A 70,689-nucleotide genomic window follows, 5' to 3' on the forward strand; every position below is an offset into this window, starting at 1 on the left:
AGGCCCAGGTGCGGGAGTACAGCCGCACAGGGAGCAGCATATGCACATCTCTTCCTGGGGCTACGGTGACTCTTCTGCCCTCCATCACAACACATTATGAAAATATCTGGGCCACCAGGACGCCTCACAGAGTATCATATTGATCCACGAAATGGGTAATGTGTTCATCGGTCAGCTGAGCAAGAGGTGGCAGCCCGGTGGAGGTGGCAGCCCGGTAGAGGCGCCCTGGTGGGGAGACACCCCGGCAAAGATTCAGGGACCTGCCACTTCTGTGATATTCTAGGAGCCCAGTGGTCAGCAGCGTGCTGGAGCATCCCTCCACAGTAACAGATCAGTCGTTGACCCTTGCACCTCCTGCCTGGTGGGCGCCTTCAGGTTCCAGAAGCAGCAGATTCCACCCGTCAGAACAGTGCGCCATGGATGGGGTGATGCAAACTGCTGTCAGCTTCTCATGGTTCCTGGAGCAGGAAACGGCTCCCTCCGGGGTGCAGGATCTGGCTGACACTCAGGTACTGGTGGCTCGGTGGTAGGAAAGATGCGGTACGGAGTGTACGGCAAGTCCCAGTGGAGGATCAGGATGAGCACTCCTGGAGCAACAGAGAATCACATGCTTCGTGGAAACGACTCCCGTCGTGAGCTGGGCCCTCGGCGAGACAGAAGGCCTGACTCTGGGAGATCGCGTGACCGTGTGGCCAGAACATCCCGTCGTGAGCTGGGTTGCCTCAGATCCACACAGTCGTAGGTCAGATGTGCCAAGCGCAAACCCTTGTAAGATGGAGGTGACCCAGGATCGCACACGACTGGAGCAGAAGGCACAAACAGGCTGCTGAGTGGGTGGTCCAGGCCCCCACAGGACCACCGCTGTTGCCCCGGGGCCCCTCCTTCCGCTCATGCTTATACTCTGTGGCTGAACCTGTATGACCAGCTGAACGGGGAGGGAAAAGCCCAGCCTCGGCTGTGGGGGGGTCAGCTTGGTGTGAAGGCACAGGCCACAAGTGGACAGCAGCTACGCCACAGCCTCGCTCGGGGGCGGCCCGGGAAGGCAGTGGCCAGGGGTCCTCAGTGGGCAGAGCTCTGGGCATGGCACCTGGCCATCCCTGTGGTGGAGGAAGAGAAGTGGCCCACGGTTAGAGTGTAAATAGGCTCATGGGCGGTGGAAGATGCCCGGCCAGTTGGCCTTGTGGCCTGTGAGAAAAATGATTGGAAGTTGGGTGTGACAGTTAATCTTATGTGTCAACTTGACTGGGCTACGAGGCGCTCAAGTATTTGGTTAACCGTGATTCTGGGTATTTCTGTGAGGGTGTTTCCGGATGAAATTAGCCTTTGAATCAGTCGATTGAGTACAGCTGATGGCCCCCCACCCCAGCCCCGGCCCGTGTGAGTGGGCCATGTCTAATCTGTTGAGGGCTAGAATAGGACAAAAGGTGCAGCAAGGATGTTTGCTCGTCTGTTTTTGAACTGGGGTGTCAGTCTCCTCCTGCTCTTGGACACGAACTTACACCATCACCTCCTGGTTCCCAGGCCTTTGCACTCGGATTGAAATTATACCATCGGCTCTCTCAGGTCTGCAGCTCGCAAATGGCAGCTTGTGGGACTTCTCAGCCTCCAGAATCCTATGAGCCAGTCCTTACTATCTATCTATCTATCATCTATCTATCATCTATCTATCTATCTATCTATCTATATCATCTATCTATCATCTATCTATCTCTGTCTATTATCTATCATCTATCTATATCTATCTATATCTGTCTATCATCTATCTTCTATTTATCTATCTATCATCTATCTATCTATGTATCTATCTATATTTATCTGTCTATCTATATCTATCACCTATCTATCTATCTATCATCTATCTATCTATATCATCTATCATCTATCTATCTGTCTCTGTCTATTATCTATCATCTATCTATATCTATCTATATTTATCTATCTATCATCTATCTTCTATCTATCTATCATCTATCTATCTATCTATATTTATCTATCTATATCTATCACCTATCTATCTATCATCTATGTATTATCTATCTCTCTATCTACCTACCTATCTATCATCTCTCTGTCTGTCTATCCACCCATCCTATTGGTTCTGTTTCTCTGGAGCAGCCTGACTAATACAATTAGGAACAAGGGAGTCTGGCAGAGAGGCATGTAGGGGGCCCGTGGCAGGGGTACCAAGAGTGCAGATCTTGGTATCACATGGCCAGGCCACCAGAAGGGCACTAAACAGTTGGTAGACAAGACTCAGCCTGTTGATGTCACCCAGCTTCCATCGTCAGCCAGCCCAGAGCCAGCCTGGGGAGCACAGGGCCAAGTGGCCGCGGTGATAGAGATGGAGGCCACGCAGTGGCCCATGCAAGACTGCTCGAGCTCCTGCTGCCACTAGACGGCCAACCAGCCGGCAACAGAGGCCAGCGCTGATCCCTGGGATGGCACCATTCCTTGGGAGCCTAACCGGCCTCTTGGCACCAAGTCGACTGTCAGGAGCTCAGCTGAGCCGAGAGCTGCGCTGCCAGGGGTTGGAGGAGTTGGTTAAGACAATAAGCCGAACGGAAGGAAGAGTGAGGCCTTTGATCCATCACTGCACTGGAGCAAGGAGAGGCCGAGCCAGAGCCAGTGCCCACTGCCCTGCTCCCGTCCCCCGCGGACCACGGACCAGCGCCTGGGGAGGGTTGGGGGAGCTGCACAGACTGGGGTCCTCCCACTGCTCAGAATCACGGACAAACACTCCTGCCGTTTTTTGGACCTGGGCCAGGGAGAGGAAGGGCTGCTTGAGGAAAAGTGCAGAGTGCTGAGTCAGAGTGGGGGAAAGCGTCTTCACGGCCCCCCCACAATAAGGAGGTCTTGGCAGAGGTGCTGAGCGGGGCCTTGGCCAAAGGCCCCTGATAAAGAGCTGCCTGGGCCAGAGGTGCAGATGCTCATGAGAGAGCGCCGGCCGGGGGCCCTGAGTCCTTGACTGCAGCTCCCTCAGAGACCGCAGTGTGCGCTGTCACCAAGTGTGGTGCGGGGGCCGCGTCCCAGTGGGGCCCCCCAGGCAGAGCTTCTGTGACTGCCAGTGGTCGGGCCTGAAGACTCACGTGGGATTTTGTCTGGAGCCCGCGTCCTCGTTGACAACACTGGAACCTTCCCCTGGGAGGGGACAGAGGTCCATTCTCCCAGGATCAGGCACCTCTTCTGGGTCTGCAGGGCCCTGGCCAGCGCTGCTGTCTGAGGATGTTCAGAGCGGCTGGTCCACTGGTGTGGGCTCCCCTGGAATGTTGTGTCAGACCTGGGGGCCCACTTTGCAGCAAAGGAGGCTGACTGGGCAGGTGTCCGTGGCGTCCACTGGTCTCAGTCCCTTGGGGAAGAGGTCTGGGTCACTCTACCAGCACAGGGCTGGCTGGGAGGAGGGGAATGAAGACAGAGGGCAGAGCAGGAAGACCCTGAAGGTCACTTTTGGCCCTGAGACCAGATGCAGTGCTGGGGGCCGTGGTCTTCTCCAGCATCCCCTGAGCTCCCCTCGGGACGGACGCCCCGGGAATCCCTGAGGGGCTGCCCTCACTGTGGGTCCGAGTGAGGCAGGGCTGGCCTACGCGAAGCATGGAGACCCCCGTCCCCTCCGTCCTCGGCTCGACCCTTCTTCTCCCTGCGTCCGACAGGTGCTGGTCCCTAAGGTCCACCGTGCACCCCGAACTCGGCTGGGGCACCTGCTTCGGAGAAGCCGACCTGCGACAGGAGCAGCACTAGAAAGTATGCATTTCACTATTTGAGGCACTTTCTGTGTCCCGCACTGTGAAAGCCTTTTCCATTCATTACCTTTTTAGTCCCCACAACAACCAGTGAGACACGTGTTGCCCCCCAGCCCCCATTATAGATGAGAGCCAGGGTGGGGAGGGTCCAGGGCCACAGAGAGAGAGACCTGGGGGGTGAGACCCCCTCTGGGTCCTCCCTCCTCCGGAGCCGTGCTCCAAGCATAGCATGACATCAGCTTGCCACCAGGAAGCAGGAAGCAGCCAGCCCACCCTGAAGTGCCCCTGCCCAGCCCCAGAGGGTTGGTCCGAGGGACAGAGCAGACCGCCCCCAGTCCAGGCTGCGGCAGCCCCCTCCCATTCTGAGTTGGGGGAGGGGCACTTTCGACCAATATTGAGATGGAGGTGTTAAGTCAGACAAGACTGAATTTTTTAAACAGACTTTCTGTTGTGGACCGAGTTTAGATTTATGGCTAGGTTGCACGGATAGTCCAGAGAGTTCTCAACAGCCTCTCGGCGATCAGCACCATGTTAGGTCGTCACTAAGACGCTGGTACGTCGGACTGCTCGCCGCCCAGACTTTGCTTGGATCCCACCAGCTTTCCCACTGTCCCCTCTTCCTGCGCCCCGACGCCGTCCAGGAGGCCATGGCCTGCTTGGCTAAGTCTTGACAACGGGCAGGAGGCTGCAGGCCTGAGACTGAGCGACAGTTGTGAAGCTTCACGGAGCTGCCCCGGGAGACCCACCTCGCAGCGAGAAAGCCGGGGTGGGCGGGGGCACTGATGGAGGGCGTGGATCCCAGATATGGGGGTTCTGTGCACACCCCACAGGGCCAGTCTCCACAACCACAGTGCTTCTGGGAATTCATTGGCTCAGGGTCTGTCCTTCCCCCACCCTCCCCAGACTATGTCCCCACTGGCCAGCTGGTCCCTGGCACAGAGTAGGTGCTCAACAAATTTCTGCTAAATGAATGAACACGGGCAGGGGTGCACACGGGACCTCATGGAAGGGGCAACGGCCAGTGGGAGAGGTGACAGAGCAGAATGCTTCCTCCCCAGCCACCTGAGCCAGCAGGCCCCTGAGTCCAAGAGGGAAGACGGGTGGGGTGCGGTGGAAGGGTTGGGGGTGGGGAGGTGGTGGGCTGGCCATCATTACCAGAATAGGCGAAACCTTCTGCTTCCCTCACCAGCAGCAAGGTACCCCGACTCTGGTTGTCCCCCCCACTTCAGGGTTGACTGAGTCCTTTCACTGCAATCCGATTTTCACGCTCCCATTTTTACGGGAACTGAGGCTCAGAGAAGGCAGGCAGCTCGACTGGTGCCACACAGCATGGCATATTGCAGATGTCCTTGACCTTGACCTTCCCCTCCCCTGCTGCCCTCAGTCCCTAAAAGCTTCCGAAGGCTGTGCCTCCACTCATCGCTCCCAAAGCTAGAGACCTGGGCTCTGACCCCCCATTGACCACCCCGATCGTGTGTTGGCCGAGCCCCTGCCGCCTCGTAATGGAGCTCACACCGCAGCGGGGGGAGTGAGACGACCGCCATCTGCCAGGCACAGGGCCAGCAGACCCATGGCCTCGAATCCTCTCACTGCCCCACCTGACGATGCCCCACTTTAGGGGGGAGCCTGGGGAGGCTCAGAAAGGTGGGGTTCGAGCTCAGTTCTGCCTGATCCAGAGTCCCCAACTGTCCTGCTCCAAGGGAGGTGCATTTATGGGGTTCACGTGTGGGGAGCTCTTCTCCTTCCTGGCGAGGGGTCCTCTCGTGACGTGGGAATGAGTAATGGTGGATCTGCAGGCGGTCTGACTTTCGGCTGCAAGGTGTCACAGAGAGCTCACCCGTGGTCCCTCTGTGGCCGAGGCTTCCCTCGTTGGCAGGAGGGAAGCCCCACCACTGGGACCTGAGAGGATCTGCCTCTATACTTACTCACCGGGTCATCTGCAACCCTGAGATTTTTTCCCCCTAAACTCTCTCCTTAGTGGAGAAATGTCCAGCGGCGGAGACCCCACTGAATACATGTTTCGGTAACGACCCACGTTATGAGTCATTAGAGTCTTACAATTACATTATTAAAAAGGAACCTCTGCAGACGTCCAGAATGCATCAAGCTACTCAATATTCCACATCTGATCATAATTAAAAGCAAAAAATATGGGCCAGGAGGGGGCTGGTTGTGACAGATTTGCTGCACGGGGCTAATGGAAGCATTATTAACACAAGGAAATTGCCGGAGACAGGCTTGGCAGGATGCCCGGTTTCAATATGCGTGTGGAGGGCGGTAGGGGCCCGAGGTGACGAATGCCCCCGACCCCCAAATCAAGGCAGAGTAATAGCTCTGACCCGAGAGCTCTGCCCCAACCCTCACTCTGGGGACCCGAGGCCCTCTGTGCCGGCTGGGAAACGTTGGTCCACATTGGTGGGCGGCGGGCAGCTGTGGGAGGAAGGGGCGGGGCAGCGGGGGGAGAGGGGACGAAGGTGGGAGCATTGGATGGTGGTGACAGTGCTGGGCCGGCAGCAGGGCTGTGTGTGTGGTGGCTGGTGGGCCACACTGCCTACATTCCCCCCACCCCGGCAGCTGAACCCTGCATTCCCCCTGCTGCCGTGAGTGATGGTGACCAACAGCTCTCAGCGGAACCCTCTCCAGACTCGCCATCAGCTGAAGAGCATGGTCTGGCCCCAGTCCACGCCTTTGGAGGCAGCCAGCATCGCAGACGGGTTGGACGTGGGGCATGGAAAGTCTTGGCCCCTCGCTCCGACCTGGGCCAGCTCTGAGCGCCCCGGGCTGGGCAGAGGCCTTCGTCAGGACGGAGACGCGGCTCCGTTTCTTCCTCTGCCCCATCCTGCTTCCTTCACCGCGACAGTGCTCTTCCCAGGAGAGCTCCCCAGTGAGCCCACTGCAGCCCCGTCTCTGTCCTCATCCAGAGAAGGGACTGTGACGGGGCAATCAAGCCATCCTGGGTCTCGGTGGGGCCAGCATCTGGGTGGTGCCGTGGGCCAGCTGGAGGGAAGCAGGGACGGGAAGACCCAACGACCTACGTCTCTGCTCAGATGTGTCCCCATTTCCTGGAACTTGCCCAAAGCCGACGTGCCTCCCCTCAGCCGCCGTCCCTTTACCCTGATCTCTTCTACACCAATAGCACAAATCAGGCAGGGGGCCTCATGGAGGCGCTGCTGGCTGGGGCCCCGTAGCAAAGGGACCGAATCTCTCTCTGTCGCCCCATTAGCCGCTGCGTTGATGGGACTAGACAAACAGGAGGCCTGAGGATGGAAAAGTGATCTGAGTCCAGCCTAACAGAGGCAGGCGGGGTGGCACCGTCTGGTTTAACGGCGGCAGTGGCAAAGGTGTAGAACCCGAGGGTAGGTGCTCCCCTGGGCTCCTGGGCGCCCCTCTGTGTGCCCCCCTCACCTGGCACCGTGGCAGGTGGCCCTCCTTCCCCTGCAGGGCCACGGCTCAGCCAGTCATGGCCACGGGAGAGTTGGGGCTGCCGGATTGGGGGACCTCGGCTGTGGGGACGGCATGCAAATCCACCCAGCGGAACCACACCCTCTGAAAATTGCAAAAAGATGATTGATTACATCGGCTTTCCCTGTGGCTTGTATCTTTGCCGAGGACCCATAAGTAGATAAACAGGCGGGAGGTTTAATTAGGTGCAGGAGTGGGGGCCTGGTGATTAGCCGACGGGTCCTTTCATGCCCTGCGTTACATGCAGTTAATTATGCAGATTGCGGGGGAATTAATGTTGGGCCCTGCTAATGATTTTTTGGGGAAGAATAATTTTATTTACACACTATGGGCTGCAAGAATTATCGAAACGAGAAAAATGGGAAGAGCAGAGGATTGACTGTTCCTATGGAAGGGGGTTCTACAGTCCTCGGATGCTGAGGGCCGAGACGGCCAGCTCTGCCACACCAGGTGGACATGTAGTGGCCCTGGTGTTCACACCTGAATGACCTGGTGAGGTCAGCTGCTCAGGTCCCACTCCTGTAGTGACACTGCCCACCGCCCGCCGTTTCTCCGGGAGCTGCTTGCTCACTTCCACCAGCGTCGCTCCTCCCTCCTTCCTTCCTTCCTTCCCTCTCTCCCTCCCTCCCTCATTTCTCGGCACCCTCCCCCGCCCCCCCCCCCCCCCACTGACTGTCTGAAGCACCAACACCCTGCAGGATGTCGAGGAGACGAGGATGAGCAAGGCATGGTCCTGCTTTTAGATCATTTATAGTTTATAGGCAGAGAGACATGCAAAGAAATATGCCCCATGGCGCCCTGTGATATGGAGAGGTAGGGACAAACCCAGGGTCTGTGGAAGCAGGCATCTTGGGGAGAGGGTGGAGGGTGGACATGCAGGGCCCCGGGTTGGCAGTGCCCAGGGAGGGCCCAGGGGCAGGCAGGGGCCCCACAGTAGTAGGAGCTCCGTCAGCGCCACCCTTTCTGCAGGGTCAGTAGGTGAAAAGGCCACCTTGGTTCCCAGCCATCCCCAGCCCTGGCCTCGGCCACAAGAGTGGCTTTCCACTGTCTCTGCTACTTGGGATGGGGTGGGGGCTGCAGGCTGAGGGTTTCCTGGCAACGGGATGAGCCCAGAACCAGGTGCTGCCCTGACTTGATTAAACTGCCAACAGAGAGTCTAATAAATTACCATGATCATCCTTCATGCCAGCGAGCAGCGGGCCGGCCCAGCTCCTCTGTCCTGTGCACGGTGGTGGGCTGGAACCCAAAATGGAAGTTTCCCAGTTTGGAGAAGGACAAGGTGGGGGGCGGGGGCAGGGGTGGGGAGGTGAGACAGAGAGAGAGGGAGAAAGACACAGAGACCCTGGAGAGATGGGGTTTCCACATGTGAAACGCTGCTGTGGTGGTGTGGACAAGACCCCGTCGGGGGGTGTGTGTGTGTGTGAATGGATGGTGCATGTGTGCACACACATATGCAGACTCACACGCTCACTGATTGCCAGACACGAGGTCTGGATGCCACCTGGGACTCCACCACGGTGACTCGTAGAAAATGCGTAGGAGGATCGAGCCTGGGCAGCTCCCAGGCGGGACATCCTAGAGAGGGGTCGGAGTGAGTGTCCAGGAGCACAGAGTGTCCAGAGCTGGGCAGGGCGGCAGGGGTGGGGCAGTGCTGGGCCAGGACCCCGGTGCCGGGGATGAGCGAGGCCTGCGTCAACGCTCATCCTGAATCCCTGAGAGGCAGCCTTCCCAGAGTCATGGTGGGGCCAGGCTGGAAGGCACCCTGTCCTTCTCTGGGCCATTCCTGGATGTAGCATGGCCTGTGATCCTGACCACATCCAGGGTCTGGCCGCCGTGACTTTCCTGCCTCCTAAGGGAACAGAGACTCAGGGAGGGGAAGTCTGGCTGGCGGCGTGGAGCCCGGCACCTGCACCAGAGCAGACCAACCGACTGAGGACCCTGCTGGGACGGCAGAGAAGGCCCTGAGCAGGCTCGCTTCCTGAGAGATGCTCGCCCCTCCCCCTCCCTCCTTCCCTCCCTTCCTCCCTCCCTTCCCCAGCATCCAGCCCACTGTAGAGAGAACAACAGGACCAAGCTTCTCTCGCCACACATCCCACCTGGGTTGGCCCTCATCACCTAGACTCCAGGCTGACTTTCCCCTATCCATTCCTGCCCAGTGCCCACTACTGCCCTATGTCCTGCAGGAGCCTGGGCACTGGAGGTTGGAGTCAGGTGTGTGTTCTGTGGTGTCTTCAGGTAGGGCATGGTGGTAGACGCAGTGCCCGCCCAGGCACACCGGGTAGGCAGCTTGGTGAGGGTGAGCCTCTCCCCCACCCCCCATCCAGGCACCCACCATGTCCTGGTACCTACCATGTCCTGGTGTGCATGCTGTGGTATCCCCAGGGTGACCTGGCTGCAGTGCGTTGAGGTGGTGGGAAAGGGGAGGTCACGTGGGAAAGGGGAGGTGCCACCTCCAGCTCGGGTGTGGCATATCCGCTGGCAGCTGGCAGGAGGGGAACCCAGCAGCTGTGAGGCCTGGGCCCGTGCTGGTGCCCCTGGAAGCTCTGCGCTCACCCTCAGCATCCGAGGAGCACTCCTGGGGGCGGCTCCTGCCGGGGTGGGGGCCCTCTTCTCCCTTCCACCCTTCCTGAGCCCGGCTTGGCTTGTCTCCTCTGGCTCCATCGAGGTGTTCCTCGGGGACGAGCCAGGAAATAGAAAATTGTGTGATGTCAGAGATGCCACAGAGGAGTTAGACGCTCTGATGTTACAATCGGACAATAAACAGGCGTGGATCATAAAATTCACGCTAATAATTCACATTTAAAATTTTTCTTTACTTAGAATGCCATTAAAGAGCAAATAAAAAACATTACGTCAGAGAGAGAGAGAGAGACCACGGAGGAAAGGACGAAGCTTGACTCTCGATACGCTGAATGGCCCACTTGCCAGCTCCTGTGACCAAGGGTGCGCCTGCACGTGTCGTTGTGGCCCCCCCCACTTGTCCTCCACCCCAACTTCTGGCTCCCTTCCCCCTGTGCGCCCCCGTCCATGCGGGCCTCACCTGCCCCAGCCCTCTGCCCTCGTTCCCCTTAGAGTCCAGGCCAGCATGGCTTCACCCACCTCCCTCCCTCCCCTCCTCCCTCTCTCCCTCCAGTGCGCTTTCCTGCCAAAACCCCTGCTGCTCCCACGTGGCCTCTGAGGCTGGACAAAACGTCACCCTGCACTGACCAGGTGCTCCTGAAATTCATGTCCAGGGGCCTCCGGTGTCCCAGGGCTACACCTGGCCTGGGCCACACTGGGGGTCCAGCAAGCACCTGATGAGGAGTGGACCAATGATCTCTGAAGCCCTTTACCTCTCAGGCACCAAGCTGGCCCACAACCCCGCCCCCAGCCCTGCCTCCCGGTCATAGACAGGAACCAGCTGGAGGCCTCTGGGCTGGGTGGCTGCTGGCCTTCACCGGGCCAGCTCCCAGCTACAGACCAATCAAGGGGGCAGACGCCCCTTTGGGGCTCCTTCAGCAGGAGTGGGCTCAGGGCCGGGGGAGGAAGCATGGAGACCCTGTGCAGCCGGGGATTCCACTGGGCTACAGATGGAGAAAGATCGTGCCTCTCTGGGCAGAGGAGGGTCCCAGGGACCCTCTGCCCGCTGTGACTGCCATCGTGCCTGACCCCACTGGGGTCTCCTTGGAGTAGCAGCCACACCTGCTGGAGGGACGATGGAATGGAAGATTCTGTAGCAGGACCCCACTGCAGCCCCTCAGAGCAGGCCCCTCTTGGGGTGGATGTGACTTTCCCAGGTTCCCTGTCACCGCCCCCCAGCGTGGCCCCTTGGCTGTGGACTTGGGTGGGACAGGACACATCTATGCAGCACCCATGGGTCCCCCGCCCCAGGGGCAGGTGTGGGATTAAGTGGGCATGTCTCTCAAACACCTGGAACAGAAGGAGTGGGTAAGAACCAGGTAATGGGGTGTGGGCCCTCGGTTTCCATGGCAAAGGGATGACCTTTGTATGGGGAGAAGACTCGATGGGGAGAGCTGGAATTTTCCGGAAATGTGCCCCAATGCCCACCTCCTCCCTGGCCCCCTTCTCTCCTGGGCAGTTCTCGTTCCCCTGCAGCCCCGGCCGCCACGGAGCCTGGCAGTATAGGAACGGAGATCTGGGCTCCTGTGCCAGGCCCTCACTCTGTGCCTCTAGTGACACGGATCTCCAGGCCTTGGCTCACACGGTGCTCCCCATCCTGCCGCCTCTCTCTGTTGACTCCCAGGATCTCACAATTTGCAAAAGAGAAGAGTCCCTTTGCCCTGGTCCTCCCCATCACCGAGACAGGCAGAATTAGGCAGAGCTAGCGAAGGGAGCTCAGAGCCCGCCCGGAGGGTCTGAGTCCCAGCCTGCGCCTCTCCTCTCCACCGACTGCCCTGGGAGAACGGGCCAGACCCTAAGGCAGTGGGGCCTGTGGTATCCTCACTATGTGACCCCGAGTGAGGCTCGGGCCCTCTCAGAGCCTCGGTCTCCTCCTCTGTGGAAAGGCAATAAGATTCGTGTGACCCTCCCAGGGCTGCTCTGAACCAGCCTGCGCCAGCCTATGGCAGCCTGCACCAGGCAGCACCAGCCTGAACTGGCCTGCACCAGCCTGCACCAGCCTGAACCGGCCTGCACCAGCCTGTACCGGCCTGCACCAGCCTGAACCGGCCTGCACCAGCCTATACCAGCCTGCACCAGCCTACACCAGCCTGAACCGGCCTGCACCAACCTATACCAGCCTGCACCGGCCTACACCAGCCTGAACCGGCCTGCACCGGCCTATACCGGCCTGCACCGGCCTACACCGGCCTGCACCGGCCTGCACCGGCCTGCACCGGCCTGCACCGGCCTGAACCGGCCTGCACCGGCCTGAACCGGCCTGCAACAGCTGGCACCAGCCTGCAACAGCTGGCACCAGCCTGTGCATGGCACCAGCCCACACATGGGGTGGAGGCAGTGGTGCCCCTGGCCACGCTTTGGGGACCTACCCTATTGACAAAGAAAGAAAGACTGGGAATTAGTGCCCTCTGCGTACACGGCGCTCCTGATGACTGACAGCCACTGGCCAGGAGCTGCTTCTGGCTTTTTAAAGGTCCTTGCGATCTTGTCTGGCTGTTAATTTGCACTGTCTGTGGAGAAAGCAAATGTCAACTTCGGCGGGCCTCAGACAGGCTGATCACAAACCCCTAATTAGTGGTGTCTGAAATAATGAGGTTTCCCTGTATTCTAATTACATGGAAATTACCTCCAGAAAGCAACTCAGAGGAGCACGTGGGCATGAGTCGGCCCTTTCCAGAGGGGCACTGTCCTTGGCACGAGGGGTGCCTTTGTCCTGGGGAGGGGTTTCCAAGGAAGGAAGCTGGAGGCTGGGGCTGAGCTGGGGTTGCCGGGGAAGTCCAAGTTTGTGAGACCCTGTGGGTGTGCCTGCCTCTGAGGGCAGTGACCTGGGGGCCCAAGCAGCTGGGGTGAGGGGAGATGGAGGCAGCAGGTGCAGGGTATTTCCCGCCCTGGGGAAGCTGGTCAGGGAAAGAATGAGTTCTTCCTCGCCCCTGTGGCTCAGCCAGACTGGATGTGCAGTCTCCACGCAGAGCATTTCTCGCTCACTCTCCGCTTTAAAAGATGTGTTTTGGCAAACCTCAGGAAGTTGTTAAAATTTCATGGCTCGCCTTAAGCGGAGGACCGTGGGCCATAACCTCAAGCTGGGTCTGTGCCTTGCCCAGGTGTGTCTCCTGCTGGCGAGCCCGTCTCCCGATGTCGCGGAAATGAGAGATCATCCTGTGGCTGGCAGGACCGGTTGGCTGGGCCCTGATTCTTGCTGGCTGGGACGCTGTCAGGTGGAATTCACTTCCAAATAAAGCATTGTTAACACAACTATTATATGCCTGATGACTCTTTTTTTCTTCTCCAAACTGTATTTCAGGGCCAGGCTTTGCCAGCAGCGATGAATATTTCACTGTACAGCGAGCTCTTGGTGCACCGGCCGCAGTGTGCACGTTGCTGGGCATCGTGAGGCTGAGCCAGGCAGGTCCCCATGACTCGTGGGGGCCGTGGGGCCCACAGCCTGCGTGACTTGGACTCTGCAGCCAAGAGGCTGCAAGCCTGCAGACTTCCTGGAGGTGGTGTGACCTCCGCTACCGGGAAGGCTCACCGTTGTTGGTGTTTGGGATCCACTTGCAACGGTGGTTGCTGCCCAGGCGACTTGGAGCTACTCCATGCTTCACCTCCCGGAGCTGGAGGCCCCTCCTTGGCAAGCGCTCCCTGCTCTCCCAGGGGCCCTGGCAGTTCTGTCCCACAAACCACCTGTGGGATTGAACAGCTGAATGTCTGAAGCCTGTGGACGCGTTGACTCATAAACGAATGTGTGGCTCCCTAGGAAGGTGCTCGGCGCACGGTAGATATTCATCGAACACGTGAAAAACGCTCGCACGGCTGAATAAACGAGCGTATGAATAGGAATTAGGTAACGCACCGACGAGCAATTGGATCTCTGTGTGTCCTTTGTGGACAGCAGCCACCAGCAAACAAGTGCTAAAGGCCTAGATGCATGCTGGCTGACTAGGACGGTGACCCTCGTGGCTGCCTGGCCACCTCTGCTCCAGCTGGCAGGGCCGTCTCCGGGGGCGAGTTCCCCGCCCGACTGCTCGGCTTGGTGTCAGTGCCCCCGCCATGGAAGGCCGGCAGCTTCCCCTCCCGGAGGCTCCGTGCTCAACTGACCTTCACCTGCTGCTCAGCTCGGTGGGAGCACCTTCCTGGGGGAGACGACCTGGCCCGCTGTGCTCCGGGCAGCTTCTCTCGAATGATTTCCCTGGTAATGAGAACCCGAGAAACCTCGTTACTTCTGACAGCACTAATTACGGTTCGTGGTCGCTCTGTCTGGGGCAGAAGCTGATGTTTGCTTTCTTCCTAGACAGAGAAGACGGTGAATGAATGAATGACTGAGTCTACAAATAAATGAACAAATGGAGGTGCAACATGCAGGACACTTGGTAGGCATGCCAGCGACATTTTGAATGAATGAATGAATGAAGGGGCGCTGACTCAGCGAAGTGAGTAAGGTCCTTGGAATCCTGCATGGTGACTCTCAGGACTCTCGCCCTCCAGGGTCCCCTGCCTTCCTGCAGCCCTGGCTGGAGATCACATGTCTGAAGACGTTCCAGGCCTGAGCTTGGTGGCACCGGCTTTGCGGGGAGGGCCGGCTCACCCACCTGCTGCAAGACCATGAGGGAAGCCCTCCTGCTGGCTGAAATGCCACCCTCTGGCTTCTTTCTTTTGGGCTCCTCTTTAAAAATTTAAAGTAATAGACTTTTTTTTAGGCACTTTCGGGTTTACAGAAAATGTAAGTGGAGCCGAGTGGAGGATGCACTCTGGGTGTTGTGCATTCTTTGGGTTTTGACAATTGTATACCGACTTGCAGCTGTCATTACGGTGTCACACAGTCACTGCACTGCCCTAAAAGTCCCCTGTGCTCCGCCCATCGTCCCTCCCCAACCGGCCCCTGGCCGCCACGCAGCTTTTTACTGTCTCCGCAGTTTTGCCTTTTCCAGAACGTCACATAGTTGGAGACACACAGTACTTAGCCTTTTTAGACTTTCTTTCACTTCTTAATAAGCGCTTAAGCTTCCTTTAAGTCTTTTGTGGTTTGATAGCTCATTTCTTTTAAGCGCTGAATAATATTCCCTTGTCTGAATGGATCACGGTTTATTTATCCACCACCTGCTGAAGGACGTCCTGGTTGCTTCCAAGTTTTGGCAATTAATTACGAATGAAACTGCTATAAACATCCATGAGCAGGTTTTTGGTGAACATAAATTTTCATCTCCTTTGAGTAAATACCAAGGAGCCCCATCGCTGGGTCATACGGCAAGAATACGTTTAGTTTGTAAGAAACCGCCAAACTGTCCCCATAGCAGCTGGACCGTTTTGCGTCCCCACCAGCAGTGGGTGAGCATTCCCGGCCCCACATCCTCCCCAGCATTTGGAGCTGTCAGTGGTCCAGATTTTGGCCGCTCAAATAGGCGTGTGGCGGTGCCTCGTTTTGCTTTGCGTTTCCCCAGTGACAGGCGGTGTGGAGCTTCTTCTCACGCGCTTCTTTGCTATCTGTGTATCTTCTTTGGGGAGATGTCTGTTCAGATATTTTGCCCATTTTCTAATCTTTTTTTTTCTTATTGTTGAGTTTTAGCAGTTCTTTGTAAAGCTTGCATATCAGTCTTTTATCAGATGTGTTTTGCAAATATTGTCTCCCAGTCTACAGCTTGTCTTCTCGTTCTCCTAACAGCATCTTTCACAGAACAGAAGGTTTTAATTTTAAGGAAGTCTGATAATTGTTTCTTCCGTGGATTTTGTTTTAAATCTAAGAAGTCATTGTCATACCCCGGGTCATCTCGGTTTTCTCCTCTGTTCTCTTCTAGGAGTTGAGTCATTTTATATTTTTGTCTATGATCCGTTTTGAGTTAATTTTTATAAAAGGCGTAAGGGCTGTCTAAGTTCGTTTTTTTTGCATATGGAGGTCCAGGGCTCCTCTTTCAAAATACAAAGTTCCTGGCCCGGGTAGTTTTTGTGCTGGCTGTGCCGCCAGTGCCTGGGCCACTTTCCCAGCAGCCCCACCTGGGTGCCGACTGAGTCCTGTTGACGAGGCTGGGCCGTGTCCTGCACTGGCGCCTCGGGTGGGGACACGGGGCTGGGGGGCAGCCGGGTGGCATCAGCCTTCCTCGGGGCAGTGGCCCTGGGAGGGGAACGCTTCCCCGTGAGGACATGGCCCTGAAGGGGCTTCCAGTTCAGCGGGCTGGAGCGCATCTCCCCAGCACACGTGTTCACGTCAAACTGGTTATCGCCTTTCCTTTCCTGAAGAAATCCCCCCTGCTGTCCCCCCCCCCCCCCGCACAAACAGTTTCAAAAGACTACCCTTGTTAAAACGAACCCCAGGCCCAGAGAATTCTATTAGAGGTCTGGGAAACCAAACCAGGGCCCCTTCACTTTCTAGAGCTTTCCACCTGTGGTGCATAGTGTCCGCCCTCAAGAGGCCACTGGCTCCCAAGAGGATTGATGAGGGAAATCGGCCCCCGTCAGGAGCCGTCTGCCCAGCTTCTTGCCCACAGAGAGTGGGGAGGGGCTGGGTGACGTGCAGAAGTGACATGCGTTTACCCGGCGCTTTCTGGTTTCTGCTACATCAGGGCGAGTGGGCTGCACAGACCCGGATGCTGACAACGCTGGCTGGCCAGGCCGAGCGGGCCAGAGACCAGACCGCTTCTGAACTTTCCTCGTGCATCTCCTCTTGGTGGGGCCTGGCCCTGGGCCCCGGGGAGGCCAAGGCAGTCAGGGCTCTGCCCCTCTTCATGGTGCTGCAGGTCTGACGGGGAACGAGGCAGCCACAGCACAGCCTGCCAAGGACTGTGATGGGGACTCGAGGGGGCCGGGGCACAGACGTGGACAGCAAAGTCAGTCTGAAGGGCTTGGAAGGCTTCCTGGAGGAGGGGCCGTCTGGGGGAGATTTATGGGATGGGTAGCAATTGGCCGTATGTATTGGTGAGTGGAGAGAGGGCATAGGGGCATTTTCAGGGCATTCCTGGACGAGAGACCAGTAGGAGCACTGGAGGAAATGTGGTGCCATACCGTGCTGTCTGTGTCCTCCAACCAAAGGCCCCCGGGGACACCCTGTGCATGAGCAAGTCGGTTTATTACTGGCTGCAGCGATGGAGAATGCGCACCCTGGGGACCCCTGTGTCTCCACAGCAGGGTGTTAGGAAGGACTGAGTGGGACTCGGGCTTGTGTTGGGTGATTTTCGGGGGGGTTCAAGGAAGTGGGGTTTGCTCTGGGTTGGTGCTCTCAGGAAGCAGGCTCATCCTAGGATCGGGCGTCTTGACAAACCTCTCCGGGCCGGGGCAGAGCTGGCGCGGCTGTGGCTGTGAAGGAGCTGCAGCTCGCCTTGGCCAGCAGAGGGGATGGAGGGCATTCTGAGGCCTTGGTTTGGGCTGTGCTAGAGGAGCTTTGGAGGGGTCTAGTTTTGTCTCCCGCATCACGGTTCCGGGGTGGCCTGTTTGATGTCGGCATGCTGCGAGGCTGTTCGGCCCCACTGGGGAGCGCTGAGGCCCGGGGTGAGTGCCTGGCCGGCTCCTGGAAGGCAGGGCTGCCCTCCTCTTTCCCAGGGTGGAGCTGGCTGGAGGTTTTCCATCACGAGGCGGACAGTGGCAGGACAGGAGGCTGGAGGGGCTGCAACTGGCAAGGGCGCCAGGCTAAGGAGCTTGTGGGCAGTAGGGGCAGTGATCGGAGCTGAGCATGCTCAGAGGGCGTCAGCAGCCCGCTTCACTACAGAGCGGAGAGCCAGGCCTGGGGCCTCCTGAGGCCCAGGAGCCAGGGCCACACAGACCTCTGAGTTCTGGGAGTCTGCAGGGGGAGAAACACCTGTTTACATCCCCTGCGGGGGCCCCGCTCTCCAGAACCAACTTGGCCCCTCGGTCCCTGGGCATCTGCACAGGGTCAGGTGCTGGAGATACAGTGGGGAGCTGGATGGGGCCCCAGTCCTGCTGAGCCCCTGGCCAAGGCTCCGTGTGCATCCTTCAGACTTTAATTCCTACATTTATTTATTTATTTTAATTTTATATTTTTCAAGGTTGAAAAGACAGTCTAATGTCGGCCACAGTTAACTGGTCCAGCTGGTGTGGTTATCAGCCCAGCTGGGATCTCCTGTTCTAGAAACTCATGGGCAGAGGACAGCCAGGCCAGGCCTGTCCTGAGAGTGGCCAGCCTCACTGTCCCCGTCATCCCTGCCTATCAGGTGTTCTCAGACTCCAACCCCCCCTCCCACCCCCATCCATGTGCATGCGACCCAGGACCAGACCCGCCCGGACTCTTGTCCCTGCCTCCCCTTCCTTTCTTGTAAAAACCGAAAGTGACTGGCACAGAGTGAATCACGGTTCTTTGGCACTCGCTGGGCCCTCTTGGTGACACATGGAGTCTTGTTCTCACTGTTTCCACGAAGGCAGGTAGCATTTTCTCCATTTTACAGGTGGGAAACTGAGGCTCAGGGGTCAAGGGCCTGGAGCCAGGGGCTGTCTTTCTGTCCTGGGGAGGCTTCCTGGAAACACCTGGAGCTTTGACTGAGTCTGAAATAGGAAAACTGGGGCACATCGTTCACCCCAGAGTCCCTGATGCCCCATTTTGCCCACTCGGGGGACATTTGGGGGCAGTCCCGTCCCTCCAAACTTCCCCTGGAGGCAGCATCAGGCGAGGGATGGTCAGGATGGTCGGGGAGCTGGTGGGAGGCAGCCCCACGTCTGTGTCTGGCAGCAGTTCCCTCCAATTAGCAGGAACGAGCAGGTGCTGCCTGCGAGAGCCCCTCGGTGATTAGAAGCTCATTATCGCGTTCTTTCTCTTAATTACACGTGGGTGAGGGCTGCAGCCTCAACAGCCAGAGCCGCCTCTCTGCCCCGAGGGAAGAGCATCCGGAGGTCCGCTGGCTCAAAGGCAGGCGGCATTGCCCCCTCTTTGCTGTGGTGGGGCACAGTGGCCCACGTGTGTCATCCACTCAGAGAGTGGCGCTGACGAGGGGGTGCCACTGGGTTTGGGCTGCTTGAGGCACGAGCCTCTTGGCTTTGGCTATGGACCCCTGGCTGGGCCATGGCCTGATGAGGCCTCAGAGGCCACCGCTGCATCTCTTGGTGACTGACCTGTCCATCCAGGTCCTGTTTGCAAACTGGGATCCAAGCCCCGAGCTGCAGGAAGCCCCAAGGGCTGATGCTCAGTGGAACACAGTGATGCAGGAATGAGGGTCACGGGCTCCGGAAACCGTGTGCATCTCTGTTCAGAAGCCTGCAGGTGCCGGATGCTTCCGGGGCACTGACACTTTTCTCTCCAACAACCTGAAAAGTTGGCATCGTTGTTTATGCTCAGCCGAGGTCACCCAGCTGGTGATGGCTGAGGACCTGAGTGAAGTCCACGTCTGTGTGGCCCCCAAGCCCCTGTTCTTCCCTCGGCGCCACTGTGACATTGGTGAAAGAGCCCTGCCCTTGACACTGAGAGTCCCGTTTAATTCCCAGGCCACTGTTTCCTGACTTTGAGACCTCAGCCAAGGAAGCCGCCTCCCCTGAGAGCCATGGCTGATGACCCCAACAGGATATTGCCCAGGGTCTGATCTCAGGGGCTTAAGTGACAGAGTACACAGAAAATGCTTTCCAAACTCTGTTCTCCAAATGCCGGCATGCGTGAGGAAAGAATCAAGGACTCAAAACTCTGACTCACAGACTTGACCCTGGAGCTCAGAGGGTCCTCGAGAGATGGTGTAGGGACCCAGCAATTCACTCCAACAGGATCGGCAGGGCTGGACTGAGGCCAGGCCCTCAAATTCCAAATTCTACTCTCTCCACTCCTCTGGCATTAGCACACCCTGAGAAGCCAGTACCTCTGCTGGACAGCCTTCACCAACCCGTCCATCCTTCCATCTCTATCCACCCACCCATCCATCATCACCCATCTATCCATTCACCTGTCATCCATCTATCTACCCAGCATCCATCCATCCATTCATCAACCCATCCAATATTTGTCCACCATCTATCATCCATCCATCCAGCTACTTACTTATTCCTCAGGTACTAATTGAGCAGCTATTATGTGCCAAGAGACAGGGCAGCCAGCACAACCAGACAGGGCTGTTTAGAATCTGCTGGGAGAGAGGTGTCTCTTGGGCCACCACGTGAATCCAACCGTAATGTTGACTATGAGAACTGTCAACAGGATAAAGGTTCAGATGGCCTGGTGGGCATCCCGGCTCCTGGGACGTCGAGCAAGTTACAAGCTTCTCTGTGCCTCAGTTTCCTTACCTGTAAACTGGAATAACAATAGTGCTGACCTTGTATGCTTATTATGAGGTGCTGGTGACTCGCAAGTGTGAAGTTCTCAGAAGAATGTCTGCCAAGTGTTTTTCTATCACCGCAACTATGATCGTCACTGCTGTTATTGTGGGTGCCGTGAAGGATGGCCCGGAGCTGTGAGAGTGAAGAACAGGAGCCTGGCCTGCCTGGAGGGGCTCTGGCACCTGTAGAATAGGAGTCATGCTTACTCCCTAAGACCCTCAAACTCTTCCACATGGGTCCCTGGGGGCTTTGGTGAAGTTGGGTAGAGGTGACACAATGGGGCATGGATGGGATCTCTGGGAAATGGGGCCTAGGAATGGTGGCCCCTTCATATGAGCTTGGCGTGCACTAGATGTCATTTTACGTAATCACTTCCGACCTTCTGGAAGGTTCTAGTGCTATTCCATTTTAAGATGTAGAAACTGAGGCTCAGAGAGGTTGAGTCACTTGCCCAAGGATACAGCTAGTAGAGCCAAGATTCCAACCCAGGTCTCACACCGGAGCCACCTACCCCACTGCTGGGCGCACTGTCTTCCGTGGCCGGTCCGTGAGTCTCCTGGGGCTGCCAAACTGATGGTGGAAAACTATAGGAATTTATTGTCTCCCAGTTCTGGAGGCCAGAAGTCTGAAATCAAGGGGTCCAGAGGCTCTAGGAGAGGATCCTTCCTGCCTCTTCCAGCTCCTGGTGGCCCCAGGTGTCCCTTGGCTTGTGGCCACATCACTCCTGTCTCTTCTCCATCTTCATGTGGCTTCTCCTCTGCTCTGTGTCTCTCCTCTTCTGGCTCTTATAAGGACACTTGCCACTGGATTTAGAACCCGTCTGGTTAATTTAGGATTATCTCCTCATTTCAAGATCTTGACCTTAATCGCATCTGCAAAGACTCTTTTCCCAAATAAGGTCACATTCACTGGGTCCAGGGGTGAGGAGGTGGACACACCTTTTGAGGGCCCTCATCCAATCTCCTATAGCTGGGAATAGGTGGGACATGTTCCCATCAAAGGAACATCCTGCCCGAGGGTCTCTTGTCCGTGCTTAGAGGACTAGGGTCCCTGGGGCCCTGCTTCCCTCTTGCTGTGAGCACACTGCCGCTCCAAGAGGTGCTTCTGTGTGGCCTCCTGCCCCCTCTGCTCCTGGACACTCCCTCCTTCTGTCTCTGTAGCCCTGTCCCCTGCGTACAGCCTGCCACATAGTCGAGGGCCAGTTACAGCAGGTCCATGAAGGGGAGCGACAAGGTCAGGGCCAAAGTGTGGCCCCTAGCCCCGCCATCGTGTGGAGGTCCCACTGGGGCTGCTCTGGGGCCCCCGCGGCCTCGCACGTGCCATGGCGGCCCCCACCGTGGCCACAGCTGACTGCTCAGCTCAGTGCAGTCGCTCTTTGTCTGTGTCTTCCCTCTCTGTTGGCATTGCTGGAGACGGCTGAGCAAACAGCGGGCCCGGAGAACCCTCCCGAGTCCGGAAATTCCGATAGCATTTCTTTAAAGTGTCATAGCTGATCGGCAGCAGGTGCCTCTGATGGTTTCAGGGGGAGAAGAAAGTAATTTGGAACAGAGAAATAGCTATTGATTGAGGCGAGAAGTTACTGCAGCTGGGCTGTCTCTGGTTCCTCAGCTCCAATCTCCCTCTCGCCGTCCTCACGTTCCCGAGGGCTTTCCCGCTCAGCAGATGTGGCCACAGCTGTAAAGTCAACAGATCCTGTGCCAACCCCACTTCTCAGGCGAGGACACCAAGGCCTCGTGGGTTTGCAGCCCTCGCTCAGGCCTCCTGTCTGCTCTGCCCAGGCACCCACCTCTCCAGGTCCTCCTGCACCAGGAGACACCCTCTCCCTGCACACTGGCCTTGGCCCCCGGGTGGTTCGCTGAGGTTCTGACACCTGTAATTAGAGTGGCTGAAAGCACATTCATGTCCACGGACATCCTGCTGTTGAGTGAAACGAGCAGATCACGGGTAGCATGGATAGCCCGACGTGTGCTAGTGAAACTCCCTATGTCTGCAGACCCACAGATGCACCCCGGGAGGGCGGCCGCAAAGCTCCAGCAGGTTCTCTCTCTATGGGGTTTGGGGAGACTTCTTTCTGCTCAGCTGGGTTTGGAGTCCCCACAATGAGCTCTAATATCTTCATAAAGAGAAAAAGCACCGCTTTGCAAACCCAGTGTTCTTGCCCAGGGAGGCGCTGTCCCAGGGTGCTCTGCCACCTTCTGCCCTGCGAGTGGGGCCCGTGGGTGCCTGCTGGGCTGTAAGTGGGGAGCGGCACAGGGGCACTGATTCATGGCAGTGGTCTCCTGCTGGAGGGCGGGAAGGAAGGGCGTCTCAGCCCCCTCCTGCTGCCCCTGCATCACCTTCTTCTGAACAGCACTGGCCCCGAGAAGGAGGCAACACCGCCCACGCAGGACCCTGTGGGCGTGGCTGCCACAGGCAGGGGCTGGTCAGAGGGGAGGCCCCGGGCACTGGAGCCAGGAAGGGCTCCTCTTAGGACCTGGGAGCCTGGCCTCTACCCCAGCCCTCTCTAGGCAGGATGGGGGCATCTCCTGGCCCTGACAGGGTTCTGCACCCTTATAGGCTTCAGAGGACGCTGTGGTGCCCCATCTGAATTCCTTCTTTCGGCCCAGGACCCCCCACCCCCCACCTCTGGCTGCTGGCAATACCTGCTCACAGCATCTGCCTTCTGCCCTTCGTCCCTGGCACCCTCCTGGTCCAAGGTGGCCGCCCCTTCGAGTCGGGGGGGCTTGTGGCCTGTGCCGATGACTAGCTGATGCAGAGGGTGCAGAGGCCTGACCCCCTTGCCTCCACTGGGGGCAACTCTGTTGGGCCTCCCGGCTCCAGAGACTGCCCCATCCCTGCCCCGTCCGGCGTGCTCTGCTGAGGCTTCGGCTGCTGCCCCCTCACTGGAGGCCAGCCTCGCCCTCTGCCCACCCTGCCACCCTGCCTTTTCCAGCTCCTTACAGGCGAGTCTCCATGGGCCCTTCCTGATAAAAATGCACATGGCCCTCTCTCCCAGGAATCTGTTTCCAGGGAACCCAAGCTGGGACAGGCACTCTCCGATGGGCAGCCTCCACTTTTCTTCTGCCCTCTCAAGGGCCCAGGACCAGCCCAGGCTCCCAGCTTCTGCCCCCTGGCCAGCCTCCAGGCCCCTGCCTGCCACATGGGAGCTTCTGTACCCAGGCTGCCCGGGTCCTGCCACCCTGCCCAGCCTGCCCGCTGTCAGACTTTCGGATGGAGCCTCTTGCCCTCCCTCCCCGTGGGGAAGGAGCTGAGATGCTGCCCCGCCCACTCTGGAAGCGTGTGGGTGCAGGGTGGGAAGTCCCGGACTCAGGAGTCCCAGACCCTTCGCTGTGTGCTTGGGAGCACAGGCTCCCGACCAGGCCGACTGGAGTCTGAGCCCCAGCTCTGCCGATTACTAGCAGGGTGATGACCTTCCTGGGCCTCAGTTGCCTCATCTGTGAAAGGGGGTGAATCTACACAAAATTGGGGTTCTCTTGCCCGATGTGCATTAAAAAAAAAGCCAATTATTATGGGCTCAGCGTTTGGGAGAAGAGCTGTAGCTTTATTTTGTGAGACCCATCTGCAAGGAGACGGGTATGTGCCCTCGGATCCGTCTCCCTGATCCAGGGCCTGGGGCTCCACCTGTTGGGTGGAGGGCGGGAGGTCTGAAGGGCAGGGACAGGTGATCGGAGGCGAGGAGAGGGGAGGTGACTGACGGTCTGCGCCGGTGCAGTCAGACTCCACGCCTCCTCACAGGATGTGTGTTCACAAAGTGGCGGCCTTCCCACAATCCGAGGGTCGAGTTTTCAGATCTCTGACATCAAAAAGGTCACTTATCGGGCATCTGCGCAGGTCCAGCTGATGGGCTGGTGGTCTCAACCGGCCTGAACTGAACGAGGGATCTCAGTTCCTGAAAATCATCTTAATGACTCTGTTGATCAGATGGGATCGGCTGAACTGGTCCCAGAGAGCCGTCGGTTATGGGGGTGCCCGACTAGCGTGAGGGTTGAGGGAAGCGGTCCGTCAGAGCACTTAGGGAGCGCTCAACTAATGTCACGGGCCGTTGCTCTAGCCATTGTCTTTGTCCCTCTGCAGTAGCCCGTGTCCCCATCTGCGTGGAGCATCCAGGCCTCACGCCTGCCCCCCAGGCTGGCGTCTGGATGTTGGGTCCTGACTCTCAGTCTCCTGCACCTTGGCAGGGCCGCGGGGCGGGGTGGCCCAGGGCTCTGGTTGGGAGGGCTGCTCCCCCCTCAGGTTGGGCCCTGGCTGTTGAACAGGGCTCCGTGCCTGCTCCCAGCGCTTCGGGCTCCTCGGAGGAAGCAGATGGGGCTGTCAGCTCTGCTCATGCCCAGTCTTCCCAAACCCAGCCAAGCGTGCCCCGGAACCAGGGAGCGGCTCCTCCGAGCAGCCGGTGGGCTCTGGGCTGGCATCTCTTGGGGATGAGTGATGCTGATTAGCAGAAAATAATGTGCAGGCAGAGGGAGCGGGCACAGCACCGACCTCCTAGCCCTGGGGCCCGAGCTTGGCATTCAGGCCAGTGTCCCTGGGAGGCCGAGGCTGCGGAGCCTGCTTCAGGCCCTATAGAGGGCCTCTCCTGCCAGCGGCCGCCTTGGGGCCTCTGGGGCTCAACTCCCAGGACCCGGGATTCCAGGCGGGATTTATCACTTCCATTTCACACAGGACGGAGGCAAAGAGGGGCAGGTCTCACCCAGGTCCTTCCCACCAAGTGCACTCTGCGCTGGGGAGGCCGGCTCCGCTCTGCTTTGCTGCCGCCCGCCACCCACACCCCCGCCAGCTCTGTTTGCTCAAAGCAAAACCATCCTTCTCTGCACTCGGGATCCTGGCTGGTCCTCCCTCCGGCCGTCTCCAAAAACTAACTCGTATCGGCTTGTTACACCAGTAAGACAGGTCAAAATAGAAAACCCAGACAATGCTGGGAATTGAAAAAAGGAGGGAAAAACATCTTCCCAAACCCCTTACCTGGAAGCAGCCCCTGTTTATCATTAGCAGCTTCCGTGTACGCGAGGTGTGTGCTTTTACGATGTCCACACCTGCTGTTTCTAACCTGACGCCCAACAACTCCTCACAAACACGTATCTGTGTCAACAAACGTGTTTCTACCACATCATTGGAAGTTACTGTTTGCGCAATATTCTAGTGAATGCACGCACCAGCATTGACTCCAAGCCCTCCCGTTGGATATTTAAAGCGGTTTTCAAAAGAAGTATTCTAATATCTATATGCACATCCTCAATTATTTCCTTAGGAAAATTCCTAGAGGGTATATGTGTATATATATATATATATTTCAGAATGAATGTATTATTGTTGTGTAGTGATCTTTTTTTTATGGTGAGGAAGATTGGCCCTGAGCTAACATGTGTTGCCAGTCTTCCTTTTTTTCGCTTGAGGAAGATTGTTGCTGAGCTAACATCTGTGCCAATCTTCCTCTGTTTTGTATGTGGGATGCTGCCACAGCATGGCTTGATGAGCGGTGTGCAGGTCCGTGCCCAGAACTGAACCAATGACTCCCGGGCTGCCGAAGCAGAGCGCACAAACTTAACCACTACAGCACCAGGCCAGCGCTGGTGTAGTGATTTTTAAAAAACAGTTTTATTGGGAAATAATTCACGTGCCATACAATTCATCCATTTAAGTGTACAATTCAGTGATTTTTAGTGTATTTACAGAGTTGTGTAGACACCACAACCAATCTGAGGACATTTTCATCACCCCAAAAGGAAACGTCTGTCCCCGTTGGCACGACTTCCATCCTCCACCCGCCGCTGGCAACCACTGGTCTGCTTTCTGTCTCGATGGCCTCGCCTCCTCTGGACGCTTATGTGAAAGGAATCCTACAGCGTGTGGGGGGGCTGTCTGGCCTCTCCCACACAGCATACTGTCTCAAGGTCATCCAGGTTGTGGGACGGATCAGAACTCCCTTCCTTGGTGTTCCCTGGTAATCCCCTTGGTGATGGTGTATATTTTTTCAAGCTTTTCATCAGGGCTGGTGTGTGCTCCCCGGAGGCTGCGTCCGTTCCCACCCCAGCAAGAGATGGGGGCTTCCACGTTTCGGGGCAGGTGCTGGGACTCTGTCCCTGTCGCACGCCCTGTTGGGAGTGTCTGCACTGTGGTGTCAGTGGGAGGTCGGATTGCAGACAGCTGGGGTCAGATGGAGCCCCAGGAGGGCAATAATGATTTCCAGGCTGTCACAGCAGCCTTTAAAATGTCTTCAAACCAGAGGAATTTTAATTCACCTTAATTAAAAAATGCCATGGTGTAGAGCAGCTTCTTTTTTTCAGTTGGTGTCAGAAAACTTGACGTCAATCCCACGACATCTAAGACACAACAGAGAGTCAGATACTTGTTAAAAAGTGCGGTTGCCATGACAATATGGGAAGAGGCCATTACTGTTTACCCCACGGGAGGGGACTGAGGAGCTGCTCCCTTTCCTTTGGGGTCACGCTTGTGCCCAGCAGGTTTAGGGAGCTGGGACTGCCTTTCCAGGCCGTAGTAACCCCACCGCCTGGTCACTGATGCCTGGGGTACCCCCCTCAGCCCCTGCTCTCTGGGTCAAACGTTGCCCTTGGCCAGCCTTCCTCTGGCAACGGGAGCTCTGGTCTGCCTTGACCAGCACCGCCATCTGGCCGCCTCTGCTCTCTATGGGGGTTCGCAGCTCCTGGATGTGGCACTCCACCGGGGCTCTGCTGAAGAAATAAATGATAATAAAAAGCACAGCTCCAGTTGTTGGTTCTGCATCAGTTTTACACGCATGCTCCATGTCCCCTTGCACTGTCAGGCCACCCAGTTCACAAGTAGGAAGCAAGGCCCGAGGAAGGACAAGTCTGGTAAGTGCATTCCTGCCCCAGAACTCTGACCTCACCTGGAGCCATCCCACCTGGGGTCATCCCACCTGGACCCATCCCACCTGGAGTCATCCTACCTGGGGTCATCCCACCTTGAGTCATCCCACCGGGGGTCATCCTACCTGGGGTTATCCCACCTGGACCCATCCCACCTGGAGTCATCCTACCTGGGGTCATCCCACCTGGAGCCATCCCACCTGGAACTATTCCACCTGGAGTCATCCCACCAGGAGCCATCCTGACCCCGAGACTGACAGGCTCCTGGCCTCCACCAAGCTTGAGGCTTACTGGATATGAGGCTCGGCACAGGGACCAGCCAGTCCACATGATGCCGTCGCATCCTGCGCCCCACCGTGAATGGAGCTGGCTGAAGGGCCTCTGGCTGGAGGAGGGGCACTCAGGCTGCCGGCTGAGTGACAGGGAGAGGGTGAGGCGGCTGAAGGCTACTTTCGGGGTCTGGAACAGCACTGCTCTTGGCTGTGGAACATGCAATTTGCCTGCAGGCGGCCTCAAATTCCCTGGGGTGGGCACCTCAGAGGAACACAGCTGAAATTCACCAGAAGAGGCAGCCCTGCACCCCACCTCCCAGGGACCCAGCCCCTGCCCTGCTGAGACCCCCTTAAGAATAGGGGCTGAACCCCTGCACACTCACAGAGTTTCTCTCTTCTCTTGAAGTGGACCAAGAAAAGGGCCACAGCTGTAACAAAGCCCCATGCCCCTCTGGAGAAGGCCACGGCCCCTGCGAGAGTGTGACTCAGATCCATGGGTCAGACCTTGTCACAGGGGAAGGAGCCCCTGACATTTGGCCATATGGGCAAAGGTAGAGAAACCTCCGCTCCCCAGCCGGGGCTTGGGTGCAATGAATATTTCATACCCCAAGAAGGCGCTGACATTTTGCTGGATGGCTTCAATTAGCTCCAGAGCCTCGTTGTCATGCTAATAATCAGCTTGCTTATCATAATGGTTTATTAATCTATTTCGCAGTGTGAAGTCGTACAGCGTGTTTCACGGATGCCTCCTGCTGCCGCCTTGATTGGATGGAAATGACTCAGGCCCGGCAGTTGCTTGCTAAGAGGGTTCGGTTCCTGGAGGACTGGGGTGGGGAGCCGGCTGGGCAGGGGGCTCACTGTTCTGGGTGTTTCTCTGTGTTCCCAGAGGCTGAGGTCCTTCTGGACGGAGCAGCGGGACAGGAGGCCACGGGTGGCGGTTTGGTTTTCTCTTTGCTGCCTCTGTTGACGCCATCCCTTGACCAGATTCCCTAGGTGGGGCTGGGGAACCTCAATTCTTTAGAAGAAATTTCTAAACAGAAAACTTAAGATGGGAGTTTATGGAAGGGGAGATGGGAGAATCATTTGGGTGGGCAAATTTTTTTTTCAAAAAGGATTTTTGTGCATAGGTTGCCATATTCGGTATCATGTGACCTGCCATCCTGGCCACAGATGGGCGCCTGACCCCACGGCAGCCACTGATAGACTTGCCAGTGGCTAGGAGCTGGCCTTGTGCTACAGCACTGCCTGCCAGGGCTGGCCTGCCTACCGCAGATGTCGTCTTTATAAGGGCACAACCTACAAAGCCAGACTGGGGGGCAGTGGGTGTGGGGCTCCCCCCAAGGGCTGCTTGGCGAGTCACAGGGTGAGGAAGGTGCCAGAGCTCCTCGTGGGGAACTGTCCCCACTTGGGAAGGTCAGAGAGCTTTGCTCAGGGCTGTCCAGGGTGCGGGGGATGGAGAAGGGAGGAGAGATGCAGAGGGAGGGCTGAGACGCTGGGGGCCGGGCTGGATCCAAGCAGATAAATATGGCCGAGGAGATGCTTTCTTCACTTGAAATAATTTCAAACTAGAAAGAAAATAAAAAGCAAAGTTGCACAATCAGACAAGATTTTTCTGTACACCCCACCTGGCTTCCCCTAATGTTCCCGTCTTCACAATAGTAACACGATTAGCGAGAGCCGCATGCTAACGTGGTGTGACACCATCAGCTAAACCACGTTGCTCACTGGAACCTCGCCAGTCTTCCCTGCTGCCCTTTCCCTGTTGCACGGTCCATCAGGCTCCCGTCCGGGAGGTCACCTTGTGTTTGGTTGTCGGGTCCCCGGGTCTCTCCCATCCGTGCCGTTTCCTCGTTCTGTCCTCTTGTCTGCCTTAGGGACAGTGCTGGTCAGTTATTCTGTGGAACATCCTCCCACCTGGGTTTGTCAAATACTTTTGGCATTTTTGGCGGGAATAGGAGGGAAGCGAGGTGCCCTTCTCCGTGTGTCACATTGGGAGAACGTGATGGCGACAGATCTTAGGGGATATTAACCCTGATCTTTCACGAAACCGGTGTCTGCTGGATTTCTCTACTGCAAAGTTACTATTTTTCTCTGTGTAACTAATAAATATCTTGAGGGAGCTACTTCGAGACTATGCAAATACATTGTTCCTCCTTAAACTCTCCTTCACTGTTCTGAGCCTCCATTGGTGAATCTTGCTGGCAGCAACTGTTGCTGTGGCATTTTGTTGGTCATATTCCGTTTCCCTCGCTTCTTCTACACTCATTAATTAGAATCCTTCTCTAAGGAAGAGCTGACTCTTCTCCTCCATTTAATTATTTGTTCAGTTAGTTTTTTACGTGAGCATGGACCCACGGACATTTATTTCAACACTCCTGGTACTTCCTTTCCCGCTCACACGGTTCCTGTTTTGGCCGGGGCGCTCCCTTGGTTTGGCTCCTGTGCCCCCTCAGCTTGCTCCGACCCGATCTGTGCGCTTCCTGACTTCCTGACATCACAGGATGCTCCAGGCTTGGCTGGTGTTTTTCCTCCTCCGCGCCCAGAATCAGTCTCTTCTCCAAGGAGGTCAAGGGGATTCTAGAAATGAAATTCAAAAGTTGAGCTCTGGACCTCCTGCTGAACAGCTTCGAATGCCCCCTCTTCTCCCGTGTTACCCTGAGTAATCAGCGAAAGGACCCCCTGCCCTCTGTCTCTGTCCCAGAGGGTGATGTGTTGCTGGGCTGATGGGCAGGTCCCTCATTTGGGTTGGCAGAAGGGGGAGAGAAGGAAGCAGGTCCAGGCAGGCGCAGACGGAGGAGAATGGATCTGGATGGGAACACATCTAGGCTCATGGCTGGCCAGTGGGGGCTGCTGGGGGCTGGTGGGGGGTGGTGGGGGCTGAGGGAAGCAGATAACAGAGTCGGAGAAACCTGGCCCTTGGCTGAGCCCTGCAGAGAGGGCTCTGGACTGACCCTGCGCTGGGAGGGGTCTGAAGGACCTTATCTAGGCTGTAGGCAAGGGACCCTGGCTGAGGAAAAGCAGTGACGTGCCCCTCGCTGCCTGTGAACACCATCTAGTCTGTGTCCGCCTGCTTCAGCCAGGCCCATGCTCTGCGTGAACACTCCCTGCTGGGCTGTCCGGGGCCTCAGCTTCCGGCCACCCACGACATTGGCTCCGCCCTGACCTCCGCTCAGCCTCGAGCCCCACCTACTGAGAACTGTGCTGCCAGGCTGGGGAATGACCTTGACCCTAATCCCAGACCGACAAGACCCCTCCCCCATCAGTGCTCCAGGTGCAGATGGAGCCCAGCCCCGTGCCCATAGGTAGTTTCTGATCCTTGACTCTGCTTGTAGACTGCGTTCTTGACCCTGCTGCTGCTTTTCTCGATGACCAATAAGTCCTGTCACTTGCAAGCCCTCTACAGGTCCCCAAGCCCTTTCCTCACATGCCTGTGAGCATGGACCAGTGGGCACACACCAGTGAGCACACACCTGTGACCCAGCACCTGTGAGCTCACGTCTACCCACTGCTCCTCGGGGAGCTCTGAGCCATCTACTCCTCGCTGGCTCATTAGGTCCCCTGATCACACCTGTCCTGATGCCAGCCTGACAGCCTCTTTTCATAACTGGCCCCTGCCCTCACCTCCCGCTGGTGTCACAGGACCAACCCCCCAACTCCCACCCTCTCGGCGGGCTGGGGACACACAGACCCCTGGAGCTCATCACTATAACCATTTCCTTCCTTTCTATTGTCGAGTTGCATTTGTCTTTTAGTGCCAGCTGCAAATCTTGGCAAAGGTGGCCCATAAAAGCTGCCGAAGCTCCTGTCGGCGGCCTGATAGCCTTCCTCCTGTGGGCTGGGCCGTGGAGACAGGAGCATGGAGGCCTGGCTGTCCACAGGACGGATGCTGCCAGGAGGGGTGGGTCCAGGCTTGTCTCGGGATGGGGTTGAGGGCACTGTGGCTGTGGCACATCTTCCCAGACGCTGGCACGTGGCACCTGGCTGGAAAGCCAGGGTTAGGCAGAGAGGTCTGGGAAGGAAGCTCCAGATTTGGAGTCTGCCAGCCGCTGCCCCTCCCCGGCCAAGAGGACGTCGTGGGTCCCCACTTCCCTGAGCTTTGGCTTGTCCACCTGTAAGGGGAGCTGTGTATCCAGGTTGCTGTGTGAGGAAGGAGAGAGATGCTCTCGATGAGCATGGGCAGGAGCCCAAGGCCAGGTGGCCGTCGATATGGGTGCCTTGCCCAGTGCTGTAGGCACGGGGTGCCATGACTGAGCGGCACTCCTATTGCGCGAGGCTGGGACGGGTCCCTGGGGCAGGGCAAGACAAGGCATGGCGGCTCCCCCTCTCCTCTGCCTGCAGACCCTGCTGGTCACCTCGTGCCTCACTTCCTGCTTCTACTCCCCCCACTGCTCATGCCCCCGACACAGCCCCGGGCCAGTATTCTTTAGCACTGCGGGTCTCAAAGTGGGGTCCGGGGCCAGCAGCAGACCTGGGGACGTGTTAGTCCTCAGCTGCCGCCCCAGACTTGCTGAGTCAGACGCCCTGGGGTGGTCCCAGCCCTCTGGGGGTCAGGTTCCAGAAGCTCGGCTCTGGCACAAGTCAGATCAGCTCAGTCCTGGTTAGCGCTCCCCTGTGGTTCCCAGCCCAGCGGAAACGCAGCTGGGGGATTTACAAGCGCTTAGAGCAGGTGAGGAATCCGCTCAGTCCTGTAAGTCTCCCAAATAGTGTACAAAATAGACCTTATATATTCCCCGCTTTCCCAGAGGCGGAGACCCAGGGCGACAGCTGCGGCACCTCCTCTAATGGGACAGAGCTTGCTCCTCCGGTCCCCCTGGGAACGGGGGCCAGCAGAGGCTCAGAGGGGAAGACGGGGGGGGGGGGGGAAGACGCAGGCCCCCGGTGCCCCTTCCATGTGCCAGGTGCTGGTCGCTCTCCCTGCTGCCCCAGCGCCGACCTTCACTGGCACGGCTCAGGATGATGGGTTTAGGGCCGCATTCTGTCTCCCCACACAGCCTGGAGAGACAGCCCCATGCCGCCTCCTCAGTGTCGCAGGCATTTAAATTGCCGTTTTATTTAAATTTATGTCCGAGGATACGGGCGGAGAAAGGGCCATTTCAAAGTCAGTTTCTGCTTTATGGCTTTACGGGGGATCACATCAGGCAGCTGGTGGAAATATCTTGCTGCTCCCAGCACCATAGAGCATCACGTGGGTGGTACGGGCTCTGGCTGTCCCGGAGAAGAGATTCTGTCTCCCAGCCGGGGAGCATTTTGTACCTCAGTTCCGAGCTGAGCCCTGTCTCTCTTCTAGACTGAGTCCTGACCCCAGTCCCAGACTGAGCCCTGATCCCAGCCCCAGGGTGAACCTTGATCCCAGCCCCAGACTCAGCCCTAATCCTAGCCCCAGGCTGAGCCTTGATCCCAGGCCCAGGGTGAGCCTTGATCCCAGTTCCAGATTCAGCCCTGGTCCCAGCCCCAAGCTGAGCCCTGATTCCAGCCCCAGACCAGCCCTGATCCCAGCCCCAGACTCAGCCCTGATCCTAGCCCCAGGCTGAGCCTTGATCCCAGCCCCAGACTCAGCCCTGACCTGCCCATATTAATGAATTAACATTAACTCTTTTATGAAGTCGTGCTATTGCTTATGAGGGTGGTAGGTTTAACTGAGACTTACAGGCTCACGAACATCTCTGGGCTGACCTCCTATGCAAAAGGCACAGCTCTGAATGTGTCATGGTTCCAGGCAGCTGATCTCCACAGCTGGAGGAACATCTGTCCACATACCACGAGCTGATGAGGGCAGAAACGGTTGGCTGCTCCTGACACCCCTTCCTCCTGCATAGAACAGCAGTGGAAGCCCAGAGCACCCTGGGCAGGGCACCTGAGGGCCAGACTTGGGGAGGCAGGGGAGGCTGGGGGAGGCAGGAAGAGGCTGGGGAGGCATTTGTCAAGATCAGAGGCTGTGTGCCTCTGGCATGCTGCTCCCCCTCTCTGGGCCCCCCTCCCCTTACTACAGTCATAATGACGTTTTGATCAATGACGGACTGCACACACGACAATGGTCCCATGAGAATCGTACCACGTAGCCTAGGTGTGTAGGAGGCTGTACCATCTGCGTGTGTGTGACTGTGATGTTCCCAGAATGACGAAGTTGCCTACTGTCGCATTTCTCAGAAGGCGTCTGCATGGTCGAGTGCCATGTGACTGATTAACAAGGTCCGTGCACTGTGTACTCCCCTCCCTGCTGGTCGGACTCTGGTGGGAGGATTGGTGTTGCCTGGAGCGGCTAGAGGTGCACTTTGACGGCTGAGCCGCGTGCACTCTGGGCTTGAGAAGCGCAGATCTGAGGGCCTCCTGGCGTCTCCGCAGCAAGAGAGGTGAGGTCAGACCGGCAGAGACACGCCCTCACAGCTGGCTGGGCTCGAGACTGAAGCCTGCTGGGAACCTGAGCCCGAGACTGGGCAAGGCCGAGCCCTTCCTTCTGGCTCTCTCCAGGCCCTGCTCACGGCTCCCCGGTCGTCACAGCCTAATGGGACCTCAGCCTCCTGCTCTGGGGCAGCGCCGTTAATGTCAGCCTCGTCTGCGACCCAGCACCATCTCCACCCACAGGCTCCAGGGGCTTGAGGCTCCCCAGCAGTGCCCAGAGGCCCGACTTGGGGCCCAGGGTGCTCAGGGGTCACTCACACCCACGGGGCGGTTCTGGATCCTCTGCCAAAGGGATTCCTCAGAATATGACCTGGTGCTTCCACCTGGAGGTCACCATGAGAAGAGGGCGCAAGACAGGCCTCACCCAGCCTCCCCTGCCTCCCCCTGCCTCCCCTTGTCCCCCTGCCTCCTCCTGCCTCCCCCAGCCTCCTGCTGCCTCCCCTGCTTCTCCCAGCATCCCCCTGCCTCCACCTGCCTCCCCCTGCCTCCGAATACCTCCTCCAGCCTCCCCCTGCCTCCCCTGCCTCCCCCTGCCTTCTCCTGCCTCCCAAACCTCCCCCTGCCTCCGAATACCTCCTCCAGCCTCCCCCTGTCTCTCCCAGCCTCCTCATGTTGGCTCCTGACTTTGGCCACAAAGGCCTGGCTGCGCTGAGACGAGACTCAACCAGAGCCTGTGGTGGGGGCAGCGGTGGACGAACCTGGGAAGGTGTGAGAACCTGCTGACTGAGCTCTGCCGGGGAGGCCGCGACCGATGCAGATGGAGTCGGGGTTGGAAATGAGCGGAAATGCTGCCTGGCGCCCAGGCCCTCCAGGGAGGAGCAAGGGGCTTCTCCCGGGCTCTAGAGGGCGCAGTGCCCGGGCACCAGCACCCTGCGCCTTGTCCTGACTGGGAGGCCCGCCTCAGCGTCCCTATCTGTGGTTTTCGGCTCAGGGACTGGCGGTAAGGGATCTGAGTGGACCCCAGCCCTGCATCCTGACCAGCAGCTCCCCAAGTGCATCTCCTGGGTTGGGCTTTCTGGTGAGGGTCCTTTGGGGTGATGTGCCCCACTGTGAGCGGTCTGAGGCTCTGGGCTGGGGGCCTGAGGTCACCAGCAGGGCCAGTGCAGCAGATTCGGGAGTGTGGCCACACACTGCAACCTTGGTTCTGTCCTTGCCAGCTCTGGCCTCACTTGGGGAGGCACAGAGATTCCCGGGGTTCACCCCTACACTGCTGACAACTCGCCAAGTCCAGGGGAGACTCATCTTTGGGCCTCCACAGTCTTTGGCCCTTCAGTCTTTCTTTTAGTCATTCAACAAACATTCCTTGAGGGCCTAGCTGGTGCAGGACCCAAAATACCTACCTGCTTGGAGCAGAGAACCCCACTGCAAGGGGAGGGGTGATAAGGAGTAAACAGATAAACAAAAGAAGGCAACTAGAGGTGGAGAAAGATAAGACAATCAGGCCGGGTAAGTTTGCTGCGGGGGCCCAGGTTCTGAGTGTGGGGGCCCTGGTGCCTCCGCCAAGGGGGGATATTTGCACTGGGACCTGAATAGCAGGGGTGCCATCACATGAGGTCTGGGGAAAGCGTCCAGGCAGAGAGGAGGCCAAAAGGCCGGGGCAGGACCAAGGCTAGTCCCCTCCTCCCCTTTTCTGTGGGAGGAATTGGGGAAACTTTCAGGGGCCGGCGTGCTGGGGAATTGTGCACAGGAGGTGTTGCCTGTCAGCCAAGCTCTTGGCTGGATCACTGAGTCAGACTTCTTTAGAGCTGAAATGAGAAAATCGACGTGGAAGCATCCAGAAGCTTCCTGGCCCATTGCAGGAGCTCAGCTGTTCTGTTTTGTGTTCTGAAACACCTGACCCCAAGGAGTCTCGCAGCCACTTCCAGTGAGAGAGCGAGACGAGGGCCCCGTGCGTCTCGGTGGGCCTGGCCCGGGAGGGGGACGTCCATTCATCGTGGGAAGGTGTCTGCAGAGTGCCAGGTGTGCCAGCTACGGCTGGGGCCGGGACACACCAGTGGCACACGGGACGCTGTCCCTGCCCAAAGGGCCCTACAGGCCACGGGGCGACGGATGTGACTGCCCCACAACCCCTCATCCCAGGAGCATCCGGCTGATCCCGGGGGTCAGGAGCACCTTCTGGAGGGAGTCTGAAGCCGAGGTCTGGAGGACGAGAGGCGCTAACTGGGGAAGGCGAAGAGATCCCGGACGAGGGGAGAGGGGAGCATTTTGTTTCCTGGCAGAAAAGTGTTTGAAGCCATTGGGAGGGCCGTGTTGAGAGGGTGGTGTGGAAAAGTGAGTTCTGGAGAAGGCGGCCACACTCGCTTTCCCCACGGACTGTCCTCATTTTCTGCTGCCCGACGCCCACACTGCCACTGTCCCTTTTCTGCTGCCTGGAGGCAGGGGGGCTCCGGGTTGGGTCCCCGCCATGGGCAGGGCCAGCATGGGGTTAGTAGCCAGGTCTGTGGTGGGAGATGGGCGGGGGCGCGTGTCCTGCTCAGGAGTAGGGCTGGGCTGGGGCTGCAGTTGAGACGGATGGGGGAGCGCTGTAAACCTCACAGGCTGAACCCCTCCATGCAGGGTGGGCGGTCTCCACTTGGAGCTGCTCACACTCACATGCATGAGCAGTGCACACACGTGCACACGTGCATGCACAGAGCACACACAGATGCATTTACACACAGAAGCACACACGTGCTCATGCCTACACACAGGTAGACAAATGCATGCACACGCGCATGCACAGAGCACACACAGATGCATTTACACACAGAAGCACACACGTGCTCATGCATACACACAGGTAGACGAATGCATGCACACGCACACACAGATGCATTTACACACAGAAGCACACACGTGCTCATGCATACACACAGGTAGACGAATGCATGCACACGCGCATGCACAGAGCACACACAGATGCATTTACACACAGAAGCACACACGTGCTCATGCATACACACAGGTAGACAAATGCATGCACACGGAGGCACACATATGCAACACACATTCATACACACGGGCACATGTACACAGGCACACTGAGAATGCATATGTGCACATCCATGTGTTCACTCACACACGAATGCACACACAGGCACACATACACACATACACGCGCAGGCCCTCAGGCCCACGTCTTCCGAAGGAACCGAGGAGCCCCCGTCAAGCCCCTCCTCCTTCCCAGGGCTGGGAGATGCTGGTTCAGAGGGGAGGCCCGGCCCCCTCATCCGTTTGCTCCTAACGGAGCGAGTGACGCACTGTAGCCTGTCCAGTGTGGCCCTGGCAGATGTCATGCAAAAGGAAAGGGAGCAGCTTTCAACTTTCTCGCCCTGAAAGCTCAGCCCCCCGGCCCCCGTCCCGCACCCCAGTGCCAGACAATCGGGGACCTGGGAACCAGGCGGGCGCCTGACTGACAGCCATCTCTCACCTCTGATGGTGTTACCTCTTGTTTCCCCCAGCATGACACTGCAGATTGAACATCTGACAGCGGAGAGAATGAGCCTGTCCCCTTCACGTCTTTCTTGCAGAGCCCACTGATGTCCACGTGATGCCACCTTCCCCCCTCTATCTCTGAGGTCCCCCCTAATTGCTGGGCTGTGCAAATTTGGGATCCCAGCAATGATGTCCAAAAGGCAAATTTAGGTTTATACAAGAAGAGGGTCCTAGTGGGTGGTGGGTGTCCCGTCCCCAGTGAGGTGGGGGTATCAGCAAGGGGCCTACCGCACCTGGCATGTCACTGAACCCCACTCTGTGGCTGTCACTGTAGGGAGAAAGGTCCTAGAGAGGCAGGTCCGGAGTCTCAGGGTGAAGACAGATGCTTCCCCCAAGCTCAGCTGGTTCAGAGGACCCTGGCCGCCCACAGCCCTGCAGCCACTGGGTGGAGAGCCTCCTCCCCAAATGACCAGGGTGACCTGTCCCAAGGGTGCAGACAGGGACCTTGATGCACCTAAACACGTGTCACCTGCCCAGCGCTGGCTCCCAGAGGTGTTGCTAGGGATCTCTAAAAGATGTTTAAAAGTAGGGAGAAAAAGCCCAAACCCATCCTTTCAACACTTAGCTGCAGCCACGTGAGCTGAGCTTTTGGTGGCTGCATAGAACTCAAGCCTTATATTCTTTTCTTTTTTTTTTTTGTGGAAGACTGGCCCTGAGCTAACATCTGTGCCCATCTTCCTCTATTTTACACGTGGACCACCTTCCACAGCATGGCTTGATAAGTGGTCTTAGGTCCACGCCTGGGATCAGAACCAGCAAACCCCGGGCTGCCGAAGCGGAGGGCATAACCTTAACCACTGTGCCACCGGGCCGGCCCCAATATGTTCTTTTGTTTTTTGAGGTCCACGTGCCAGAGAGAGGCAGGCACGGGGCTTCCTCATGCCCTGGAAGGCTGTTGGTCCACGGTATTTCTCAGGGTGTCTCTGCCACGGCTGGACCCCTCCTTGGGGCACTGGCCCATGCAGGCCGCAGGAGTGAAGAGGCCGGACGCCCTCTGGGTGGACCTGGGTGGGGCGGAGGTGAGCGGGGGCCTGGCAGGGACGCGGGCTGTGGTCCATTATGAAGTCCCGCACTCTGTCCGCACTTGTCCATCCACACCATTCCCAGTGCGCCTGCACCAAGGGCTTCAGGGAAGGTGTGCGATGGGCAGGGCCTAGCCGGGGTCCAGGCGCAGCTGCAGGGCGGGGAACCCGGCTGCCCACTCGCTGGTGGGCTGACTCCTTCAAGCTCCAAGCAGCCCCCGAGGGCCATGCTCTGCCCCAGGCGCCTCCATTTATCCTCTGTCAAACCGGATACCCGAGGCTCCCGCAATGGGCTGCCTTGCGGCGTTGGCAGACACTGCCTGGCCCGCAGTAGTGACAGGTGTCACCACGTTCCTGCTACTGTTCCTCTCCTCCTGCCCACACGGCACATACGCAGGGCTCAGAGTCCAGGGCAGGGGTTCTGCGCCTTCCCAGAATCCCTGAGGAAGCTTTGGATCCATCGAAGGGGGTGACTTTTGTGCCCAGCGGAGCTGAGGACGGCCTGGAACTCGGGGTCCTGCATGCTCTGTGTTGGGGGCTGCAGCCCCTTGTCTTGCTCCCTGGGTAGGGCCCCCGCGAGCCCTGACGGCGCCTCTGTGCAGATTAGGAAAGAGGCCCTTCCTCCAGCACCAGGGCTCCTGCAGGCTGGATCTCGGACTCCCTAGCTCCTCAGTGGCACTCCGAGGGCCAGGCTGTGCCCACTGTGCCTGATGGGTCTGTCCACCCTGCCCCTGCCCAGGGACAGCTGCCCAGCCGTGGCTCTAGGAGGTCAACCACATGATCTCCATCCAGCCACTGGGAAGACTGCATTGGCCAGCAACCTGGACCGCGTCCACTCACCAACCTGTTTGCAGATGGCCAGCCCTGGGTCTCTGGGTGGATGGAGAACAGGGCACATCTTGTGAAGAAATCTGTGTCTCTACCTCCCAGGCACCTCCTAGGAGAGAGCCATATCCTGATGTCAGGCCTCCCTGGGCCTATGTTTTCACCAAGAAGTGACTCAGGGGCACTGGTGGGCCTGGGAGAAGTGGGTGCAGTGAAACCTGGGTGCTCGCTGAGCCCAGGCTCGAGCATTCGCCTCCACCACAGGGAGGCTCGGCCGTGGGGGCTAGGTTCAGGCTGGGTCAAGTCACCACTGGACCTCACGGGTCTCTCCCTGCCAGCTGCCAGCTGAGTGTGGTGAGCAGGCCCTTCTGGCACGGGGAGGCCGGGCACCAGAGATGGCAGTCAGGCAGGAACTGAGGTAGGGAGCCCCCAAAGGCGAGCACCAGCCTGGGCCACATCCCGTGTGGACCGTCACGAAGCTGGTGGAGCTCCCCCACCCCAGGCTGCGTCCTACCTGCCTCTTGCCTTCTGGACCCACTGAGTGGGCAGCCTGGGGGAGCATGGGGCACCTGGCGGGGGGGAGCTCGGGCTCTGACCAGGGGCTTCTCTCCGGCCTCAGTGTCCTCCCCTGTGAGGTGGGGCCCTCAGGCAGCCCCGAGCACCCAGATTTTCCTGCACCCATTTCTCCCAGGCCCACCAGTGCCCCTGAGCCACTTCTTGGTGAAAGACCCGTCTGCTCAGCCTGGGTGTCCTTCTCCATTGGCCCCCTGGGCTGGGGGCCTGCACCTGGAACTCCAGGTGCCTGTCGATGCCTGGGTCCGGGGCCCCTCGCTGCCTCCCTTGCTTTCCACACACCTGCCAGTGGCTAGCAGATGCCTTCCGGAACCTTCTGCAGCAACCGATCCCTTCTACCTCAAATTAGGTTTTATAAAAGTCTATCCTGCCAGCGGTTTCCTGCACAAACAGACCTCCATTAGCTAGTGTGGAGCAACAGCACTTCCCCACGTCTCCTTGGAACGGGCTCCGTCTCCGACACACGCAGCTTCAGAGCTGGCTTGTCACCATTTGCAGAGCGCCGGTTGCCAGTGGCCCTGGAGGCTGACCCCTCTACCCTCCACATGGCTCCGATGGGGCTGGGGCCTGGGTCCTGCATCTCTCCCTCTGGTGCCTGCACTTGGCTCTGCTTTTTGCACAACAGGAAGGAATTTCCGGAATTGCAGCAACGTGGTACCCAGTTTGGACGGCCGATTTGGCCTCAGTGCAAAGCATACTGTCCCTTTTCGGGTCACACGGTAAGGATGCCCCCTCTCCCTGGGCACTGGGCCTCTGGCAATGCCTGCGTGGGTGCCGTCAAGACCCTCCCCAATCCCACAGTTGTGTCCTGCTTGATTACCCCCATGTCTCGGAGGGAGAAGCCGAGGCCCGGGGTGTGTATGGGACTAGCCCACGGTCACTGGCAGAGCTGATGTCCAGAGCTGGCTGTGGACGGCAGACCTCAGGCTAGTGCTGGGAGCCCCGGGTCCCGATGCTCGTGTGTGCTGGCTGTCACCATTCTGCTGTTGTCAGGTTCTGGAGGGCCTCCGGAGACCCCCTACTCCGGGAGCCTGCCGGGACACCCTGCACACCCTGGGAAGCCAGCGAATGGGATTTCTCGGAAATTCGTAGTTAACTGGCATCTCTTCGGGAAGTTGGATGGGTCTTTTCACTACTTAAACCAAAATAAATTGCACGGGAGGTTATTGTTCCTGAATTTTTAAAACAATGCATTGGCATTTATCTGGCGTTTGTTTTGCTTTAGTTTTTCGTCTTCCTGCCTTCCTGTCGGGGGGTGCAGCTGTGGGCCGCCGGGCTGTGCGTGCAACCATCGGCTGATGCCGTCTAAATATTTTATTCACCTGTTACAAACAGGAAATGTAATCAGAGGCCCGATTACTAGCCACACTGGGAAGGGGAGCTCCCGGGGCGGGGTGGGGTCTCTTAATCTTCGGGATTTACGGCATTTGCGTTACAGAGCCGCAGGCAGCAGGCTTTTAATTCTTTTTGGACTAGCACGGAGGCAAAGATTTCTGAAGATGTGAAATTCCCGGGCTCACACGACATCCATTGACATTTTAATAGAATTTTAAAATCCAGCCCTTCTGGTTGGCTTTGAGTCACCAGGATGGAAACCACAGAGAAGTTCCAGGAGGAAGCAGGGACGCAGCTGTGGGAGCAGTGAGGGGACGGAGGAGAACTCGTTTTGGAAACAATGGAGGAAAACAGAGCCAGGAGCCCAGCCGGGCTGTCAGTCAAACCCCAAGAGAGTGTGGTTCGTTCTCCCCAAGCAGCCCTGGGTGGATTCGCCCTTCCAAGTCCTTCCTTTTCCTTCTGGGGCACAGGAGCTACTTGTCTCAGGTAGGGTGTCTACCCGGCAGCTGGTCCGCACTGGGAAAGACCCTGGGCGCCTGTGTGTGAGGATGCTGGGTCTTCTGGATGGGAAAGGTCAAGGCCTGTGTCTGTCTGGGTAGCTCCTGGTGTGGGGTCACACTTCCCACGCCGGTGCAGACATTAAGGTGTGAGTGCACCTGTCAGGAGCCCTGGATCTCATACAGAGCAGGTGGCATTTAGAGGAACCCCCTCACCTGCAAGACCAAGGTCTGGCCAGCTTAGTTCCGCCGGTCCTGGGGTGGGGACAGGCCAGCGCTGCGGGTGAGCGTGGCCAGGCGAGAGGTGTGTGGACCCCACTCCCCATTCCCTGTCTTTACTCCTCACTCCGGGGGGCTGCTCCTTCCCTGATTCGAGAGCCTCCTGGGGACCTGCCGTGGCAGCTAGGCCCCGAGGAGCAAGGCTGGAGATAGAGCGGGCTGGGGCCGGCTCCGGCCTCCTGGTGCTTCTGCTTTGTCCTCCCAGATGTGACTGATCCCGCCTGGCTGAGGCTCCGCAGGGAAGCGGGCCCCCACTGCCCGCCCCCTGGCCTGTGCGCCCGGACACTGGGCCCCGTACCTCGACCTGCCACACTCCTCAGACGTCCCAGGCAGTGTCTTTTATGACTGATGGTTACTCCTGGAATCTTAAAAAGTAGCTCAAGCAATCCATACTCGTCACAGAAACATGAGAAAATGCAGGAAAGTGAGGAGAAGGAAGGGCAGACATCTGGACTCTGCCCAGAAATAGCCTCATGACGGGTTTGGCATAGGGACTTCTGGACTTTTCTATGTGCTTCATAAACTCAAACGTGTACTTTTACAAAATGATGCTCTGCACACTTCTGCTGCCTGCCCTTCCCTGTCTAGTCTGCAGTGATCACGTGTCTGTGTTTGCGCTGGGACACGTGCTTTATTAATAGAGTCATGATAATCTGTTACGAGTCAGCACCATTATTCACATAACCGTTCTTCTGTTGTTGAAAATTAGGTTATTTTCAGTTTTAACTTTCATAGACAACACTGAGGTGGAGAAGGTGTGTTCCTGGGTGTTTGTGAGCCCGCCGATCACGCACAGCGCCTTGGGAGGTTAGGGATGTGCCTGGAGCTGCTTGCGGCAAGAGGCTTCTCAGACCAGCGTTTGCTGCAGGGGCCGGCACAGAGCTCAGAGCTCATCCCGGGGCTTCCATATACAGCTGTGCGGGTTGCACACTGCATTTCTCCAGGGGGTGCTGTCTGTTGAGACACGATGTCAATGGTGTTGCCCAGAGTTGTGCGTGGTGGTGGACCAGCTGGGAAAGGCTGGCTGTGGGAGGACCTTGAGATTCCCCGACCCCGGGGGACCGGGATTGTGAGCAGGTAGAGAGGCAAGATGCCGGCGTGGGTCAACCACGCTTCCTCCCCGGGTTTGGAGGGTGTGCTTGTCCTCAATTTCCTTCACCTGTCCCTACCCTGATGATGTGGACTCGGGGCCAGAAGTCGTTGGCCATACTGGCATAGAAAGTTCTGGATGAGGAGTGAGGGCCCTCTCTGGCTGAGTGGAGTCTCTGTCCTTGGGGCTTGGCTCCCCACGTCGGCCTTCCCCTCTTGTGGCTTTTCTCATAGCCTCCGTCCTGGACGCTCCCCACTTTCGCCTCCTGTCCAGCTCGGGCTCATCCTCCAGCCCCAGGCCACAGCCCTCCTGGAGGCCCCTGTGACTGGCCCTCCCAGGGGGGCCCCGGACACTAGGGAGCTCTGATGGTTGAGCAGGGGGAGTGTCGGGTCCATGGACGTCTTCCCGCTGCGCCCTGAGCCCCTGGAGTTCCTGGCCCCCTGCCCTCAGGCTCCAGCCCCCACAGGGCCTGCTGCATGAGGGGGCCCGAGACGCGCTGGCTGAGTGAGCAAGGGAGGCCAAGGTCACAAGCCCACGCCCAAGGTCATCATGTCTTATTCTTGCAGGCATGTGGTTTGTGGAGCGAGGAGCGGAAGTGGCGGCCAGCATCCTCTGCAGCAGCCACTGTCTGCTGACCACATGCCGCATGGTCGGACCCTGCTCCGCCCGCCCTGGACAGGCCTCACTTGACCCCACCACAGCCCTGGGTGGTGGGACGTAACTGTCCCTGGGGGGAGAGCTGCCGGCTTTCAGTCCAGAGAGGGTGGGTGCCCCTGCGGCTGGGGATGGTGATTTCGGGGGCCCCGGACCTCTGCATCTCCTGCTCCTTTACTGGGAGTGTCCACAACACAGCAACGACAAGAAGCGTATGACAGGCATGGCTGGAGCTCGGGAAACCCCAGCCCATCTGGGGACGCATGGCTGCAGAGTCCCACAACCTAGAACAGTCCAGCCCCTGCTGTGTGTCCAGCAGTCTGGCCGTGACCTCAGACGGTGTCCAGCTGTCTGGTTCACTCCGCTGACGAGGGTGGAGGTCAGGAGCAGGCTGCCCCTGGTTGGCTTGGCCTCCCCCCATGGCCTGTTCCCAGCACTCATGTCTGGCTCTGGCTTCAGCTCCCTGCACCTTCTGAGGGTGGCCAGAGTGTGCCAGGAGCTGGGTCACCATGGTGACAGGCCAGGTCCTGCCCTCCCCCTTGTGGGACGAGGGGGGTGCCATTGAGGCCTTCCTCAATGCTTGTCACCCTTGGGCCTGGCCTGACCACGGGCTGTGACAGTCCTCTCTCGGACCCTGGTCGGCTGGATGCTGGATTGGTGGACACTGCACCTGCCCCCAGCAAGCCCGTGATGGGGGATGGGGGATGGTGGGGTGGTACTTTCAGTGCCTTCCATCGGGCAGAGTTGCTGGTCTTGGGGTAAGATTTCCTGCCCCCACCCAGCATTTCTCCTGCCCCCTCCCTGCTGAAGGTGACCCTGAGGCCCGAGGGAGGGAACTGGTGTGGGGTGCTGTGGGGACCCAGGAAGGGTGGGGCCAGAGAGGTTTGCTGTTAGGGAGAAAAGTCGGACCTGGGAGAAGAGCCTGCTGTCACCCATCCTGGTGGCCACCACCCAGCGCCGTGTGGAGGGCTGCTCTGCCCCTTCGCTGACGCCCGAAGTTCGGAACCTGCGTTTTGCCTTCCCTGTCCAGACGGCCCGTAGGAGCCCGTCCGCACTGGGTTTCCGCTGCTTCCCTGGGAAAGGAGCCCTCCCCTGGGCCAGTCTTTCCCGCTAAAGGCAGGCACAGCGCCGTCTGTGTGACGCAGGTGAAAAGCTCAGCTCTGGCCAGAGTTTGGAATTGGGCACACACATGCACACGCTCATGCATGCCCACAGACGTACACATGCCCAACCACACCCGTGTGCACACGCATCCACACACACGTGCCTCCTACATGCACACACATGTACACACACGCACCCCACGCCCATGCACACACACACGCACCCACAGTGTGAAGCCAAGGGGCTCCCACAGGAACACTGTTAGGTGGCGTCCACCCTGGGAGGCAGCTCTCTGTCCACACAGGCTCAGGCCACAGCTCGGGAAATGGCCCCTGATGGCACGTCCCCTCCAGCCTGAGGGTCCTTCCGGAAGGTGGCTTCGTTCCGGACCGTCCCCATTTCCAGCTGTGTTAGGGCTGCTCGGAGCCTTGAACCCAGCGTTTCCTGACTTCCCGGAGCGCGGAGGCCGGGAGAGGCTCCCGTGAGGAGGTGCCGAGGCCCCAGTTTTAATTAAATGCGAGCCCCTGGAGGGGGCTCCATCTATCCATCCATCCAATCATCCAATCATCCACCCATCCACCCATCCATCCATCTATCCATCCAATCATCCAATCATCCAATCATCCATCCATCTTTTAAGCAGTTGGTCAAATTACTTCATCTTTCTGGCTTTAATTTTCTCCTTTGTGAAAAAAGAATCAAGACGCCCATCTCACACAATTGTTGTGAAGACTACGTTAGATGATGTGAGGGAGACAGCAGACTCGGAACGGTGCTAGGCCGTGGTGGCGGGTAGGGTAGCTTGGGTTATTGTTTGTGGAGCTGCTCCAGCGTGTTGGGCTTTCCAGCATGGTCCCTAAGAGCCTGGGGCTGGAGTCGGACAGGCCTGGGTTTGTCTTGGCTCTGGCTCCTGGTTTGTAACCTTGGTAAGTTCTTGATCCTCTTTCAACTCTGGTTTCTTCACCTGGAAAGGGGGCTAGTGACTCCTTTTTAAGACTTGGTGAGACAATTAGGTGAGGTATTTGAGGTGCTTAGTCCCGTACTAGGCCCTTAGTCAAATACATAGCCCTGGGTCGGCTATGCACTGTGTCCACCAAGGAGACTGTTTATAGTCATCGTCATCGTCTATTCAACAGACGTTTATCGAGTGCTGTCATGGGCTGAATTATGTCCCCTCGAAAACTCATACGTGGAGGTCCTAACCCCCAGGACCCCAGAATGTGTTTGTATTTGAAGATGGGCCCTTTAGAGAGGTGATTGAGTTAAAATGAGGTCATTAGGGTGGGTTCTGATCCGATCCGACTGGTGTCCTATAACAAGAGGAGATGAGGACACAGACACACCCAGAGGAAAGCTGTGAGGACACAGGGAGGGGTGGCCATCTACAAGCCGAGGAGGGAGTCCTCCGAAGGGCCAGCCCTGCTGGACGTGTGCCCCGGACAGAGACAGAGTTCCTCCTCCCGCTGTGGGTGTGCTGCGAGCGACTCCCAGATCTGCTCTGTGCTCGGCATGCGCATGTTCCATGCATCCTTAGCGCGCAGTCTCTGTGCCCCTTCCAGCTGTGGGAGCCATGACTCAGCCTTCTCTTGGGAGCTCTTTCTCTGCCCGAGGGGGAGGCAGGCCAGCGGGCAGGTGTTGACAATTGCCTGCTAGAGCTGCAGGGATGGGGGTCATGGAGGGGTGCCTGACCCTGGGGAGCGAGGTGTCGCAGAGAGCTGGAAATGGGGGGAGGGGAAGATGCAATTGGGGATGGCCAGGAGGTCTTCTAAGTGCTGGCTTTCATGCTTTTTGGACTGTAGCCACCATCTCAGTTAGCCTTCACCGAGCAGTTAGCCGGCTGACACTCTGTGCTGTAAAGCACCCCGACTCGGTGCATGATTCTAGGGCTCACTCATGTGGCTGGAGCAATCTGGGGGTCCTCGAGGTCACTGCCTGTGCACCGAGGAACCAGGGCCTCTGTCTCGACGACAGTGGGGCCCTGTGGAAGGGCCTTACGCCGGGAACGTGCTGGGGCTCCTGGCAGAAACTTCTCGCTGGAGACAGCCTGGAGCCTGCATGGAGGCGGGGCCAGGCTGGGCAGGAGAGAGGCCTCAGAGGGCAGGAGGGTCACGGGCGGTGCGTGCTGGCCCTCGGGTCCTCGCTCATCTCCAGCAGTTCTCGATGAATCCTGAGGATCCTCGGTCTCCCAGGTGGGAGCTCCGCCCTGGATGGCCGTGCCGCTGGACCAGAGGTTCTGAGGCGTGTCCTCCTTTCCCAGGCATTTCTCAGATCCCCTTACAGTTAGGGCAGGCTGCTGGCTGGCTCTGGCTGGGGCTGAGGGCAGAAGTGATGCATGTCACTTCCAGGATGAGTTCCCTTGCCGTCCCTCCCCTGCCATAGTGACCCTGAAGGCGTGCGCTTGGGTACGGGGCCACAGAAGGGCCCAGACGGGGTTTCTGAGTCTCAGCTTGGGCGGAACTGCCCTGACAGCTGCTGGCCACAGCAAACGGGACAGCAGAAAGTTGGCTCAGGAGGTAAGCCACGAGACTTCTTGGCTGCCTGTTACATCAGCAGAGCCTGTCCCGTCCTGACTAATATGGTGGTGTTGGTCCAGGGACCCTCTGTTGGGAAGAGGTACTGGGTCTCCTGATGCTTCTGGTGAAGTGGCACAAATGGAACCCCTCCCCCTGCAGACGGCCTCTGGCCAGGCGCAGGGCTCCACGGGAGCTGGAAACTGGACAGGGGAGTTCTGATCTGTGATGTGAGAGTTGGGGTTCCTGGTGAGACCCTGGGTATCAGCATGAGGGTTCAGGGTCAGGAGCAAGGATCAGCCACTAGAAGAAGGATCTGCAGAGGACCAGCGAGTCCCGGGAGAGGGGGCTTCAATGCGTGCCCCTCCCTGGCACCTCTGCAGGGGCTCTGGGGGGCGGCTCCTGCCTGCAGCGCTGCAGTGCAGAGAATTCCCAGAACACAGCCGCGGGGGCTAAATGTCTTCCCCCCAGGAGGCCCAGATCCTTGCTTACACACTGTGTTTTCTAGAAATGGACCTTTTTTTTCTCTTTTGCATTAAAAACATGAGCAACCTGCTCACAATAATAATGGATGAAGCCTGCACGCCAACAGCCTTGCTATTAGTGGAGGTGGTAGAATTTAAAGTGTTGTCTGCAAGCAAACCGACCGCTTTCATTACAGATAATTTATTCCGGATTAGATCAGAGGAAGAGTTTACGAGGTTTAAAGACATACACACATACACACACGTGTGCGTGCTCGCCATGCCCGTATGTACGGATATTTATATATCCTCTCTTTGCTCAAGAACAAATGATAAATTATTCACAGCAGTGCGCCGGAAACCCATGGGCAGGCTTGCGGGCGGTCGGTGGGGAGGGCTGGCGGGGAGTGGGGGGCCGCTGGAGCCGGGGGGCGGGGGCGCTGGGGTGGAGGTGCTTGGTCCTTTCGCGTGGATGGTGTAGACGTGGCCGGGAGAGTTCCCAGCGGGGCTGGACCCACAGTCTGTGTCCTCAGTCATCTTTGCTCTGGGCCTTTTCATGAGCTGAAGACAAACAGCCAGCGATTTGTGCTTCTGGCTGGCGTTTAGGTGGGAAGATGCCCCGGGGGAGGCTCTGAGGAATCCGTGCCTCGGGGACTCCAGGGGCTCAGAGCCCAGGAAGATAGGAGCCTTTGCCTCTTGAGGGCAGTGTAGGGTTTGCAAAGGCCTTCTGTCATTTCTGACAAATTGACTGGATACAGTAATTTTACAATTTTACAAATTACCGGATCTGATGGCCTGGCTTTGAACCCTGGCCCAGCACTTAACGGCTGTGTGATCTTGGCAAAGTTCCTAACCTCTCTGTGCCTCCGTTTTCTCCTCCGCAAAAATGAGGGTGGTAATCATGCTGCCCTGCCTCCTAGGGTTGTCGTGAAGATTAAAGAGCACACTGTGTGCAGTGTTCAGCCCCGGCCAGGCAGGGAGGCAGCACTGGAGAGCTGAGTGTCATCGGCGTCAACAGCTTCCGTTTTTGTGGAGGAAATGAGTCTTGGAGGAGGGGGTGAGTTATTGAGGTGCCCAGGCTATACGGGCTGGACTTGACCCTCAGCTTCTGCCCAGCCCGTGTCCCGTTGGGTCTACCCGGGCCACATTCTGGCACCATGGGTGTTGCCCCCGCCCCCAGCCTGTCCCCTGCTCTGTCCTCTTGGGGCTCAGGTCCATCAAGGAGGCTCCCCTGGGCCTGGCCTCCCCATTAAAATGAGCCCTTCCCATCTGGTCCTTCAGGGCCTGCCACGCAGGAGCAGTCACTGTGCAGCCCTCTGAGGCCAAAGGTGTCCTAGGTGTGGCCCCAAATCCTTGACTGCCCAGCCAGGGCCTGTGCCCCATGGATAAACTGGCATCCAGGAACTCAGACCTGAGGAGGGCCAATTGGTGTGTGCGTGTGTGTACATGCGTGCATGTGTGTGTCAGTGTGCACACGCCTGTGTGTAGGTATCTGTGTACATGTGTGCGTGCATTTGTGTGTGCCTGCATGCCTGTGTCTGTGTGCACACGCCTGTGTGTGCATGCGTGTGTGCCTGCATGCATGTGTCTGTGTGCACACGCCTGTGTGTGCATGTGTGTGTGCCTGCATGCATGTGTCTGTGTGCACACGCCTGTGTGTGCATGTGTGTGCCTGCATGCATGTGTCTGTGTGCACACGCCTGTGTGTGCATGCGTGTGTGCCTGCATGCCTGTGTCTGTGTGCACACGCCTGTGTGTGCATGCGTGTGTGCCTGCATGCATGTGTCTGTGTGCACACGCCTGTGTGTGCATGCGTGTGCCTGCATGCATGTGTCTGTGTGCACACGCCTGTGTGTGCATGTGTGTGTGCCTGCATGCATGTGTCTGTGTGCACACGCCTGTGTGTGCATGTGTGTGCCTGCATGCATGTGTCTGTGTGCACACGCCTGTGCGTGCATGTGTGTGTGCCTGCATGCATGTGTCTGTGTGCACACGCCTGTGCGTGCATGTGTGTGTGCCTGCATGCATGTGTCTGTGTGCACACGCCTGTGTGTGCATGTGTGTGTGCCTGCATGCATGTGTCTGTGTGCACACGCCTGTGTGTGCATGCGTGTGCCTGCATGCATGTGTCTGTGTGCACACGCCTGTGTGTGCATGTGTGTGTGCCTGCATGCATGTGTCTGTGTGCACACGCCTGTGCGTGCATGTGTGTGTGCCTGCATGCATGTGTCTGTGTGCACACGCCTGTGCGTGCATGTGTGTGTGCCTGCATGCATGTGTCTGTGTGCACACGCCTGTGCGTGCATGTGTGTGTGCCTGCATGCATGTGTCTGTGTGCACACGCCTGTGTGTGCATGTGTGTGTGCCTGCATGCATGTGTCTGTGTGCACACGCCTGTGTGTGCATGTGTGTGTGCCTGCATGCATGTGTCTGTGTGCACACGCCTGTGTGTGCATGTGTGTGTGCCTGCATGCATGTGTCTGTGTGCACACGCCTGTGCGTGCATGTGTGTGTGCCTGCATGCATGTGTCTGTGTGCACACGCCTGTGTGTGCATGTGTGTGTGCCTGCATGCATGTGTCTGTGTGCACACGCCTGTGTGTGCATGTGTGTGTGCCTGCATGCATGTGTCTGTGTGCACACGCCTGTGCGTGCATGTGTGTGCCTGCATGCATGTGTCTGTGTGCACACGCCTGTGCGTGCATGTGTGTGTGCCTGCATGCATGTGTCTGTGTGCACACGCCTGTGCGTGCATGTGTGTGTGCCTGCATGCCTGTGTCTGTGTGCACACGCCTGTGTGTGCATGTGTGTGCCTGCATGCATGTGTCTGTGTGCACACGCCTGTGTGTGCATGCGTGTGTGCCTGCATGCATGTGTCTGTGTGCACACGCCTGTGTGTGCATGTGTGTGTGCCTGCATGCCTGTGTCTGTGTGCACACGCCTGTGTGTGCATGTGTGTGCCTGCATGCATGTGTCTGTGTGCACACGCCTGTGCGTGCATGTGTGTGTGCCTGCATGCATGTGTCTGTGTGCACACGCCTGTGTGTAGGTATCTGCGTACATGTGTTTGTGCATGTGTGTGTGCCTGCATGCATGTGTCTGTGTGCACACGCCTGTGTGTGCATGTGTGTGTGCCTGCATGCATGTGTCTGTGTGCACACGCCTGTGTGTGCATGTGTGTGCCTGCATGCATGCGTCTGTGTGCACACGCCTGTGCGTGCATGTGTGTGTGCCTGCATGCATGCGTCTGTGTGCACACGCCTGTGCGTGCATGTGTGTGTGCCTGCATGCATGTGTCTGTGTGCACACGCCTGTGTGTGCATGTGTGTGTGCCTGCATGCATGTGTCTGTGTGCACACGCCTGTGTGTGCATGTGTGTGCCTGCATGCATGTGTCTGTGTGCACACGCCTGTGTGTGCATGTGTGTGCCTGCATGCATGTGTCTGTGTGCACACGCCTGTGTGTGCATGTGTGTGCCTGCATGCATGTGTCTGTGTGCACACGCCTGTGTGTGCATGTGTGTGCCTGCATGCATGTGTCTGTGTGCACACGCCTGTGTGTGCATGTGTGTGTGCCTGCATGCATGTGTCTGTGTGCACACGCCTGTGTGTGCATGTGTGTGTGCCTGCATGCATGTGTCTGTGTGCACACGCCTGTGCGTGCATGTGTGTGTGCCTGCATGCATGTGTCTGTGTGCACACGCCTGTGCGTGCATGTGTGTGTGCCTGCATGCATGTGTCTGTGTGCACACGCCTGTGTGTGCATGTGTGTGTGCCTGCATGCATGTGTCTGTGTGCACACGCCTGTGTGTGCATGTGTGTGCCTGCATGCATGTGTCTGTGTGCACACGCCTGTGTGTGCATGTGTGTGCCTGCATGCATGTGTCTGTGTGCACACGCCTGTGTGTGCATGTGTGTGTGCCTGCATGCATGTGTCTGTGTGCACACGCCTGTGTGTGCATGTGTGTGCCTGCATGCATGTGTCTGTGTGCACACGCCTGTGTGTGCATGTGTGTGTGCCTGCATGCATGTGTCTGTGTGCACACGCCTGTGTGTGCATGTGTGTGTGCCTGCATGCATGTGTCTGTGTGCACACGCCTGTGTGTGCATGTGTGTGCCTGCATGCATGTGTCTGTGTGCACACGCCTGTGTGTGCATGTGTGTGCCTGCATGCATGTGTCTGTGTGCACACGCCTGTGTGTGCATGCGTGTAGGCATCTGTGTACACATGTATGAGCATGTGTGTATGTGTGTGCACGGTCTCTCTTCCAGCCGCTCATGTTTCAGCCAGGCCTGGGGGAAGTGTTTGGTCCCGAGGGCCTGGGTGGGGATTTGCTGTCAGGGCACAGCTGGCCAGGTGTCCCCACTTTGAGGAACGGGGCCTCCCTCACGGCTGGTGAGGATCGCAGACTCCACCAGCTGAGCTGAGGACACACCGACAGCACCGGGTGTCCCACTGGTGGTTCTCTGCCACCTCTCTTCAGCCAGAAGCAGGGCGGCGGGCATTGGCCCCGGGGATGGGGACAGGGTCCCCTGATGCAGGGCCAGTGCGAGCTCTACTAACCTGGAACGGCCACTCTCGCCCATGGCCCGCAGTTCCCAAATCTTAACTCCTGTAGCTGCCGGCTCCTGGGGGCCAGGTCCAGCTGCCCGGGGCCTCACGGACACAGCCCTGCTCAGTCCTGCGGGGCTGTAGATATTTACTCAGTAATTGTCACACCAGGATTGCACATGCTACAACAAAGCATTAAACTAGTCAAAATACAATCTTTTTATGGGCACAGATTGAAAAATCCATCAACACATACCCATCTATTGCCAGCGCTGACGGGAACCACTGGAAAGAGAAAACAAACATAAATAAACCTTGTCCAAGCGGGATAAGCTGGACATGGCTGAGAGCGTCCTGGGGCCCATGACCTGGCTCTGACAGGTCCCTCAGGCAGGCAGGTCGGCCAGAGGCATCCCAGGTCGGGGCCAAGAGCAGGCTGCTGGGGCCTGGCTGCTCCTGCCTGCCGCACCCCAGGGCCTGGGGCCTCGCTTCCTCCAGTGCAAAATGGGGTTGAGCAGACCCACCTGACGCCCCCTCCAAGAGCAAGTAACCACGGGCAGTCAGAGCTGTCGCCCATGGTCTGTTCCCTCCTGTGTCGGAAGGAAGGCTCTCCCTGGATGGACTGAGGCCCAGTTTGCATGTTAACAAGGTTCCAGTACAGTACAGAGAGAAACCACCGACCCCTTAGCTGTCACCCCTCATCCCCCCCCCCAGGCCTAAGCAGCCACTGATCTCCATTCTGTCTCTGTTGATTTACTGTTCTGGACATTTCGTATAAAGGGAATCATACACCATGTGGTCTTTTGGATCTGGCTTTCTTCCCTCAGCATCATGTTTTCAAAGTCCACCCACGTCCCAGCGTGTGTCTGTGCTTGGTTCCTTTTTAAGGCTGAATACTATTCCACTATGTGGATGGACCACGTTTCGTTATCCATTCGTCCATTGATGGACATTCGACTTGATGCCGCCTTTTGGTTCCTACGACCAACGCTGCTCTGGACATTCACATACACGTTTCTGTGAGGATGTGCGTTTTCACCTCTCTTGGGCGAATACCCAGGAGTGGAATCGCTGGCTCAGGTGGTAACTGGATGTTTCACCTTTTGAAGAACAGCCAGACTGTTTCCCAAAGTGGCTGCACCATTTTACACTCCCGCCAGCAACGTACAAGAGTTCCAATCCCCCCACATCCTCGCCTGCACTTGTTGTGACCTGGCGCCCTGATTATCATCGTCCTGGTGGCGTCTCTGTGGTTTGGATCTGCGTTTCCCTGATGGCTAATGATGTTGAGCATCTTTTCACGTGTTTATTGGCCGTTTGAGTGCCTCTTTGAAGAGATGCCTCTTAAGTCCTTTGCCCATTTTAAAATCGAGTTACTTCTCTTTTTATTGCAGAGTTGTACAAGTTCTTTATATAATGGAGGTACAAGTCCCCGATCCGAACAGGCCTAATTACCTTTTCAAATCACACGTAGGAAGAGAGGGTGTTGAGCAGCCGGCTCTGCCCCCTCCAGCTCCGGGTCCTCCTGGGACATTTCCTGACTTCCAGCTGACCCAATGGCTCACGTCTGTCCAACCCTCAGAAGCCCCTCTCCACCCGCGTGGCCTCGCCCTTCGCCACCTCCCACTGGATTATGTGCCTCTCGCTTTCCAGCACCGCCCCCCGCTCACCTCCTGGCCCTGAGACCCGGCCACCTTTCAAATGGCTCCCGGGGCTCGCCTCCTTCTGGATGGTGCCCACTTGCCTGGCCATCCAGGCTTCCACCAGCTGCGTCCACATGCTTCGGCCACAATGACCCCGTCTCCCCTCGAAGCCCTTCCTCATTTAATCTCCAGCACTCACCAGTGGGCTGGTTATTTCCACATCCTGAGATGAAAAAGCCACAGTCCTGAACAGTGGCCCACAGTCGCGTGGCTGGTGAGCAACGGAGCTGGATTCAAATTCAGGCTGGACCTCTGGACCCACTGATCCGCTAGGAGGAGGCCGTGGTGCTCTGCCTCTTGCCTCGGGCAGGCCCCCGAGAGCATTTAGCTCCGTCGGCAAGAAAATGACGGGTCAGGCGTTTATTTTTTCTCACAGCCAGAACAACCCTGTGTCTGTCACAGCTGAGCAAATTTATAATAGCAGCTCAGCTGACAGACCACACATTGCACGTGAAGCTTCCATGACCCGCCCTTTGCACGGCTTCCAGCTGATTAATAAATTAAATCAGGCCATCAAGCTACCCCCAGCACGCCGGCCCCATGCCCCCCCGCATCAGGTACTGGACCGCCTCACTGCCGCAGGGTGCAGGAGGGCGGCTGGGTGGGCACCGCGGCCAGGGAGGAGGGCGAAAGCTGCCCAACGAGCATTTAGGGCTTTAGGAGACGTCCCTGCCGTGCATGTCATGCAGCAGCTGGTGCAACGAGAGGTCGGAGGCCCCAGGAGCGAGATGCGGGCTCCTCGACTGGGATGGGCCCTGGTGCCCTCGGGGCCTGTGAGCCCGGCTCTGGGCGGCCTCCGTGGGCCCCGGGGCTGGATCACCATTACCGATGATGTTTTATTTCCTTTGTCCTCAGGGTTGACATGGCTCAGCACAGCCGTAATCCTGATGTCACCGATTCTTTCTTTCTTTAAAGATTTTGGTATTTGTTCGTCATGGATTTTTTTTGCATTAATTTTTGACTTAAAATGTATTGCATTAAAATATCTATCTTGATTCCTGTATTTGGTGTTGCCTCCTTAAGTTTTGCACCCAAGGTGCATGCCTCACTCTGCTCCCCCTAGTCCGGGTGCTGTGTGTCCGGGGCCTGCGGTCAGCCAGGGAGGTGGACGTGCAGTGGGGTGGGCTGGAGTCCCCAGGGGCCTGGCACTGTCTCTAGGTCGCTGACGGCACCTCAGGGGTCCTGCAGGAGAGGCCAGTGTCTTCCTGGCCCAGGGCTGGGGGAGAGGAAGAGGAGGGGCTGGTGCCGGGGGCACCGGAGACGAGGGGTGTGGGGGCACAGGCTTCCAGGTCGATCAGGCACAGCTTGTCTTGCTGTGGCCCACACTGACTCAGACCACGCCGGAAAGGGACTTCTGCGAGACAGAGCTGAGCTAGCCGTGTTGACGGGGTACAATTCCATCACGCGGAGTGAGCAATTAATTAATGTGACCACAATCGTGACCATTAGGCTTTGGGGGATCAGGGAGGGCTCCTGACCTTGGGCAGCAGGTCTCCCCCATGCGAGCCCAAGAGTCACCTCCTTAGTGGCCGTCCACGATGGTTTCAGCCTTGCTCTTGGCAGAGTGGGGCCCAACTGCTTGCAGGAATGCACGCTGCATGCAGGCCCAGTCGCTGCTCTGGGGCTGATACCTGTCCTCCCCACACTTCCCGAGCTGTTGGCCTTCCTTCCGTGAGTGTCATTCCTCTCCCACAGGGGACACCCCCCCCCCCCCGCCACTGGAGGCCTCCCTGACTCACCTGGAGGATCCAGGGCTCCAGCTGGGTGCCCGATCCCCCGGCCTATGCACATGATTCCCCATCACCCCCCCACCCCCCCCCCCCCCACCCCGCAGTGTGGTTTCCGCAAAGTATTTACAAACTTGTCTCTCTCTCTGTCTCCATCTCTCTGTCTGTCTGTCTGTCTGTCTCTCCGTCTCCATCTCTCTCTCTCCCTGCCTCTCTCTCTCTCCGTCTCCCTCTGGTTTCATGGAACCATTGGAAACTAAGATGCAGATCTCTTGATGTTTGAAGGATGCACCTCCTAAGAGAACGTTCTCTTACACAACCACAATATAGTATCAACCGAAAAGTCAGTAATAATTCCCAGCTCTATGGAAAAGCCAATCTGTATGAAAATGCCCAAAATGCCCCCAAAAGTCTTTCATAAGTATGTTTTGAACTAGAATTCAATTAAGTTTCACACAATTTATTTATATCTCTTTAGTGACTTTTAAGCTAGAAAGCTTCACCCACTTTATTATGACACTCACTTTTTAAAATTTATAAATATAATTTTTATTTTCTAAAAGCCTAAAACTGTTATTTACTAATTCAGTACATGAAATGACACTAGGACTTAAGCCTGTGTAAATTAATAAAAGATCCTTAACTAAATTGGATCCAGAGGGCCTGCAGGGACAGCTCTTACCCCATCACACATCATCAACTACACCCAACAGGAAGAGACAGACTCGCATCTTCAACAAGAATTAAAACTACTTACTACTAAGGAAGACTTCTCTCCTCACCCGGCAACAGCCCAGCCAATCAGAAATGCCACAGCCCAGCCAATCAGAAACGCCACAGCTCAGCCAATGAGGAGCCATCCCTGCCCTGATCTGTTCCTCTCCCCAGTGGACTTTCCTTTAGAGGAGCCCCTCCCTCTGCCCCTTTTCTCTATAAAAGCAGCTCCCTCCCGTGTTCTCCGGATTTGCCTGTGGTTTCCCTTGGCATGCATATCCCAAATTGCAATTCTTTTGGCTATTCCCAAATAAACTCATTTTGAGATAAAACAACAGGTAAATTTGCTTTTTAAGTTGACAAGCCCTAAGAGATTAGAAGCAGTGCAGTCAAAGATGCAAAATTAAATCTTAATGTATGACATTTTTTTTTCCCAAAGAGCTCAAGCTGGTGGCCTTACAGCATGTCCCACCTTCCAGCTGTTCCCTGAGGCTGGGCCAGCTTGTTCCTCCAACCCCTGTACTTGCTGAAACAGGAAGTTAGCTTAAAGGCTCCATCAGATTCAGGCTGCACATTTCTGGCAAGAGGACTGTGGGTGGGGCTGGCTCCCAGCAGGGCCAAAAGCATCAGGGGCTCGAAGCACTGATGCTAAGAGTGGTCACTTGGTCCAGGTGCCAACCTTAAAGAGGTGTGACTTCCTTTTGCCATTAGCAAGTGATCTGTGGGGTGATCTTTTTTTCTGTTTGTCTCAATTTTGTTTCAGGAAGATATAGAAGCAGAGATATGTCAAAACTATTTAGCAAAAATGTATTTGGAGAATCTTCCCTCCGCCCCTCCTTTCCTCTTCCCACCTCCCCCCACCTAGGGAACCATTGCTATTTGTCTCCGGTCTATCCATCCAGATGTTCTTATGCACGAACAAGCCCATAGCCGCATCATTTGGCTTCCTCCTTCTTGCACTGAGAGCATCACGTCGTGTTGCCCTTCCTCCCTCGCTCAGGGTGTACCTGGGCGATTTGCTCCATCTTCCCCCAGGGTGGGGACGGAGGGGTCTTCTCAGCCCCGTCCAGTCGGGTTGTGTTAAGCGGGATGATACTACCCGGCTCTTTCATGCTCATGGAGGAGCAGCTCCAGGGCAGCTCCTGACGGTGCCGTGAGGGCCCCGAGGATCAACGGGAATGCCACTTTGTGAGACCCACATCCCTCGCCCGGGTTGGCCTCCTCCTGCGGCCTCCTCTGTGGGGCTCGGCAAGCCAGCCTGGGGGCGAGAAGCGGAACCTCTGTGTGACCGAGGTGGATGCTTCTCAGGCTCGTCTCTGATGAGGACCATTTTCTGCCTTTTTCTAACTGTCTCCTCGTTTGGCCCAGTTTATGTCAGGTTATTGGTCTTCTTCTCACCGTGGGAGATCCTTTCTTATTTTAAGGAGATTAACCCGTAGCTACTAACAGATTCCCCTATCTTGTCTTTTGGCTGATTATGGAGGGTTTGGGGGAGTTTATTTGCCATGCGAGATTTGAAAGAAAAATTTACATTAACTCCTAAAGCCAATGGGTTTAACAGTTAAGAATGAGGGTTTTGGAACCAGACAGAGCAGGGGCATGTCGCCGCCCTGCCAGGTGGGGTGACTCGGGCAGTGTCTGAATATCTGCATGTCTCCCCAGGGGGGGTCTCCCCGACCCGGCTGAAATGGGTCTCAAGCTCCTCGGAGCCCCGGCACCTTCCTTTCAGGCCCTGGGAGGTGGAGGGTGGAGAGTCTGGAGAAACCTCCCCCCACTGAGTGTTTCTTCAGACCAGCCAGAGGGGCTGGGCAGGCCCCCTGCCAGCCGGCTGCATGTGATCGAACCGGTTCCCAGGCCGCGCCTGGACAGGGGCCTCCTCCGGTGCGCTCTGTGCTCCCAAACTGTCTGGCCCTGTGAAGCCCCCTGCATCCCGCTGCCTTTTGCTGACCTGCGGGACTGACGGCTCTGATCTTTGCGGGGTTCAGAGTGGTGATCATCTCCTGCGGCAGGATCCTCTGGGTATCCCCAGGAGACCAGGCAGGTAATGGGGCCTTCCTTCTCCCCAGGGCTCTGTGTGGCCTCCACACAAGCCGCGGGGCCTCATTGAGAAGCAGAATGGGGTCTTTGACATTGGTCATGTCTGAGTTTACTGTTCAGACAACTGGGCTGGGAAAATGGGGACCACAAGGGCCTCTTGCCAATCCCGCACTGGAGAGAGGCCAACCACAGGGATCCACATCCATCAATCCCTTCGGATGTGGCGTCTCACCTGCGTGTGGCTGGGAGCATCGGCTGGGAGCAGGGCCTCTCCCTCCATGGCTCATAAGGCCCTGCCGGGCCTGTCTGCCTTGTGAGCCTCCGGCTCCTCCCCTGTGGGATGTGCTGAGACTCTCCTCCCGGGGTCGCTGTGAGGACTGAGTGGGCCTGCATGCCGCACTCACCACCGTACAGCTGGTGGCAGTCACTCAGGTGAACCCTGCCTCATGGGTGCTGCCTAGCTGGATCAGAAGTGCTCCCGTAGCAAGGCCAGCATTGGCACCTTCGTTCTTGTCCTCTCTCAGGACCCTTCCTTCCTCCCTGCCCCTTTACCGTGACCTTTTTGGTTTGGACACAGAGCAGGTGCTCCGAAGCCTGAGTGGGAAGAAGCTGTAAGAGCCCCTCTGATCTCTGCTGCTCCTGCCACCACCACCAAAGGCCTGGTGACGCTGGACCCGCTCCCACGCCAACCGCCTACACCCTGTATCCTTAGTCTTTGCAACACGCGACATGAAACTGAAGCCGGAAAGCAGGAGCCTCAGGCCAGAGTGGCCCCCTTACAAACGGGTGGGAGAGGTGCAGGGGTCTCTGACCGATGCTGACACCTCCCTGCCCAGCCCTGTGGACCCCCTGTTCCCTCCTGTGCCTGTGAGTGGGGTTGGCCCGGGAGCTCTGGCCTGAGTGGTGTCCCTGTGCACCTGTCTGTGGTGAAGAATGGCACATTCCCCTCCTTCAGCCATGCACCCCAATCACGCCCATGTTCCCATGTAGGTGAGGGCCAACTGGGGAGTCCTGGCTCCTGGACGTTGGCATTAGTGCTGGCCACAGGCTGCCAAGCACTCTCATGCCGTCAGCTGCATCTCTGATCCCCAAACCACTGTGCCAGGAGGCAGGGTCTTCCTCTGCAGATGGGAGGAGGTTGGGGCCTGTCCTTGCCACACTCAGAGCCCAGGGGAACTGCGAGGGGGGCCGTGGACTGTGCTGCCAAAGATGCCACCTGGCCCTAAATCCCAGCTTTCCTGCCTCAAACATCCAGCCCATGGGCTCCACCATCCTTCCCCAAGGGCTCCAAGGCCCACCCAGTTGGCTCTTGCTGGCCCTTGTACGGCCAGAGGGATGAATCCTAGCCGACCCTCCCCCCTCACCTCCTGGTGCTACTTCAGGCGTTCCCAGCCTCAAAATGGCCTCAGACGGAAGTGGGAGCCCACGGCTCCTTTCCCCACTCGAGGTGCACAGCACAGGGAGAAGCAGCCCTTTGGGAGCTGCCTGGCTGGGCCATGCCTTCGTCCACCCCCAGGGGCCCCCGGAGGATGGAGCTGTGTAACCAGTCAGCAAGGAGAAGGTACGTGTGGTGGGGGCTCCAGCCGCCGGGCCTTGGGCTCCAGCCGCCGGGCCTTGGGAAGGAGGAAGTAGGAGTGGATCCGCCAATCACCCCTGCTCTTGGCGGCCTGGCCTTGTCGTGTGAAAGCAGGTGGCTCTGCCCAGGGCCAGGTGAGCTCCATGGTGCAGCCTGGGGACCTGCCTTCTTGTCTGAGATCAGTGGAGAGAAGAGCCCCACTCAGCTGGGGCGAAGCGAGAGGAGAGGGGAGGCGGAGGATTGAGCACTATGGGGTGTAGCCACCCTTGGCTAGAGGCACCCCGCGTAGGGCTGCGGTGGGCATGGGCTTTCTGTGTCCTTGCCCTTGGAGGTGCACCCTGTTCACACGCAGGGTCCAGGTGTTCCTCACGTGGGCAGCAGGCATCTGACATATACGGAAGGGCAGGGTGGATGGGGGCCAGGTTGGCACCATCATGTCACAGGGGAGGCCTGAGCCCAGGGATGCGGGGTCCCCGCATGCACCACCACAAAGCAGAGCAGGGGGCAATATCGAAACTGGGTCCCCTGACTCCCAGGGACTGCCGCCCTTTGCCCAGGCCTGGCTGTGGGGCTCTTGGGCCGCAGGTCTCCTCACCTGTGAGTGACATGAGGCCAACGCAGCCCATGAGCTGGGCCTGGGTGGGCGGGACAGGACAGGGCAGGGTCTGTGTGGCAGTGGGTGACAGCCCGTCTTTACAGCTGGCCTGAATGAAACCCAGCCCCATCCTCTTGCATCGTCTCCATGGGGAGAGCTGTGAACAGGGTGAGGGACGCCGACCAGGCTCGCCTGCTCTGGCCTCTTTCTGCTGCTTTTGCTGTCTGGGTCTGTCTCTCGGATTTGACTTGTAGTATTTGATTCTGTACCAGACCCTTGGTATGGAAGCTTGTCACAGCTCTGGGTGAAATTGTCTACGCCTGGTGTTTTCTCTGTGGGGAGATGCTAAATTACGGATTCAGTTCCCTTAATGGTTATAAGACTATTTAGGTTTTCTCTTTATATGCAGTCAGTTTTGGAAGGCATGTTTTAAATCTTAGAATTTGTCAATTTCATCTAAACTTTCAAATACATTGGCATAAAGCTTCTGTTTATCGATAGAATATTCTCTTAACTCTTTAGCCATGGTTGCATATGTAATTATGTTGTAATTCCTAATACTTTTTATTCTTCCATATTTTGTTTTATTCATGATCAACATTTCCAAAGATTGGTCTCTTTCATCCATTTCCCCTGTGAACCGGTTTTGGTTTATCCGATGCTCTCTGGTGTGTGTTTTTCTACTTTATTCATTATGCAATTTGTGCTCCTTTCTTTGTTTCAGTCTGTTGTTCCTTTGCTAATTTTTGAGATGGATGCTTAGCTCGCACATTTTCAGCTTTTCTAAAATAATCATTTAACACTATAAATTTCCTTGTAAATATTGTTTGAGCTGTATTTCTCAAGTTTTGACATGCAGTATTTTTGTTTCCTTTAGTACTAAATATATTCTAATTTCTATTTTGGTGCCTTCTTTGAAGCATGAGTTACTTAGAATTATTTTTCTTGATTTCCCAACATAGAGTTTTTCTAGTGTTCCCCTTGTCGCTGATTGCCAGCTTAATTGCTTTGTGTTCAGAGAATGTGGTCTGGATGTTCCTAAAGCTTTTGTATTTGCTGAGCCGTGTTTTCATCCCAGCATGTCATCAATTTTTAAAAACATTTCCTTTTGTGCTGGAAAAGAATGTGCGCTCTGAAGTTGGGGGGGGGTGCCCGTTTGAACTGTCCATTAGGTGGTGCGTGTTTTAATTAGATTATTCAACCCTCCGGTGTGGCTCCTGGGTTTTTGATGTGTCAGTTATGAGAGGTGCGTTAGCATCTCCACCGCGCGGGCGGATGCGTCCCTCCTTGGAGTGCTGTCGGTCTTCACCTCGTGGACGCACCGTCACCTAAGCTGAGAATCGTTGCGGCTTCTTGGTGAAGTGAACTCTGCTGTGTGCATGGTCCCTTCCTGTCTCCAGTGACGCTCGTGGCTGGAAGGTCTATTGTATCTGGTACTCACGAAGCCACCTCAACTGTCTTTTGGCTGCAATTGTCCAGTATCCTCTGTTCCAGCCTCCCATGTTCCCCGAGTCTATGTTTTAGATATTCTCTTTTCCAAACAGCATAGAGCCATTTTCTATCTAGGGCAACACTGTTGCATCCAACTATGCATGTGCTGCTTAGTGACATACCGGATTTATTTAACTAATCTCCTTTACTGCTTTTTACCTGTCCGTCTCTTCTCTCCTCCCTCCCTCTCCTTCTTATTTCTTTTGGCCTTTTTCCCCTCATTCTCCCCCCGCCCCCATTACTTTGGATGTTGTGATCTATATTTCTATTCTTTTGGTGTTTGGTCAGCTTAGAAGTTTCAACATGCCTGACTTCTCAAGGATGAGCTGAGTCAGGTCCACACTGTGCGTCCGAATCTTTGGGGGCTTTAGGGCACGGGAACTCTCTGCCATGTGTTCTCTGTTTCCGGATTGTGGGTCCTGTTGGCTTTTGGTAAGACCCCTTTGGCAACATACGTTCTTGCTGTTGACGTGCTGGCTCCTTCAGTGTTGTTCCTTTAGGTCTGGACACAGGCCCACCACCTGCTGGCCTCCCCCTCCCTCTGACCGCTCCCGTGTCCACCTGGGACCACCTTCTTTTCAGGAGGAGAGAGGACAACGATGGTGGGTGGTCAGATTTGTCTTCTGAGAGCCTGGGGTTTCCAAGAGACAATGAGATCAGGGCAAAAGGCTTCTGAAAAATCTTTTCTTGAATCCAGGGCTCTCAGAAGAGGAAAGTGAGGAAGAAAACACCTTTTTCCTTACTCTCACTATTCTGGAAGCTTCTATGGGAGAGGAATTTCCTCTTCCCCCTCAGGCCTCCCCACAATCTTGTGGGTGCAGATCAACGCCTCTGTGAGTCATCTGCACCGAAATCATCCTCAGGAAACGGTCTGTGCCTGAGCAGCCTCCTCTCTGGCTACCGGCCTCACTGTCCACGGCCTCTGTCTTCCCGGTGCTCTCTCAGGCCCCGGCTGGGAGTCCTGACCCCCTGTCCTGGGAAGGAGACTCGGCCCGACAGCCACCATCTTTCTGAGAGCGTCCTCGGGGGCTTTATGCACCTCGGCTCTGATGACTCTCACCCTCTTCCGGCCAGAGGTCCTGCTGCTTTCCCCAACTCAGAGATGGGGAAACTGAGGCTCGGAAAGATTAAGCCCAAGGCCACGGCCTGCACGTAATTGGTGCGGGCAACCTTGACCATACTCTCTCTGGCTGCAGAGCCTCAGCTAACTGCTCTGCCCGAAACAGACCAAGGGCGGGTGTTGGCGGTCCCCTTTCCCTCCTGTCCCCTCTCCCTTCTGTTCCTCCCTCCTGTGCCCGGGCTGCTGATCTGTGGGAAACACTCCCCTCGGCTCTTGGTGCCCTCTGGCTCCGGTGGGGAGGCCCCTCGGGCAATTGAGAATGCTGCTCCTTCCAAGACCCCTCCTGTCTGGGTTCAGGGGAACACCCCCACAGCCCTGCCCTGCCCCTCCTGGTTCTGGAGCAGTTACAGCCTTGTGGTCTCCCCACGCCCCGCCCACAGTGCCGTAAATCATCAGTTACCCAGGTTGACCACGTGTCTGCTTCCCGCTGGGACCGACTGATGCACACAGAGCCGGGAATCACACAGAAGAGGAAGCGAGAGAGGTACTCGGAGACCCGGCACGGCACCAGCCTTGTGCAAATGTGAGTTCAATGTGAGTTACAGCAGCAAGGATGTCTGCTAGTCGGCAAAGAAGAAGCCATTTGATGGTGAGGCATGGAGTCCATGCGCACCACTGGGTGCAACCCTTTCGGAGAGCAATTCAGCAAAACCAGTAAGGCTGATGGTGCCCACTTTCCCTGACCCGGTCCCTTCGCCACCGATGCTCTTGCACGATGCCCAGTGGGGGCGTTGCAGGAGGTTCAAGCAGGGCTGCGAGGTCGGCAATTGTGAAACGTCGAGCACGACCTGAGAGCTCCAGGAGGAGGAGGACGGATAAGCAGAGGTCTGTGCATGCAGTGGGATCGCAGGCAGTGGAGAAACGACGGGCTACCGCCACCTGCACCCACGTGGACAGGCCGCCCTGAATGAGCAGAGCACGCCGTGAAGGCCCACGGAACGTGACGCCACTTGTGCCAGCGTTGAAGCCCCCAGGGCAGCGCTGGGTGTTGTTTAAGGACACACACGCGTGGGGCAGAAATACGAAGCCACTCGTGGCCGGAGAAACATCAGTTCCAGGAGGGCTGTTCCTTCGGAGAGCGAGGGAGGAGACGGGAAGAGGCGGGCGGCGAGGGAAGCTGTCTCTGATGCTTTATTCCTGTCAAAAGAGAGACCATTCTGGAACATATGGCAAAATGTGAGCATCTGTTAAATCTGGGTGGTGGGTACATGGGTGTTTTTCGTGTTAGTTTTCGAGTACTTGAAATATTTCATAACCAAAAGCATTATTTCTAGAGGCTTCTTAAGGAGAGCAGGGGGCTGGGGCCCGTGGAGGAGGCAGCTTCTCTGATCCACTTGGGACTCAGCTGTGTTTAGGCAAAGCTGGGCTGGGCTCACCTGGGCAGGGGTGGGTCTCTGCCCTGTGTCTCGTTGCGGGGGAAGGGTCTGCATACACTCACCAGGAGAGCATTTGTAGGGGCACGGAGCCCTGCGTCAGAGTCAGAATCTTGTCTCCCAGTCGCTGGGCACCCAGGGCAAGGCTCTCAGCTCTGAGCCTCAGTATTCTCATCTGTAAAATGGAGCAACGCTCCCCCTTGGGGTGACTGGGAGGAGCAAGTGAGATGATGTTTGCAAAGCGCTCAGGGATGCACAAAGTTTGCCGTGGAATATGTAAAATTCCTTACGCAAGGCCACACTGACTCCCTAGAAAGGATGAAACGAAAACGGAACAAAGTCCAAAAGACTTACATAAAGTATGAGTTAGAACTCACCTGTGCGATTGTCACCTATCCAATCGGCAAATCTCACAGAGCCCGCAACACGTGGCTGGAGAGAAGGCAAATTGGTGCGATCCTTATGGAGCGGAATTGGCCATATCTTCCACGGCTGAGCACGCGTTTACACCTGACTCAGAGTCCCACGTCTGGGAAGTTACCTGCGGCTACTCCTCCAACAATCCACAGCCATGTGTGCACAAGGGCATTCACTGCAGCACGGTTGGCATTTGCAATATATTGGAAACAACCTACGTGCTCACACCCAGGGGCAGTGCGGAAGGTGCCACGGCTCATGCGCATGGCACACCACGTGGCTTAGAGCAGAACCAGGAAGCGCTCTGTGAATGACAGGGGGCGAAAGCGTCCGAAGTGCAAGATGTGTGTGCGTGTGTGTGTGTTGCTTCATTTTCTAACTTATTTCAGTGAATAACATGACCACACTGCAGGGGATAAAGAGCTGAGTCAAGGGATCTTGAACAGTCTTTTGACCCCGCGTCCTCAGTCGAAAAGCAAAAAGAACTCTGTTAGCAGCAGCTATCAGGTTTGTTTCTCTGGGTGGGATGGGGTTGGGATTTCGAAGCTACTTCCTATGTCTTCTTGGATGGAGCAAAGGCGTAACCTCTGAGGTCAAGGGTGACGTTGGAGACGAGGGTTACACACATGGAAAGCAGTCAGGATCCATTGAGCTGCGGCCTTGAGCTGGACTTCAGGGGTAGACGTGCCTCTGTGAACATCCCCTGTGTTGTCCCCGAGAGGCCTGGCAGCAGGACACGGGGACAAGCAGCCCACGGGGTGCACGGACAAGACGCCTCCTCCCCACTGACTTCCTGCCACAAACGCACAGCCTGCGTGTAGTGTGATGGCACATGGGACAAACCTGAGAGGGACATTTGACAAAGTAATGACACCGTGCTCGTCAGAAACCTACACATCAAGGAAGACAAAGACGGGGCGAGGGGCTGCTCCCCGTCAAAGGTGCTGAGGAGCTGTGATCCCAAGTGTGACACTGGATCCTGAGTGGACCTGGGACTGAGAGAAAACTAAAGCTTTTAAGGACGGGATGGAGATGACGGTGACGTGTGAATGCAGGCTGCGCGTAATTTGATGATAACACGGGGATATAGGCTTTCTGGATTTCCGTAACTGTATTGGTGGTTATGCGAGAACGTGGCTTTGTTCTAAGAAACGTGCACTGAAGTGTTTAAGGGTAAAGAAGCATCGTGCCGACAATTTACTTTCAAATGGTCCTGAAGAAAATCATCCATATGCACACGTGAGGGACCGCGACAGGGAGATAGAGAGAGAGGTCAAATGCCGAAACAATGCGGCGGAGTGTAGACGGAGCTCAGCGCATTATTTTTGCAACTTTTCTCTAAGTTTGGAATCAGATCAAGTAAAAATTCCAAATAAATAAAAAGTTCCAAAAAGAAAGAAAGGAAGCAAGGAAGAACAGATGACGACAGAGGTGGCAGCACCACGGCGGGTGCCACGGGGTGCACCTAGATGCAGTGTCAGCTGGTGTGTCGGTCTGTCTGTCTGGGTGACTGCCCGGTGGCCGCAGGGGCAGAAGGGCTGTGAGGGGGCCATGGATCCCCTAGCACCTCTCCCTCAGATAAAGGCCCCCTGCCCAGCCGCCTGTGCCCCAAGGGGCCGTGGTCCCTGTCACACAGTGTTCCCTGCAAATCAGTTTGCTGGCCCCTCTGCCTGGGCAGGGAGGGCCGAGGAAGAGGTGTGGGGCACGGAAGACGCGCCCTTCTTGGCCACAGGCCAGAGTCCCAGCCGTTTAAAAGAAATTCCAAGGTGTGTTGATTTTCCGAGCTTTCTGAAAGACCCTGGGAGGGAGGTTGGGAAGGAAATCACTCCGAATGGGACCCCTGTGCGGCTGGGTCAGGAGAGCAGCGTCTGAGTCCACGAACGCCTGCTCACCTCCTTCCGCTTCCTCTCCCGCCTCTCTTTGGTCAGCGCCCCTCAAGGAGGGCCTGGGAGGAGCAGACCGTGGAGACAGCTCTCTGCTTCTCCAAAAAAAAGAGGCTTGAAAAACAACCACAACAAAACCCCCTGCATAGAAAGCAAATATTAGCATATTGGATCATGCTTTCCTATTGACAGTCTCCTGGCATTCAGAGAAGTTTCTAGTGGAAATAGTTGTCCCAAGATGGGATAAAATTTGCATGTGAACATGATAAAGTAGGAGAGATAGGGCTTGAGCTCAAGCCTGGTCCTTGGGTGCAGGCATTCCCGCCCCCCCACCAAAGCTTGGGGAACACCAGGTGGTTCCCCTCCCCCGCTCCTGGCAGAGCAGCCGTGCCTGCAGGGAGCAGGGGGCTCAGGGGCCAGTGGGCCATTCTCCCAAGAAGCACCCTGGAGAGGCCCCTGGCCCACTGGCATGGCACAGGGTTCATTCCCGAAGGCCTGGCCGCCACAGTCTGTTGGCGCAGAGCTGCGAGCTCTCCCGGAGGCCTTTCCACCTGGCCTGGCCAGACCATCTGTTTCGATGGCTACACAACAGCAAGGGAGTCTTCTCAAGTCCCCGGGGCTTCTCTGACTCAGAGAGAGGCGACAGAGATGTCAGAGGGCGAAATCTGTTGCTACTCTCGTGCACAAGGGCAAAGTCAGAAGATGCCTCATGAGGTGGTGCCAGGAGGGGTTTGTAGTGCTGTGACTGTGGCTTAGTTCTCATCGTGAGGAATGCCGTTGTGAGCAGACAGCCTGCTCTTTGCAAAGGCTTAGGACAGAATACATCCAGTACCTGCATCCCCCATCTATCCATTACCCATCCATTCATCCATCAATCCACCATCCATCCATCCATCTATCCATCTATCCATCCATCCACCATCCATCCACCCATCCACCCATCCACCGATCCACTCATCCATCCATCCACTCATCCATCCACCCACCTGCCGTCCATCCATACATCCCTCTACCCATTCATCTATCCACCATCCATGCATCCATCTATCTACCGTCCATCCATCCATCCATCCATCCATCTACCCATCCATCTACCCATCCATCTACCCACCGTCCATGCATCCATCCCTCTATCCATTCGAATATCAGACTGTACCAATCACACACAAAAATGTACAGGAGACAACTCTGTTGTCTTCATGGGGTTTGGAGGTGTATATTTGTTTGCACACATGTCCGGGGATTTACACATGCAGGAAAACACAATAGATGCAGGGAAATATTGAGAGAAGCAGGCACGGGTGTGGTGGGGCAGGGACTGCACAGGGAAGCACGAGCAGTGAACCCCTTATCACATCCTGCGTCACCCACCCAAACTCACATGGGTTAGCGGCGGGCCCAGGGATTTAACAATACAGAGTCAGAGAGTTACTAGCAACTGACTTCTATAAACCACAGCATTTTTGTGTGTGCATGTGAGGGGGGGCAGGAATAATCACCTCCTATTCTCAGCTTTTTTAGGCTACAATGCAGAGTGCCCCTGAGCTTCTGAGTGTGTACGGCCAGCGCAGGGGCGGGAATGGGGCCGGGACTGCAGCTGGAGAAGGGACGTTGTAGCCAAGCACCCCGGCCGGCGCCCACTTTGTCTCGCTGTGCTCTGTAGGGAGAGGACGGCGACGATAATCACGTTCATTTACGCGGTTCTTTACCTTTATAATATCCTTTCTCATCCGCACCTTGCTCCATCTTTGAAACAGCCCTGGGGGAGGAGAATTGCCAATGTCCCCAGTTCAGAGCTGCAGAAGCTTCAGGAGGACAGGCCATTCCCCAGGGACCTGGCTTGGAACCCGCCTGACCCTCCTCCCCCAGCCCCCAGGACAGACTGACCTTGAGCCCAGGGGCCAGCAAGCCCACGGCTCGGGCGTCTCGTGGGAAGGGGCCAGGAAGGCGCCAGCCTGGAGTCCGGCCGGGCGGCGTTGGGACCAGGCTTTGTAGCCAAACTTCAGTGTGCTCTTAAGAGGGAAAGCCCACCCTCCACCGGAGCCCCTGGCTTCTGCCCAGGAGAACTTCCTGGGGTGTGAGTGGCGTGTGAGCATCTGAGAGTGCCTGTGTCTAGGAGTATTTTAACTTTTTCTCCTTAAGTATTACAGGCTTGCTGTTGAAGAATTAGAAAGTAAAATATTATCTAAAAGAAAAAAATCACTTAGAATGTCACTGTCCCGTGTTTCGCTGATCGCCTTCCTGGCATTCGCGTCGGCATCTGCGTTCTTTCATCGAGGGTGACCGTCTGGGAGTTACAGCCAGTTGCTTGTTCTGTGAACGCTCGGTGCCGGACATCCTTCCACAACCAGGACCACTGCCACTGTGCCACCCGTGCTGGCGTCCAGGGCTCCCTTGGGTGGCCTCATTAACGCAGTCAGCTCCCTACACAGAGGAGTTTTTGGGTTTTCACCTTCAGAGACTGCTGAGATCGATGTCCTCCAGCCCTTGTTGAATTAGTCCTTCGGACCTACGTTCCAGAAGTGGGATTGCCCCGGCAAAGGATCCTCCAATTTTACCGTTTTGCTCCTGTTGCTAAGTTGCCTCCAGAGAGGCCCCCCACCCCTTGCCGGCTCCCAACAGACCTGAAAAGGAATGGCCCCTGGAGAACCCCAGGCGCCGTCCAGGACGGGCCCGCGGGGAGCCCAGCTGCTTTGCCGGGGGCCACGTGCCCTCCGTCTTTGAGACGTTCACTCATCTGTGGCCTCGGATGTGAAGTTCCCGCTGACAGAGCTTGCCCGGCAGGCACGAAAGCAACAAGGAGGTGATTACTTGGTACCGGAGAAAACCTGCAGGCTCCGCGGTGCTGGGCGCTTCTCTGCTCTCGGCGGCCAGTGGAATGACCCGGAGGCTTGTCAAGATTTCAGAAGAACCGGGTCTGACAGGGAGAGGATGGGACGGGACAGGATTGACACTCCGATAATCACCAGAAATGAGAATGTCTGTGCCTGTCTTCATGCCTCCGCAGAGTGGGACCAGCTATTTTTACGCATGGTGGCTTCGTGCTGCTGACCTGCGAGGTCTGGCCGAGAGTGGACAGCCTACCCGGAGCCCCCGGGTGGAGTCGGCCCCCCTGTAGAGGCTGCAAAGCCAGAATTCTTCTTCCAGGCTGTGAGCAGCCCTCCACGGTTTACGTACCATCCATCATATGGTGAATTCTCATTTTGCCCTTTCACTTAGCAAACAGAGAAGCAACACCCATCATGTTCCAGATGCTTCCCTCGTCCTCCTCCCCTCCTGGGAGACTAGAATCATTCCACATTTTCCCTGAGAAAACTAGAACTCAGATCTCTACACTCACAATGTGGGGACCCCCCCATGACCCCACACAGCCTCCTCGTGTAGTCACGGCTCCAAGAAGGGACCTGAGCCTGAAGAGGGGCTGCCTCCACCCCAGACCCGGGGTGGGGGTCTCTGACCCTCAGAAAGTTCCCAGAGGGCCACTGGCCAGGCCTCTGAGTCCTGCTCATCTCCCCCGGGGCATGGGAACTCTGACCACACACCTGGTCCCCAGGGCAGTGGCACCTGCCCTTCTGTGGCAGGTCCCCAAGACTGAGCCTCAGCCTCCCCAGGGCTCAGATCTGGGGTTGAGGGCAGGTGGGAGTGGGGAGTGGGTGGCGGGCGGTGGTGAAGGGAGTGGGACGGCCTCAGAACCGAAGAACTCGCCCCAAGGCGCTGAGCGACTGACAGCACATTTAGACCTAGACTTGTTTTGCCGTTTCTAGCTGCCGGCCAGGGTGGAGGGAGGCTGGCTCAGGACTCTCGCCTTGAGACAGACTTGCCTCCTGACCCGGGCTTGCTGCTTAAGACGGGGAGGCTGGGGCGTTGCAGGCAGGCCCTTCACAACTCCTATTTCTCTCCTCCTCAGAAACGCAAGCCCGGAACTTGCTCAGGCCCCTGACCTGGCTCCCACTGGAGGGCCAGAGATGCCTGGGAAACAGAGCAGAAGGAGCAGGAAGAAAAACAGGGTGTTGGTGGGAGCGTCCACCCAGGGCTGGACCTCACGCAGCATCACCTTCCCCCCAGAGGGAGCCCCAGGTGGAGGCCTGCCCACACCCGCGGGCGGGGCCGATTCA

This window comes from Equus asinus, chromosome 10 (genome assembly GCF_041296235.1).
Source record: "Equus asinus isolate D_3611 breed Donkey chromosome 10, EquAss-T2T_v2, whole genome shotgun sequence".
In the NCBI taxonomy this organism is placed as follows: domain Eukaryota; kingdom Metazoa; phylum Chordata; class Mammalia; order Perissodactyla; family Equidae; genus Equus; species Equus asinus.